The sequence below is a fragment of the Blennius ocellaris genome (genome assembly GCF_963422515.1).
Source record: "Blennius ocellaris genome assembly, chromosome: 21".
Taxonomy (NCBI): domain Eukaryota; kingdom Metazoa; phylum Chordata; class Actinopteri; order Blenniiformes; family Blenniidae; genus Blennius; species Blennius ocellaris.
The window spans coordinates 14,734,117-14,806,205 of NC_137670.1; the positions used below are offsets into that span (position 1 = coordinate 14,734,117).

The 72,089-nt window shown below is 41.7% G+C and overlaps 4 protein-coding genes across 5 annotated transcripts in view; 3 read left to right on the plus strand and 1 right to left on the minus strand.

Annotated features, from left to right (window-relative positions):
* Window positions 1-1,349: 1,349 nt before the first annotated feature.
* pald1a (phosphatase domain containing paladin 1a) lies at window positions 1,350-51,636 on the minus strand. The gene is made up of 20 exons (XM_080516761.1): window positions 51,563-51,636; window positions 48,818-49,015; window positions 48,476-48,578; window positions 46,225-46,404; window positions 45,572-45,736; window positions 43,839-43,999; window positions 43,223-43,298; window positions 42,279-42,427; window positions 42,077-42,173; window positions 41,857-41,961; window positions 41,317-41,412; window positions 41,086-41,220; window positions 40,598-40,714; window positions 40,106-40,279; window positions 39,823-40,020; window positions 39,401-39,541; window positions 39,251-39,322; window positions 35,656-35,796; window positions 16,431-16,586; window positions 1,350-3,334 (listed from the first exon to the last, which is right to left on the minus strand). Exons 1-20 carry the CDS (start codon window positions 51,622-51,624, stop codon window positions 3,185-3,187), a joined length of 2,676 nt encoding a protein of 891 aa, XP_080372887.1. The 5' UTR covers window positions 51,625-51,636; the 3' UTR covers window positions 1,350-3,184.
* A 9,148-nt stretch (window positions 51,637-60,784) lies between these two features.
* Window positions 60,785-64,511, plus strand: ndr2 (nodal-related 2; the record flags this gene model as incomplete). Its single annotated transcript, XM_080517072.1, has 3 exons — window positions 60,785-61,046; window positions 62,591-63,345; window positions 64,359-64,511. The coding sequence occupies 3 exons, from the start codon at window positions 60,785-60,787 to the stop codon at window positions 64,509-64,511; spliced, it is 1,170 nt and encodes a 389-aa protein (XP_080373198.1).
* A 1,364-nt stretch (window positions 64,512-65,875) lies between these two features.
* Window positions 65,876-69,309, plus strand: lrrc20 (leucine rich repeat containing 20). Of its 2 annotated transcripts, none has more exons than XM_080517792.1 (5): window positions 65,876-66,068; window positions 68,124-68,212; window positions 68,428-68,577; window positions 68,743-68,910; window positions 69,027-69,309. In XM_080517792.1, exons 2-5 carry the CDS (start codon window positions 68,143-68,145, stop codon window positions 69,161-69,163), a joined length of 525 nt encoding a protein of 174 aa, XP_080373918.1. In that variant the 5' UTR covers window positions 65,876-66,068; window positions 68,124-68,142; the 3' UTR covers window positions 69,164-69,309. The 2 variants fall into 2 exon arrangements, with proteins under 2 accessions (XP_080373918.1, XP_080373917.1); XM_080517791.1 differs by having other exon boundaries at window positions 66,061-66,108.
* A 2,270-nt stretch (window positions 69,310-71,579) lies between these two features.
* Window positions 71,580-72,089, plus strand: part of ppa1a (inorganic pyrophosphatase 1a) — a gene marked incomplete at both ends in the record, with an annotated part of 2,410 nt that continues 1,900 nt past the window's right edge. Inside the window, 3 exons of the mRNA XM_080516618.1 lie at window positions 71,580-71,640; window positions 71,839-71,903; window positions 72,065-72,089. The exon at window positions 72,065-72,089 is cut by the window's right edge and continues 29 nt beyond it. Of these exons, the coding sequence (XP_080372744.1) occupies window positions 71,580-71,640; window positions 71,839-71,903; window positions 72,065-72,089 (151 nt within the window). The remainder of the gene's footprint in view (window positions 71,641-71,838; window positions 71,904-72,064) is intronic.

Genomic DNA, 72,089 nt, shown 5'->3' on the forward strand with positions numbered 1-72,089 from the left:
AGAGTAAACTCCAAGATGTTTGCAGCACAGCCTTTATCCATACCAGAACAAATTGTTTGGTGGTGCACTTATGCACACGCCCCTTCGACCAGCACGATGCCTCCTGTCCTGAGTAGGTCTCTCATCTGCAGCGGGAAGCTTTTCACATGAAGTTCATTACATCCCCTCTCTGCCGCTCACCTCTCAATGCTGCTCTTTGTCCACCGTAATCTCTGGATCCTTCAGAACCACTAGCTTGGGTTTCACATTGGGGAGTATCTCAATGAGTTTGGAAAGGATTTCAAAGGCCAGGGGGCCGCTATATCATCCAAGCATGGTCCTCATGTCCTGGGCTTATCTTGACCTGGAGTCAAGTTGGCCGCATGCTGCAACTGAATAGCCCTTTTCTCCAACCTCATGTTGTTCTGATTTGTCCCGTCTTGGTAGAGAGATCACAATAAAAGTGTTTGTTTGAGCAACACTTCTTTCAATGACTATGGAATCTTGGCTGCATATATACGAATTGACTCCGTAGCTTCAGTTGATGCAACAAAAGGAAGCAAGCGCATCCAAGTTAAATAGAAGCGCTTTAATCCGAACCACTTGGGTTTCCATGTACAATAATCCAGGATAGGCTGTGGTGTGATAAAGTCCTAACAACTTCCGTACTCCCGAAGATAAGCCCGCTATGCACTTACAAGACGGGAAGTGATCTGGGATATCAGCCTTTCAAAGCAAGCCAGCGAAGCCAAGTGAGCTTCACTGATGTGCCGGCTCGTGTCTTTTAATCCTCACACAGTTCTCCATTCTTGAGAGTGACCATATTGTTTTTTTTTTTTTTTTAATTAAGACCTTACCTGCCCACATCAAAAAAGCAACTCAGATTAGTCGTTTGATCTTCCTAAGCTCTTTATTACTGTGTATGGAATATGTTAAGATTTCAGGCCAACAATGAATCATCTGTTTTGTGTAAATGTATGCTGCTGGATGTTCATAACCTGCTCTGCTCTCTGCGGTTGGCACTGGCACAAGACAAAGAGGCCGTGCGGATACACGAGAGGGTTCTTAGCGGTGCGTATCTAGAGCAAAAAGATGATGCTGAGATAAAGGGGTGGGGGTGGTGGGGGGGGGTAAAGGAAGCCGAGGAGGGAAGAGACAATCATTTGGCTCCATCACAGACACGGAAACTTTAATAAAACAAAAGAGTAAAGCAGAGATTTGTGTTCAAAATATCAACGGCAAGACAATCTACCCACACGCTGAAACCCAAATCCTTCACACAAATGCGCACATCATTTTTATCCTCGTAAAATAAATAAATAAATGAAATGATACAAGAAGCAGACGTGAGGTTAAAACTACCTTTATTATTTATTTTAGCCTCAAAAAAAGGAAAGAAAGGGCACATACAGTAAATAAACAATGAGACCTTCCGTCTATGAAAAAAAACAAACGAGTTAAAAACATTAAATAAGAGCGCAGTTAAAATATTAAGGTGTCACTTGTTTCATTAGGCCACATAAATATGAGTATGAATTGGATTTGATTTTTCAATTATCTTTTGACCTCTATGTTTACGTCTGAATTGGTTTCGGTGTCCAAATGTGTTTTTAATGCACCGACAGACCAGAACAAACAGAAATGAGAGGCATTTGGACTTTTTCACTCCTCTTTCTGGCTTATCTTTCTGGTTTTAAGGCAGGATTCATCATTAAAGCACATTTTGAGTTACAAGTTACTTGCAAATTAAAGACGTATTGGCAAACTTAAAACAATACAACAAAACATTTAGAACTGTTAGGACTTTAAAGAAATACTGTACAGTAAAAGTAGCTGTAGGCACAGTGAACCGTAACTGGCACATGCTCAGGGTAACAGTGAGAGCATTGTCTTCACTGTCTGAATGACAACTAATGATACCATAATAAAAGTAGCTGTTGTTTTCTATTGCTACACCGTCACAATGTTTACTGATGCCACCAACATAAGCTTTGCCTAACGTAAGGGGATACTTAACCCCACGTCAATCGATACCATGTGTTTTCGTCAATCCTAGGTATTTGCAGACTCTGCCATCTACAACCATAAATTTGCAGGTCAGACGTATAATTTTGATTCCTGCTGACAGGCTGATGACATTATAGAAATTGTAACAATTTATTGGCTTAGGAATCGTTGAAGTCTGTGCAAACGAAGTCAATAACAAGGGAAACTATTGAGTTGAAGGCTCGATGCATGCTTGTGCTTGATGAGTCTACGCTACATTAATCATACATACTTGAACTCTGCCCCCATTGCAGGTCATCTAATTTAAATTTGAAAACCAGTGCTTTCATTTAACAAATTTCAAACAAATTTGAGGAGTGGGTTTGCTGGGTTTTTGGCAAAACGTTTGAAACACTCATACAAACCAACATAAAGAGCTTTATGGTGAAATCCAACAGAAATTCCTGACGTGTTAGTACCTGTATCATGACACCATGTCATTAAATGTAAAAACAAACAGGCACAACTGAGGGACACTTTGCTGCTGCGGCGGCTGTGGTGTTAAAATTAGAAACTCCGACCAACAGCATCTTGCACAACACTCCTGTCCGAGCCATACGCTCGGATAAATGTTCATGGACCAAGTAACTTTTAAATAACAAGAGCTTATATATGTACAAAGGGACTCTTCTCAAGATCCTCAAGTGGAATTCAGTCACAACCAGTAAAACCAGCTGTGCTAAGAAAGGGTCAGGAAAACACACACAAACACACACACACAAAAAACAACGTTCTTACGGCAGCAAACAGTTGTGACATACAAGCAAAATTGCTGGGTGACAACGAAACAGAGGTTTGCTCTTTCATTGCAGATTCAATTTAAGATTTAAAAGGCTGTCACAAGTGAGGCCAAGTAGACGTGTCAAAAAAAAAAAAAAAAAAAAAATCGACAGCCGGTCTGGATTCTGCTTTCTTTTTGGAAAAGGAAAAGAAACAAATATTAATTTATAACACAAGAGCAAAAATATTTTTAACGTTAAAACATCTACAAACTGTTAACATTGCCAGTCAGTTGGAAATTAAAAAAAAGAAAGGAAAAGAAAAGCTGCTGACGTGACGATATACATAATACAAGGGGTAAATACTGAAGACATAAGTGTGTTATTGTGAATGTCTTTAAAGGACAGTACTGTTTCGGTGCATTCACAGTGATCCTTTCTCACACAAACTCCCCTCGGAAAGGAAGTGATCGAATGTTTTGCTGCTGCCAGCGGCACCGCAGTCGAGCCAACGGCGTGTCCCTCGGGTTTTCAAACTCGGAGAAGCCCAGCTGGTTGAGGATGTCATAAACTCCAGCTCTGGCAGCCACCTAGCACAGAAACACACACACACGCACACACACACACATAATGTTAATGAACAGGCAACACACTAGTCAAGCAGCCATTTTCTTTTTCTTTTGCTCTTTTAATTTGTCTATCACGACCACACAAATACTGTGACCATGACATGTCATTTGATGGCTTCTCTACAGCTGTTGCAGTGGAACAATAAGCATCAGCAGTTGGTTCAGGAACAACAGGAAGTGGCATAATAAAGATGTCGATCGGTTCCTGAAATTAAGTATCTAAAAAAAAAAAAAGACCCCCCCCCCAAAAAAACCACCACAATGTAAAAAAAAGTGAACTTTGGGCCGTGAAATCTACTTATGGTGTCAGACCTGCTGCTTCAAGAGGAGCAGTCAGTACCTTGAATATATAACTGATGGTGTGATAAAGCAACTCGGGCAAGGAGACTTATAAATTCAGATCAGAGACATTTAAAACAGAAAGTGGATGAAGAATTCACGTCGCACAGAGAGCCAAGTAAAGGTTACTGAGATGCATAGTGGGAAATAAAAGAAGGATTATTTTGAATTGCTATCTGCCATATTCAAACTCTGCTGCTGTGAAAACTGCTCTTCTGAATTCTAGGCATCAAACTCGGTATCATAAGAAACCTCATGAATGGTTTAGGATAAAATCAGTATACGTGCATATATAAATAATATTTGTCATTAAATGCTGTGATTTGCATTTGCTTTGCTGCCAATGCTGGCCTTTCCGGCAGTCTTACACCGTAGATTTGTTTAGTTTATAAACCGGATTTCCATCAAGCCAGAACGCAGTTACTCAGGATCAAAACTGAACGCGATGATCCGCCATGGGAGACTACTTGAATAATTAATTACCAATTAATAACATGTCAAGTCGCCTTTCAACCTTTAGGTTCAAGTTGAACTCGCTGGAAATTATTATTATTTTTTTTTTTTTATAAAGGTAATTAAAGCGGTGTAATATTCAGGATGGCAGTTTCATTTGTACTTGACAGAATGGGGACAGCTTTCCTACTGTGAATATGCTTTTTCGTGTAAAATGGTTCGCACCCAGCCATGTCTGCACCACTCTCTATCAAGAAGGATTTCAATGTAATTTTCTTCTCCGACAGATACACATAATAATGTTTTGTGTTATTTGTCTTCTGAATTTACACTTTAATTCCAAAAATGTAGGACGAACACTGCCAGGATATGTCATTCTAATAGCTCCTTATACTTTGCAGCTATTCAGGTGAGACACCAGGAACTAATACATCTCCATACCAGGAGAATATCGTCTTTTGGACTTTGCTCTAATACGCTGAATTGTTGCTTTACTCTTAACGCATGTGGTTCTGAAAAATGACAATTTTTCACTCACTTGACCACAGAGCAGCTTTGTTTTTGCCTCGGTCCATGTTAAATGAGCTCTGACCCAAGAAGATAGAAGCATTGTTGGATTGTGTTCAACGTTGGTCTTTTTTTTGTTGTTGCATGATACAGCTTTAACTTGCATTTGTGGTTTGCCCAGTAAACTGTGCTCACACACAATCATTTCAGAAAGTAGTCCTGCAGCCATGTGGTGGTTTTCAGTACAGACTCATGCATGTTGTCAATGCAGTGGAGCCTGATGACCCAAAGATTTCTTCATCGTCTCAGAATAGTATATAGATGGTGTAATTCTCCAAATCTTAACAATTTAACGTTTAGATTATTCCACAATTCTGAAATGTAGTTTTCCACATAATAGTGAATATCAGCCCATTTCTACTGCTGGGAGAGTCTGGATTCCCTCTTCTTTATACCCAGTTATGCCATTGAACGGTGGCCAATTAACCTAATTGGTTGCAGAATGCCCCTCCAGCTATTTTTTTTTTTTTTTACCACAAACTTTTCCAGATTTTTGTTTTCCCCCGTGCCAGTTTTTTGGAGATGTGCCTCAGCTATCAAGTTGAAAATGAGCTCTGGAACAACAAATGGTTTACTCATAAAAAAATCTGACATTTTCTCTGTATTTGAAATAAAAATCGGACGAATAAGGGAGGATTCCAAATGCGAACATGTACATTTGTGCAAGAACATGAAAACTTAGAAGACTCCTTAGACTGAGCACCAAACAAACAAGATCTACAGTCGGAATCGGAGAATGAGAAAAACGAGGGAGACAAGATAGAGAGCGAGAGAGAGAGATTTCCCTCGAGTGTTCGCGTTGAGACGCAGGTCACACCGACTCTCGGGCTGCTGCATGTCAAACACAGGATGGATGGGAAACACTACAAACCGCCAAAAACATCTGGTCACGAGGTCAAACTCTACAAAGGACCTCGGCAGGCAGTGATTTCACTGCAAAGCCCGCCGAGGATTGAGTTTCCCTTTGGAGGTGGCACAGCTTGTTTGGTTTATTCTGCAGGAGAAGCTTCAGTGCACTGTGCTGGTCTGACCCCATCAGCCAGAGGGCTGAACAAGGGGCATTCAGAAGACAAATAATGGCCAATTCTACTGAAGACAGACTCATTTATGTGCTTTTTTTTTTTTTTTTTTTCATCCTATCAAGCATCCTTTCAAGCAGATTTGGGAATCTGGCGGCCTGTGGGCCACATGAACGTAACTTAAAAGAATGAATCACAAAAAACTTGTAGGATGATGGAAGTGTGTATGCAACAACCAATAATGTCTGAAGAAAAGGCCAACAACCTAATGCATTTATGTATTTTAAATGTAATAAAGCCAATAATGCTATAACTTGCTTCTCATTATGAGATATTTGAGTCATGTTTACAAATAATCTAATAAGTTCCGATATTACACTTAAAAAAATATTTCAAAATGTCATGCAGTGGAAATCTTAATAAGTGATTATTACTGCATTTCTTGGAAATAAAAGTTTATTTTGCTGGCTTTATGGAATTTGACTATCAAAAATATGTATGGTGATGAGAGAGCCCTCATACTTATTGCACTTTCTTAATTATAGTTACCAGGTAGTTATATTATTGATCTTTCTTATATTATTTATTTAATATTATAAATCATTGTCGTGAAACTATTGGGTGTGAGCTGCACATTTTTTTAAGCCCTAAAGACAATGAGGTTGAATGACTGTAGCCCGTTTTGGTACTGAGTTATCTCTTCTATACTATACATGCTCAGCTTGGACCTGATTGAGGAGTCGGTCAAACATGACCCCAAAACGCGCTCAGCAAATAACTCGGTGATCTCAGACGCTTTGCCATTTTAAGAAGCGGTCTGCAAAGCTTTGGTGCATCTGAGAGAAGTGCTGTTGAAACAAAAGTGAGCACTTTACGACAAGACTTCATTACATGCTAAATTCTTTTGGAAGGTATGAACTATGCAAAAGAATGTGCTTCACAAATGTCAGGTTTAATGCTGAGGGAGACATACTGACATACTGAACAAGGAATAATAATACAAAGATATCCCTTTCACCAACAATGATTATAGCTTAGAGGGCCAGCTTTGTGCAGAAATAAATACACGCACCGCAGAGTGTGGTCTGGATTATGTACTTGCTGACCAAGCTAAATTAAATCTTACATTAAATATCCCATTACTTTTGGTTTGCAGAGATACTGACATGAACTTGAAGATCTCCGCTCATTTCCGAGTTGACCCATTATTAGAAAACGCAAACGTCTATGTGCCTGATTTAATGCAGCAAACAATGATACATGCACTCGCATGGTTTTACTCCCGGCGGCATTTACGTTTGATATGTTCTTGGAAGTCTCACGGTCTGGTCCAAGTGTTTTTTTTTTTTTTTTGATGGGAACAAATGACTTGCAGTGGAATCATTAGTCAGAGGATGGGACTCCCAGGAGAAACCCTGCATTCGTGCCGCTAACCAGGATAACCTGACTCATGCTCTCCGGAGCACGGCTGTCTAAATAAAGGATGTGTGAAAAATCTGAAACAGTGAAAGGTTGTGTTACAGAGGCCCATTGGAGGAAGCTGACGGGCTGAGAAGCAAGAGTGACAACATGTAATATCTGTTAAGTCACACTTTCTGGTTTTAGGAATCTGTTGACTTCGTTTTTGGTTTTTTTTTATTTTTAAACACGGGTGGAAGTAACACTTCACAAATCATGTGATTTTGGTGTATCAGGTTTTCTGCAGCGGCGGCCAGCTACACCCAGGAAAGATTCATAGCACTTACACCAAATGCCAAAAGCAATTCCTTTGCGAAACTCAGTCGAACAACCGATCTCTCAAAACTCTTTCACCTCGTTGCCACTGAAAGCATCACCATCACATTATTTGTATCACTTTTCCAAAACGCACACACAGTTCAGATGAACAGAAGGGGCTCATGCTGCAGAGAGGGCCTCGTGAAAGTTTGTCTAAATGTTTTTATGTAATCCGTGTCGGTCTCCCTTTAAACCCCTGGTTCCCACAGTGAACCTTTTCCACACAAACCACCACAAACCACATGCACAGAGGGTTTTTTTTTCTTGTTGGAAATGAGACAACAGAGTGTCTGATCGTTAACTTTACCATCTACAACCATATCAGGTCCAGCTCGGTCTGTCCGCTGCCACTGCTGTTGCTAGTCAGAAACTCAAATCATGTAAAAAAAAAAAAAAAAAAATCCCAACTGTCAATATTAAGCAGTTCGTCAATACTACGGTGCTCTTGACAGCACTGAGAGGCTCATGTCACAAATGTATGAAAAGCAGCGATTGGATGCTCCACTGGGGATTTCCAGCCCACTGTGATGATTAATATATGGATTCAACGCTCAATTCCTCTGCTTTCTGGCAGCTTTCTTTAACTTTCGAGACACGGGGCCAGGAGTTATGGTTGTGAGAAGCATGCATGCCAAATCCTGTCAGCAGTGACAGCATAGGAGTGAAAGAGTTCAGCAGTTTTGGTTTTAATATCCTGCCTTGTCTGAAATGCATCAAACTGTAGATTTAGAACAGTGACTCTTATATTATGAAATAATAGTAATATTTGCTGTGCAGCATTTGAAGTTACTTGCAGATTTTTACTTAATTAATGAAAAAACCCGACAGCAAGTCATTGCAATTCTTCACAGAAACAAATTAATTGGTTTTAGAGGTTTTCGTGAGCTGGAACGTTCAATCAAACACCCAATAAAGTCCTTTACAGGGCGAGATTGCAAGGACTGCCCAGCTAAAGCACTGAATAATCCACTGTACGCTTTACTTTGATCTGCATGCTGTATAATTTGTTCTCTATTTTCTTCTGTAGCATTTCTGTTATTATATTTCAACTGGGACGAACTTTCTCGTATATGTTGGTTCCACATTTATTGTGATTGCATGGATTTTAGCATTCTTAGCACGTAGGAAGACGTTTACTAAACTACATTTACAGGAGGTCCGTGTTTAGTCCTCCAAGATATTGCTAAATTAAGTTGACACACGTTGTTTCAAAAGTGTGTGCATGCATCCCGAGAAGACCTGATGCATCTTTAAAAAGCAAATGCTGGTGAAAACCAAAAGCAGCTTTCTTCTTCTTTATTTCCCGGTTGATGTAACACTGCCGTCCTCACCACGATGTCTGGGTCTGCAACTGGACGCCAACAGGTTTCTGTCACATTAATCGTCCAGCATTTCATTGTGGAGGTTTTATAGATAATATTGTAAAATGTTCTCATGATTTTTTTTTTTTTTAAATAAAAGTGAAATCTCGGGACACTAGTAGTTGAGGTTTATGCCCCAAAAAGGAAAAAAAAAGAAGAAACATTGCTAAACTATAACATTTTTACAAGGATACACTGCGAGTACAGATTTGAGCCTCAGTTTTGTGCTCACAGTGTAAAATAGCCTTGAAGTCGTTGGCCTCACGCGGTGACAGGCTTTCTGGGCGACATCAAACGGGGCTGTTGAAAAGACATCGTCCACGCTGCATTGAAGGGATCACAAACGCCAATACTCATTAGGTGGCTGGTGCGGGCTGGGTAGGGGGCGTGGGCGGGCAGGGAAGAGAGGAGGCGCTGGTCTTTCCCACAGTCGGCTATCTCAAAGGCTGCACATACCATGGCTGTGCAGGGGGACAGGGAGGCCTCTGTGCCACACATCAAAACAGCTGGAGTGACTGATAGGGTACCTCTCCTGCAGGCATTCGCGGTATGCACTGTACACAAGTCCTGCCATTGTGTAAAGGCCTACGTTTTGGATTAGCAAACACATATTTTGATTTCAATAACTCGTCTGAGGTTTCCGCTCTGATCTCACTACATGGCCGAAAGGCAACGTGACGCCAAGAACACTATTTATGCAGCGTGCACACAATGTGGCATTAAGCACCATTTACTGAAGACTTTTTTTTTTTTTTTAACTTGTGCTGAACTGTGAGATTAAATTTCCCTGAGATTAATAGAGTATCTATCTATCCATCCGTCCCTCCGTAACAGAGTATTGTAGAGCAAGTCGTCTTTCAATCACATGGTTCAGGGTTCGATTCACCATCTCATCCGGTCCATATAGCGCTTCCAATGGAGGTCGAACAGGCTGCACGGTGTGAATGGGTCAATGTTGGGAGCATCGTACAGCTTTGAGACTGAAAAGTGCTCTATAAGTGAGGAAGTTTCACAATTTAACAACACAGCAGCAGGAATCTATCTGTTGAACACCAACAAATAAAAGGACTCCAGTCACATTCTGTTAAACGTTCACACTAGTTTCTTGGGGAGGCGAATCAGACCAGGGCTTTAAGGCGTAAACATGGTAAACATCAGCATTCAGATAAAAATGAAGATACCATCGAAGACGGCGAAATGTGCCCGAGAGGAAAACTGCATTTCATGTTTCATATTCTTTAAACCGTCTTCACTTGACAGTTTGCTCCTGAAACATTTACACAGTACTGATGAGGGGTGAAAAAAACTAAAAAACTGAATATTGTACAGCGATGAAAGATTCCCTATCGTTCTCTGACCTAACAAAGAGCCCATGCTGCTTCCGTGTGCAGACAATTCCATTTGAAGCAGTAGCAAGGAGGCCAAGTACAGCAGAGGCTCGCTATCAGCTGTCAAACGCTGCAGCCCAGCAGGACCGGGAACACTGTGCTCCGGCTTCCAGTGGGTGTACAGATCAAACACACACACACGCACACACGCACACACACACGATATAGGAAGCAGGACAATCTGTACCGCTGAGAGCCGACCCGTTGTGTAACCGAGGCTTCAAAAGCATGACCACTGATGGTGATGACCCCCGACCGGTTTGTCATTGACGGTCTTGCCACGGTCATTGGTGATTGGCTAATGATCGTACCCTGCGGTCGGTTGTGTCGGATCTGTTGGGTCGTTGTCAGATCGTCCTGCAACTGGGCCAGTAAACGCATCACAAGATAGATAGTTATGGAGTGGTGACATGTGTCAGGTAAGATTTAACTTCATTTGAATATTGACATGTGGTTTTTCCTCAAACAACATTTATCTTATGTTGTTTGTATGTTTTGATCTCAAATGTCCAACCAAATAAAATTGATCTTGGGCAGTAAAACAAACTTCTTACATATTTTATATAGAAACTATGTTTTAAATATTCATACAACAACAGTAGTGTGTGTTCAGCTTTGACAACAATATTTTGTCTGTTTATTTTCCACCACAACCGCATTGAGAGACAAATGTACAGTCCGTTAACGAGAAGGTTACGGTGGCAAACTCGACTTTAATCACCTGCAGTGAAAGAATAATCTAATCTAATCAATTCAATCCAATTTAACTTTATTTATATAGCACATTTAACACAACAGTCAGGGTTGACCAAAGTGCTTCACAGTTAAAAATAATAAACGAGTAAAAAAACAGGGTAAAAACAATGCACAATATTACAGTGATCAATTTGTGTTAAAAGTCAGCGAGAACATGCAGTACGAGTCGACACTTGAAGGACTCAAGAGACTGAGTGGTTCTAATGGAAAGAGGCAAAGGCACGGCAAGATAAGTTATTTTCATGCAACACTACTGAAAAAATATGCAGTATTGCAATTTATTGGCCTTTTATATTGTTAAAGCCACTAAAGAGAGGTGAACCAAAGGTTTTAGACCCCTGAACCATCAATCACCTTAAGCAGTCCAATGGAATCGAAGAGCTTTAAAATATAAGGAAAAAAAAAACAAAAAACTGTCAATATGTGAACATATGTTTATACATATGTAAGCCTGACTAATAAAAAGAGAGGACGAAGATGATGAAGGCAAAGGACGCAAAGAAAAGAAAAAAACACAAAGATGAATAAGACAAGGAAAAAGAATTTGAAGACAAAGAACAAGATAAAGAAAATGACAAAAAAATTAGACAGCGATAAGATGGAGAACATAAATTGATGATGATGATTGAGAAGAAGAATCAAACAGGAAAGCGAAACTGCTGCGATTCCCACTTGATCACAAAACGTCGAAAATGTTTGTCATTCCTGATGCATGGCCGTTTCTCCCTGTTCAAACTTTTATCACATTTCCAACCACCAGCCTCATCAATACTGCACGAGTTCTTTTTTCCTGGTGTGAAACAAAAGTCAGACACCCTCAGGCACAAGGGCAGGAGTAAATAAGTGGAAAAGATGAGAGGAGTATAAATGCATGTTTGTTTGAAAATCTCAAGAGAAAAAGGAAGTGTACTAAACAGCGATAAGGTGCAACTGATGGAATTTGTGGAATCGTACGTTATGTTGAAGCTACTTGGTGTCCTGCGAGAGGAAACTATTCAACCCACATCAGCTTTCCTTTTGCCTTCATGCGTTTGCGTAACCTGCCACTTCTGAATAAAGGGGGCCTTGAGCAGCAAAAGCAGAGCCTTTAATGAAAGCAAGCGCACTTGAAGTCACACAGACACGACAAAAGGTGAGCATTTTATTTATTGTAGTGTCACTGGAGAGATGTTCCTCAATGTACTTATGAATTAATGATTAATTGAATGTGAGGCTCATCCTTGGAGTTTAACTGTACTTTAAAAGAACTTCCATCATACTCAGATCGCCCCGGGTGATCCTAAATCCATTAAGTAAAGACGGTGAAAATGTACCTACGTATAAAACATGCATATTGTAGAATCGAATATTGATGTCGTGATGTCTTCATGAATTATTTTGTGGCAGCTAATTTATGAAGAAAACGATATTTCTATGACCTGTGTAATGGGTTTAAAAAAAGAAAACATTTAAAAGCAACTACAAAAAGCTACAAAGTGTATCGTGATGTTTAACTCGGGTCACACAAGGAGAAAGTGAAAACTTGTACACAAGTGTGGTTAAATGAAATGACTAAAATAATACAAGACAAGAAAAAAATATCTGAAATTGCATTAATTGGCCAAAAGTGCACATAAACGCCCTGATCCACCAAGATTATTTATAAAGCACGTCAGATTCCATGCTCACACAAAGAGGTTGTGACTTCGTTTAATTTTTATTCTACATTAGAATTCAAATGAGGATTTTATGCATGAGAAAAATCGTCCGTAAACTCAATAGCTAATGTGTTTGTTTGCTTGCTTGCTTTTGCCATGAAGCCATTGGCCGGAGTGCCGTATCCAGACGAGTTCAAAATTAAATGCAACACCATCCGAGTTGGATGTGTTGGTGAAGGAAAATAGCAAACACATTGAAAAGTTACAGCAAATAAATCTGAAGCATACGAGACGTACAGAGGTGCAACAGAAATAAAGTGAGTGGAACAACAACATTAAGAAAACTTGATGTAATCACTGGAACAGCAGTTATTGTGTCACAGCGAAAACTACTGCTTTCAAAAGACGTCTCAGTTTTGATAAAGAGCGTCTTTAAAACTTCACAACAAAACTTCAAAAATGTTTTGTGGACGGACAAAACTAAGAATAGGTCATTTGAAAAGAGCGTGTTTATATTCAGATATGAAGTCAAACGAGTACAAAACATAAAAAAGTCACAATTTCTGAGCAATTATTGCCGAAAACCTCATTCACACTTTATATATTGTATTGAAAATAGACAAATGGATATGCACAGTATCAAATAAATTGAAAATATTTTTTTTTTGTGAGCACGTATAGCCTGAATCAACTTTTGAAATCCTACATGGAATAACTTCCGCAGTGTCTTGTTGTCGAGATGTGTGGGCTTGAGTGGAAATCCACAAAGAGAGATAAATGGATGTTTTCATTTCAGATGGCTGAAGTCAGAGCGACTTCCTCTCGTAGTCTCAACAGTTGATAATGCACCTTTTTCCAAAGGAAAGTACTTTATTAACACCCCCCCCCCCAAAAAAAACATAAATAAATAAAAATAAAAGCCAAAAAAAAAAATACAAAATGAGAGAGTTTCCTTCAGTAATTCATTCAATGAAAATGTAAAAAAAAAAAAAAAAAAAAAGAAACTGAAAATGATGGACCTGCAGGAGAATTTGAGTCTGAGCATGAAGCGCTTCACACTGATCACCTTCATTCACTGTTTACCGTGGCGGTTCTCTTGCACTCTCAAGCAGGATGCAGCTGTTTTTTTCGTGAAACAGCTACAAAAATCCACTGTACACAAGCTGCTCGGAGCCAAACACTTGACGGACAACGTTAATTTGTGAACATAGTGGAGCCTTTGGCAGCTGAAAAGTCAGGTATTTCCCAATGGGGCCTCGCTGAGACTTAAAAACTGTGGAAAAAAAGTGATTGCTGAACTAAATGGATGACGACTTTGCTACAAAAGTGATGGATGAGTAAATTATTATAATTTTTTTTTTTAGGTTGTTTGCACATTACTTACTTTAGAATTTGATTCCCAAACATTTAAAAAAATGCTGACAATGAAAATATGGAGCGACAATAAAAGGATCAAAACATTGACGCTGAAGGCGAAAAACTTGATAAGTGTAAGTGAAGCGTAAGACTGATAACGTTGCATCAAGGCGAAGCCAAGACTTCCTCTTTTAGTTTCGACAATCTAAGTTATTAAACAGGTTTCTAGTAATGCATCATCTGCAACTATTTAAGCAACTGCAGCCACATTATTACAACAACAAAGACAAAATCAAGCTTTACAAGCAAAGACAGAGACGTGCGACGTGCATGATGTTCAGATGTGATATCATAATGATTCGCTTTTTGTTTTTCAGCTTTGCACTACATCCCTGTGTGTGTGCACACGCCGGTATTTTCTCAGGGCATAACTGGGCCATTAGAGTCACCCTGATGCACCACATATATTTGCTATTCATAACAGGAAGAATATGCCCCCGATAGGCCGCGCATATTTCTGTGACAATTGTTTTCACAGCGATTGTTCTACTCCACTTTGGGATTCTGTGTATATTTTTTTTTTTTCTTCCTTGGTTTATTCCACTTCAATAAGGAAGAGATTTCTTCTTTATTCAGCAATTTTCAAACATTTCCAGCCCCTTGGGCGTGTTTCGTTAGACCGTGTATATTTTGGTGAAGCAACAGGCCAAAGTCCATACAAGGGTTGTGGTATCGTTGATAAGAGAAGTTTTCTCTACGTAGAACAAGCACCAGAATATCGTTATATACCCTTAAGAAAACCCATTCGTCAATGATGTTATAAACAGTTTTACTTCTTGAAGTCTGCTACTTTAAATAAAACTTTTTTTTTTGGTTGTTAAGAACTAAATGGGAATTAAAAAAAAAAAAAATCTAAATAAAGGCATAAAATGCAAATCCACTTTGTGGTTAAGCATTTGAGTAAGTTTAATTTTCCCCTATGGACTGCTGCAGTGTGTGTGGTTTCACACTGACTAATCATCACTACAGGGACATTTATTTGGCATGTGGGTTATAGCAGGATCTATGGCTCAACTTACTAGAAGTCTCAAAGAAAATTCAAATAAATATAAGTCAGTGCAATGTCTCGTGAAGACGTGGTGAAAACCAGTTTCAGTGTGTGTGAAGGTTTTGTCCTTCTGTATGGACGGGGACCCGGACCTGACTGCGTACTACCTTATGTGGACTCATGACGAAAAAAAGGAGTTCACGATGACAGAAATCAATACATTTTCAGGTAAAACATGTTTTTGGGTCAGACTGTGGTTATATAGTCGTAGCTTCAGCAGACTTTAGAGTAAGTCTGCAGGAAATTAAAGTACGTCAATGTATAGTCCCCATAAGGCATAGAAATATAACGTCTGTGTGTGTGTGTGTGAGAGAGTGTGTGTATGTGTGTGTGCGCGTAGGGTACTACTTACGGACTACTCATTTGTTTGGAATGCACATAAATTCTCGACTTTACTGTAGGGGCACAGCTGGCCGAACGATTAATGCACCAACAAAAATACAGAGACCCAGACAATATGAAGTTCAGTGTGTGAGGAACCAGGCCTCAACAGAACCAGAACCACCTTGTAAATTCCTGGAAGAAAACCCAAGTGAAGCTGCTAACGAGTTCACAATACGCACCGACGTGGAGCGTGGAGAACAGTTTCCTGTTTGCATTTTGCCCACAAAAGCCTTGGATGTAAATTAAGGTGAAATAAAATGGTGTGTAAATCATACACAATTAGAGCTGCAAATCACAAAGTGTGTATGAGCCTTGAAGAGCACCGGCAGGTCGACTCATCCAGTTCCAGTGTGTGAAAACAGTCTGACAATACAGAATAGAATTGTCCAAAAGGAGATTTTAAAGAGATTTTTTTTTGTGCCTTTTGATGAGAGCGGAAAAACTACAGTGACAACAGGAAGTAAAGGCGCATCTCATCATCATGAAGATTCAATGCCCTGGACGACGGCGCCCCGCCCACTCTGCTATCGAGTTGCCCTTTCCTTATTGGATTGTGGCGATTCCTACCGAGAGTCAAACGGAATCAATGAGGACTGCAGCTGGGGCTCATTTGGTCGAGTGGCTTGTCTTTCAATCCCAGTGCTGGTGGTTTGACCCCGGTGTCACCCTGACGCCGTGCATCTACCCGTAGGTGAGACACTGAACCTGGAATTGCTCCCAAGAGGGGATGAATGTTGAAGCACCGTGAGACCGCCGAAGTGGTGGAAACACATTATGCCTTCTAATTTAATGGAGCCCTTTCCGATTCTCAGGGACCATTAGCCATCAGTTATTCCACCTCTTTTATGAACAATGGCATAAGAGTAATTACACTGCATTCACATGGAGTCCTGATGATGTGAAATCTATGTACCTGTTCCATCCAGAGAGCGAAGGAGCGCTGCCAGGAGTCCTTCTTCTCCAGATGCAGGTACGTGTTGAAGAGGATGAGGTAAATGTAGCGCTCCAGGTACTGAAGACTCCTCAGCAGCAACTGACGGCACTCCTTTTCCGTCTTGCCACTTTTGATCTGTGAAAAGAAAAACGCATCAGGCCTGTTGGCGCACGGAGGTGGCGTTTAACATTTATTCTATGAAGCAGCATTGTCAGCAGGATTCGCTGTGTGGAGTATAAAAAGTTCAGCGGGCATATGGGGTGCCTCTTCCTGTTCGCACACTGTGTTTGCCTTGAAAGCAACAGGAGGTATATATATAAAAAAAGAAAGAAGTCAATTACATGGATTTGTGCTAATTAAAGCTGCAGGCTGTCACTCAAGGACCAACTTATGACTTCATCTAAAACTCACAAGATTAGTCAAATGTTTTAAAACTGTCACCCTGCGTTTATGGGCTGTGACTCATGAACAAACCAAGTTCTGCACTGATTGTGGATCCTGCAAACGAACAAACATAGAGCATAACCAATGTGGCCGCCTGAGCAATTAGAGTGATTGATTTGCAGCTTATGTGACGTTAGTATTGCTATAGTCTTATATACTCTTCCTGCCAGTGGCTGCCTGTTCCACAACGAGCCAGCATGATATTGTTTATCTTACTTTTCCCTCTGGCTGCCGGCTCTTTCCAACACAAGGTCCACATCGCGTGCCGTGTGCACTTGTGAGTTCAGCGTCATTATTGTCAACTCCTCTTAAAACTCAAAGAAAACCTTGCAGTGGAGAAAGTCAGAAGCTCTTGGCAAATGGTTCTCATTGTCGATTTAAGAGAAAATACTTGTTTCATGTCATTCATATCCCAGTTAAGAGTAACAGTTAAACTTGCTGAACACAGAACACACATATATATATATACATCATACGGGTTGACACAAAGTACTATACTCAATAAAAATCCAGCTTAGAGAAGGAAAGTACCAACAATTTGGATTGCATGTATCCTACCAACGTCGTACCTTTTAGCACAGCCACAAGTGTCACGTGGGCACCTTGTGATTTGAAGAATATGTGTGATTACAGTGATCTGACCAGCAAGACATCAATATTTATGTCTAGACAATTTCAAGCGGAGTGTACGACGCACGCAAAAAAATGGTTGATAAACTCGCTCTAAACGGGCTATCTACCACCGTGACATTCACTCATCATCATTGCACTTTAATCGACTGTCTACAGAAAAGCTTTGACATTTAGAGCCATGATACCAAAAAACCCTGCCGCGAACGCACAACATCGCGAAACGGCCACGGCATTTATTTACTTACTGACCTTCACCTGATCGTTAAAAGTCTTCAAATGATGTGATGAGATTACAGCGTTTCAAAACCCCGGGAATCAGCGGCTATGAGTAGTCCGATCACCACTGGTTTGAAAAGCTCCGACATTACTGCTGATTGAGGCTCAAACAAACAAGATGACAGTGTTTTCATAAGACTTATTCATCTTCCCCAGGAGGGAGGGCGATGCAGTGCTTAGCTCTTTGCCACACAGCGACAACGTCCCCGATTCGGGTCTGGTGCTTGAACCGATGGCGTTTGTGTGGAGTTTGCATGTTCTCCTCGCCTGTGCATGGCGGCACCCCGTATTCCTCCTACGGCCGAAATAACATCTGTTTGAGATGAAGTATTGCTATCTGTGTTTTTGGTTTGTTTGTTTTTTGCCTTTCCGTTTGCTCTGTGATGGACTGATGAGACGTGAGACGTCTGCTTCACCTGACCCTGAGCTGGTCAAATCAGCACAGTCGACAGATGGAAAGAATTTGTTGGGTCTTGTAATCCTTGTTCCTCTCCATTTCAGACGACAACGCGGGGAAATATGTTTCTATACTGAGCAAAAAGGCGCGGGTTGCTCTTCAGTTCCATGTTGTTCGCGGCACCAAGGTGAATGCAGACAGATTTTTACTCAGTTTGTTGAATCACTGTTGATGCTTGCACTTTCTGCTCAGTTATTTCTGATTGCCTCTGGACTTGAAGCACATCCAGACAAACAAGTGACAAGGTCTGCCATCCAGCCATGTCTGCGCCTGCGTCGTCGAAAAAAAGTTGTCGTAAAAACTCGGTGAACTGTCAGCAGTTCCTCAGAAACTTTCTCGCGGCAGACAGCTCTGCACAATAATGGGGGAGTGGGGGGGTGATTGTGGCGTCTTTGTTTGGGATGAATGGGACGTTTAACATGTCTTCTGCTCCCGGCTTGCCGCAATCGGCCGTTTCGGCGCTTGACAGAGGCGAATGAACGTTTACAGAGTAGGTGGGCTAGAAGTCAGGGTAATTCGCAATGTGCACAGCGCACTATAACACAATCATTCCAGAGCTGAATGACGCAGCAGAGAGAGAGAGAGAGAGAGAGAGAGAGAGAGAGAGAGAGAGAGCAAGAGAGAGCGGGGGAAGGGGCGACCGGGGGGATTGGGGGGGTGAATAGGGTTTCCTGTCCATTCCCAAACAGCTTCGGTCGGATCCCAGTTTTCCAAGTATCTGCAGCGGAGTGGAGGAGAAACTACACCCACGCAAACAATGGAAGTGCTGTCTGTTGTCGATCATCTCCCAAAGGGGCGGCGGAGAGAAAACACGCCATCACACATACTGGACTTTTTTAGATGTGCCACAGTTGACCCTGACCACAGTCAAAGGGCAGGTGGCCAGTGGTGAACCTGATCACCCTCGGCACCCTGCACCCCAAGGGGGCTGTCAGCATTTCGTTTCTTAGCCTCAAGCTCCACACACGCCTGAAGCTGGCAGCTCGCTATGCACAACCTGACATTCCCATACACACACACACACACACACACAAAAAAGATTGGTTTGGAAAGATTACATAATCCACACCTCCACAATCTGCTGAACCCCGGTTCTGTGTCTGTCCACATCGGCCCAGCCAGATGTGCGGTTGAGCGGCCTCTTTTGCTCTTTCAGAAATTCCTTCCTTCCTTTTGTGGTGAAGAAAGAAAGAGAACTTTTCCCCTCCCAAGTAGAAGAGATAACCTTGAGTCATTTGGATTTGTGGACACTCTTTTTTCTTCAGTCTTGTACCGTTCTTGGCCTTTTGTTTGAACAAACAAAAAAAACAACTATTTCTTACTTTAAGAAGAAAACCAAAGAGTTTAAATTAACTCACTTCTTTTTTCTTTTACTGAACAGTTTTCTCTTACCTGGATTTTAAAATGAAAGCGGTTGAGCGGCCAGTGCTGGTTTGTTATCAGCCGCTGAGATGCGGTAATGAACGTCTTCAGCTCATGTCGGCTCAGAGAAAAGAAAGTCGGTTTGGACAAACACATGCCATTGTTGAGAGAGTCCAGGAATGCAGACCTCTGAGCGAGGACAAGTTTAGAGAGAAGAAGAAGAAAAGCTAAAGCCACACAGACAACTGTGAGGGCTGAGACCACTTCTTTGAATCTTTTTTTAGGAAAACATGTTTCTGCGTCTCCTCCATGCAATCTTTATTGAATAATTCTTTCACCTGCTTTCTTGTTGTTGTTCGATATGCACCGACTGCATTTTCAGTTCTCGTGCCATTGAAACAACTCTTGCACATTTCCTCCCAACGTCTGATCTGCAGCAGCTTAATTCTGTGGTATTTAATTTTCTATACACGAGAACTATACTTCGCCCATCTCTCACATACGAGATGTTGAGGTTGATAAAACTGCCGCCGTGGCATCAGCAGAACAAGGAAAATGCCTGCATGGGTCTGTCGACCAAGTTGACCACTGTATTCACATTTTCTGAATCCAGTCATACGTTGACTATATTTTGTGATTAAGTGCAGGAAAAAATGTACAGTTGCAATTGTTTTTCACCAAACATTTAAATCAGAAGTGTGCAATATATCCCTTTGTTGTGGGATAGTACCCTAAAAAAGACCTTTTGCCCAGCTTGACTACACAAAACAATGTGTTCTATTAATCACAAATAGTTGGACATAATATAACTGTTAGGGCAGCATTGAATCTAATCTGCCTGCAGAAATATACTCAAGCAAAACATATGTTGCTTTAAACACAGTCTCATGTACAATCTATCCAAAAAGTTTACTTAAGTGACTACAAGTGAGTAAATGTAACACATTATTACACATTTCTGCTGATGGATGACTTATTATGTATATTTGAAGTGAATATTATGACTAACTTTGCTTTTATGTTTGAGGTTTCCATGTTCAAAGTAGAAAAAAAACCAGTTCTCCTAAAGACAAACTACTCAGAAAACACATAATGTACGTGACAGCATGGGGTTGCACATTAAACTCATTCAAACATAGCCACAAATTCTGTTACCACATCTAAGACAGCAGAAAACCAGTATCCATATGGCCTAAAACACAAAAAATGTTAGTATAGCTTTGAGTTGTTTTGCCGAGTATACGAGTCGTGAACAACATCAGTAATGAGACTACCTGCAGTCAATAATCGGAGTTAAACGTCCTATAAAATGGCAATTTAAAGGCAAGTCTGTTTGTTGTTTTCTTACTGAGACTGAGGTAAGAATCCATTCATTTAGTGGTACATGAATAAAAAAAATCGGCCTTTTATAGAGCATATTTGTTTGAGGAGCACATCCTGGTGGAACTAATCAAGGCTTCGACACACATAGGCAACATCAGATTTAAGCTATATACTTTCTCTCTTGTTAAATTCATGCTTGTTAAAAGCAAAACAAAAAAAAAAAAAGAGCTGCGGGCACTTCCTCTTAATGTGGTATGTTCAATAAACTCGACAAATTCTACTTAGACCGTCCAAACCAAACAGGCACCTCAGAGAAACATAGCGATTCAATAAAACTTTGAGCGTCTGTTTTGTTTTGGGGTTTTTTAATGCAAACACGTCAAACCAAGCGCAGACTAAACTTCATAATAATCCCCGGATAAGCGTCACAGCCCGCAGGCTGCAGGTGTAGTAGTATTAAAGAAAAACACCCCGGCTCGTGCCCGTGTCTTGTGTAAACAGCGGCACTGGAGTAAAATGGTTCCACATGTTCAGCAGTCCCAGATTCTTGATGAAAGGTTTACAGATCAATGTCAATATCTGGTCTTGCTGTCATAACTGCAAACACCAGGAGCTACAGGCAACAACTTACTTAAAAGCTGACTTAAGAGTTAAAAATGGCGGTAAAAAGGAGAACCTCTCTCTCTTCCCAAACACACTCAGACTGACAGGTCAATTACGAGGAAGTCGAGAGCACTGGCTCGTTGCACAGCACGGTGCTTCAGGTCATTACTCATTTCTCTCCGTCTCTTACAGTCCATCGTTCAGGTAGAAAGACATTCGCCAGACCACTCAGTCATACATTGCTCTTTATCGCTCATATTCAAAAGATCAAGTAGTTATAAAAAGATAACTTTTTAGAACTACTTGGGTTAGGGTTAGGACTGGGAAACCAATGTTGGTGTGTTTAGCCACTCGCTGACATACAAAAAGTACAAGTCCGAGGAACACTTGGCCTTTAGCTCTCAGGACCGTTATAGGAGATCCCATGCATTTGTGAAATATTGCAGTAAGGAAACACTCTGAGGTCTTCAAATGCAACTTCTTCTAGTACGTTCACAGTCAAGATACTAAACAAAGCCTATAAAACATTAAAAACTCAAATTGATTTGTTTCATAAAAAAGCATAACATTTTGAGTATTGAGTCAATTTACTACCAGAGACCTACTAATGAAATTAAAAGACGCATTTTTTGTTCCTGCGCTTCATGCTTACATGAAGCCGGCACATTTCAAAGTCCTCCAGAGAGGAAAGTGGCCAAAACAGGGAACCGAATGCAGGAAACGCAACTGAAGATACAAATTCTCAGCCTGGACTGGGAAAGCTGCCGCCAGATATCCAGGAAGCGGAGACGCAGTCCCTCAGCAGTTGGATCCGCCCCACTGCAGAAGTACAGATGAACCAATAGTTTGAAAGACAAACCAAGGTCTAGTCGTCCAAGTATTTTCTTGTCAACAATAAAAACATCATTTGTTGTTGTAACGTGTGGTTTCTGAAAACCTTCTTTCAACCACTGTAGTGCAGTTCTTCCAGCTGAAGGGTGACGAATGAACAAGAAGCAAAAGACGCAGGGACTGAAAGACAACTCTCCGATTGGCCACCTTGTGAAGTGAACAAGCATTTTTATTTATTTTTTTAAAGACAATGGATTTTCTTTTAAAAACAAGTAAGCAATCATGGAGCTTCTGCTAAAGTGGTTTTGTCTTAGTTTTTTTTTTAATGATTCCAGATTAGTCTCCCATGCAAACAGCTGGATGTGGATAATCTTAATAACATAGAAAATGCAGAAGAAAAATGAAAACACAAGAATAACTGATTATTCTTGATAATCAAACAGAAGAGAAGATTTTTCTTTTTTTTTTTTAATCAAGAAATGATGCATCATTCTATTGTTGCAAAACAAAATATATGATTGAGAGGCGTGTCAAATGAACAGCGCTGTTAAATGTCTACATTTCTGCGACTTTTCAACATTACCTTAGGAGTTGTTTGATATTACTGTGTGTTAAGTCGACATATGATAAAGAAGGTCATTTTGTCGTATTGTATAAATCTTGAGGGCACACGTGGCGAGTCATGTGTATCGAGGCAGTGCTTTCCTTTTCTGCATTTTCTGATCATTTTTGAGTTTTTAGCAGCAATGAGCTGTCACATGTACGCATGCCACACCGTGCCAGGATATGACACACATATAGAGGTTAAATCACTCTGAATAACCTTCATCTTTTAACCTGAAAACAATAGAAGCTGTTAAATGATGTTCAATTGTTTATGTGTGTAAAAGAGGGAGATGTTGAGTCAACTTGTGAGAAACAAGTGCTAAGGGCCAAACTCTCTTTGGGCTCCTGTGGATGGGGACTGAACTGAGAAGTGCACACATCTCATGGTGGAGTCTGTCTGTTTAACATATGGAGCCAATTACCAGCTGATGGGGTTGCAGAGGTAAAAAGGCCAATCCATATTGGCCCTGCCCACAGATTTGCACAAACAGCCATTCATCAGATCCTACAAGAACGCCTCCCACCTAAATCCTAAACCAAACTCCGACGTGTCTGGAGTGGACAGGCAGCCTACACATGGCTCCGTCGCTCAATGGCCAGCCATCTCAAAGTCAAGTATACATGCTGGCTTTTAGTTCGGTTCATTAAATGGACACAAACCAGGGCCTGACAGCAATTTAGTTGAACTGCTGTCTATTCAGGCTGACCTTTGGCTTCAAAAGCTTACAACACTGAAGTGAAGGCAGCGCGCTGCACATTGAGACCTCGTATAATGAATAGGATGAACGTTTTGTCTTTGAAAATATGCGACATCCTCATTTGAAAGCAATGGAAGAGCCAGGAGCAGAACATGGGAGAAGAAAAAAATAATGTGCTCGAAGTGTGCGTCTGACATTCACAATGTGTGAAAGGAGGAAGTGCAAAAGCTTTGACCTCAGAGTTGGAGAAAAGAAACTGAGAAAATACCGTCCAGGAAGTTCATTATGGTATTGACAGGGCAGAGGATAATAATGTTGTAAAGAGTTCTAGACAGTGCAAAGATCGCTGTCATCAACAATGTTTCGAACTGTAGTATAAAAGCAATATTGACCAACAGAGTTGTGCTTTGTTTTTCCAAAGAAGGCAAGAATGCTCCCTGTTTGAAACATTTACTCAGGAAACGTTTTCCAGTCCTACCTGACGTCATGATGTCACAATTTGAAAGTTAGAGGGTTTTAATGTCAACAAATTTAAAATTATATATTTAGATGCGACATGGTGGGCATTTGGTGCCGATGACAGCCTTTATGACTGAGCCTCCACTTCCTCCTCGTGGGCGAGCGCATCGCTTAATTTAACATTGGTGCATGAGTGTGAGAGTGTGTGTGTGTGTGTGTGTGTGAACTGAGGAGTGAATGTGGATTAACCTGTGAAGTGCTTTGAGACCGGGAGACAGATATCCACTTTCAGTTAGGGAGACTGGGTTGTAATTACTGTTATATCACCAAAATTCAATTCAATCGAACACGTTGATATTCAAAAACTGCATTGAATCAATAAATGGTAAATAAAGTAATATTTGTAAAGACAGAGTCCACATATCACCGAATAAAAATACCGTCACTGTATAAAAGCCAGCAAAAAAACAAGTCGGACCCTTAACATTGACCTCTTGCCTTTCAATAATAACAAGCCTTCAGGGTTTCTGCAAAGCTGACTCAGAATTGTTTTGTTCAATGATACACACGATTTTCTCATCTACGAGCTGCTATGTTATTACTATGCCTTCCTGTGAATTATATCAAATGAAGCACCGTCTCTACAAACCATCTGCTATTTATTTTGTCTGCATTACTCCGCATAGTAATGAGGAAAAATGCAGTTTATGCTCAACTTATTTAGTCACGGAAGTGTTATTTTCCTGTTTTTATGAGCGGAGGAAACGGTTGTAATCATTGTAATCAATTGTGGAATTTCTAATCATTGTTTTTCTGTGTCTAAATATCCTGTTATAAACCTCACGATGTTAAAAGTTTTTTTTTTTTTCTTTTCCACTTTTGAATAGAAAAGTTAAATATCGCTCAACTTTTACTGGAACAACTGGTATCTTTGTGTTTCTCGTCCCTCAGGTGTTGGAATGTGTGAAAATGGGACAAATATGCAGACAAATTTCTTACATCTTTGTCCAGGTTGGACGAGCTCTTTCTAACATATACACACATGATTTTATTGTATTTTCCATAAAAACCCAACCATCCACCCACCATGTCAAGTTCTATATTATTTGGCTTGAAGTTGCAGGACTGATCTTTATGGATGTGCTGAAATTTTTTTCTTTTTTTTTTCAAAAAGCAGAAAAGTCATGAAGCAGCCGGTGGTGGTTGGGAGGATGTATGAAGATGCCTTTATGTTAATGCTTTCTACAGATTCCGATCCTCTTGTCTTTTTCCACTCTCTCGGTCACACACCACTGATTAAATCATGAAGCCGAGGTTGTGTCGATCTCCATTCTCCATATGCAAAGCCGCTCGTCTGATGAAGAGCTTCGAAACTCCTCAAACCAATTCTAACGGACCTGCGTCAGGATTACAGATCCAATCACCTTCCGCCATATGAACTGAATATTTAACAATGAGAACAAAGTTCAAGTGGGAACAATAAAAGAAATCATATGGAAATAAGTTAATAGGCTTTTCATTTCTCATATAAAAGACCAAGCAGAACTACTCCACATGTGTGGTGAGGGGAGATCACGAAAAGCCACGGGAGGAGACGGGGCTCATCAACCAAGCCTCTCACAGAGGCAGAAATATCGTCCTGCAATAACCACACGCGTTATGGTACATTCTGTACGTGCACATGTCTGGCAACGCGGCACACGGACACTCCTGCTGCGAATCAATCATTGACTACACTATCAAAATCTCATGCGCGTGCAAAGCCAGCGATGAGACGATTCCAACGGAGCGTCAGGGCGCAACGCTTAGTCACAGACTCGACATTTCATCGCCCACTGGAGTCCTGTGGATAAAATTGGCCACCGAATGACGTTCTGCATTGTTGTCCGAGTTGTTGTTTTCCTTTTTTCTTTAAGTGATGGAGCCACAACACAGGTGTTAAAAGCCTTGTTAATTTAAAGTGGACAAACTGAAATACACAAATTCATTTTAGGATTTAGAGCTGCACATTTGTATTTATTTCACATCAACTTTTTTTTTTTTTTACTTAATTTTTGAAGTCATCAATTAGCTGGTAAACCTTTAGTCAATGCACATTTTCTTTTTTTTCTTCTTTTTTTTTATTGTATCGCTATCATTCTGTTTTGCACTCCATGATTTTTTTTCCATCTTTATGAATAAAATCAGTGCTCAAATGTTACTAGTTGCAGAACTTTGTTTTTATAATTGTAACATAAACTGTTCTCGTATAAATAGCATCATGACACAAAAAAACTATGTGTTTTTGAAGATTAAGAGCAGCGAAACACAAACTGAGTTCCGTTTGTCTTCTTGTCTGGTAGAGGTTGGTGCAATGAATGAATGAATGATAATTCTTGTCCTTTTTTTTTTTTTTTTTTATAAATACAAGCTTTTTTTTTTTTTTTTTTTCAAAATGCACATGTGAGTCTGTGGCCCTGAAGTGACAGAGGAACTCCTCCGCAGTACATGGTGTTCATACAAGTAAATATGGCTCCTACACGCTACAGTGCACATTTCCAAGGTGGCGCTTTGTGAAACAGCGGCTGCAGCATCTGTTCAGGAGGTACAGAACGTGTTGAGGCAGTTCCTTTAAAAATATCTTGTCACGTCACAGCCATTCAGCCATCACCCCCACCAGAACACTTAGTTTTCACCGCGCTGCAAGTTTGTCAAATATGATGATTATTATTGTCATTATTAACTCCCAGCAGAGTGTCTCCCCCCTTCTGAATCTAGCTCTGCAGGGTTCTTCCTGTCCGAAGGTTCACTTTTCCTCCCCTCCGTCGCCTCTCGGGTAACATTGTTGGGTTTAACTCTGTGAAAGTGCCTTTAAGTGACTGTGCTGTATTCAGCGCTATTGAAAGAAAATTTTATTCAATTGCATATCGTTCACTAATGTAAAAAGTCACGTGACCGGCAACGTGAGCATTCACACTGAGGTAAAGGTTGAAGAACGTCAGACAGATGTCAATATTAGGTCTAAATATTTAAGTGACATATCAGGGTCGGATTTGACGGTTATAAAAGAATCTGATATGTGCCACACGTGAGCAAAAAAGTCAAATTTGGACAACTGCTGCTTAGAATATAAACGTAGCCTTAGTCTCTTCCCGTCTCGTGAACCTGGCGGAGACCCCGCGGCTGTATTACCGTTGATTGTTGGAGATTGAAATTCTAGCTTTGACCCTATTTATACATCCTTTGTGAGGTTGCTTTATTTCACACTTATCAGCCACAACATTATACTGACGAGTGAACATTGATCAGTTAATCAGTAACTGATTTTCTGGAGGGATATTATTAGGATTGGGGGGAAAAAATGGTGACCCGAGATGACGGAATCTGGTCACCTCCAAAAATGTTTTGTGTTTATATTTGTCAGTATCTATCGAAAGTGGTCAATAATAAACAGAAGACTCACTGAGCTATTGTGGCTCGCAGAGCTGCAGAAACACACATTGCTCTTGACAGAAATGTCACATTGCAGATTGTTACAGTGACGTACTGGTCTGCAGGAAAAACAACTAACTGGATCACTTGGTTTAAATATCTTGCAATGTCATTTTCATCCTTTGCAGTTGAATGTCCATATCATTACAGTTCCTCGCAACCTCATAAATGTGGTAGCACAAAATGTTGGCTCGTCTTGAGCTCGAGTGTGGCAGAATGTATTGCAGCTCCAGAAGCTGCAGGACTGAAAGGCAGAAAATTCACCTCGGCCAAACTTAGCATATCATTATTTAGCTAGCTTCATGTACGACAAGGTTTCACACGTGAGACAGTTATACAGCTACATTTTATCCATCACTATGACAATCTTTATTCTGGCTTTGGCACAGATGAAATCCCATTCCTAATCCGACCTATATGCAGTAGCTGTGATTGCCATTTTCCAACCGCAATGCCGCCAATGCATGAACTAGGTGCATTTGATACATTAAAAAAAGGGGGGAAATTCAATAGGCAGGGACTTGGTAGTTTTGGCACAACCACAAAAAAGTGTTCTTTTTTTGCCTCATTAGTCACATGAATTCTAAAATAGCAAAACTGTCTCCACAGATTTGGGTTGCTAGCATGTGCCAATCCTGACATCATCACAGGACTGTTGGCATAACAACAGAGTTTCATTCATTTTCTTTTCCATGTTCAGGATAATCTCTGGATATGCCAGGATTACAGTCAGTCGAGAGAAAGGAAACACGTGCACTGTATTGTTTTTTTTTTGTTTGTTTGTTTGTTTTGTTGTACCTGAACAGCTGCTTGAATGTGTTGAATATTTCCTCGTATTGCAAATAAGTTGCAATGTAAACACAACTGCTGGACAAAACTATTCAGAGGAGTAAAAGCACACAAACGGGGTCACAGTGTGGCCAATTGCGAGCCGTTTGTGAGCGAAAGACAAACCCATTTGACATAGCTGGTCTGAGCTGTTGGCTCGGTGGGCCGCCGTTAACACGGCATTCATCTGTTGCACAACTGTCTTCACGTATGAAACATGGCTTCCCCACACGGGGTGTTGTGAAAGCGCAATTCCTGGAGCAACTCGACCCCGTCACGCCTTCTGCATTGCCCACATGGTTGGCATTCGAGTCTCTTCAACGCTCAGATTCTGTTCCCTATTTGTCCGGTGCCAGTAGTTAGCCGGGCTGCAAGTTCAGACGAAAAGGTGAACTGTTTCCCGGCGAGATGATTTGGGGCTTTGCGGGGTCTGACAGACACCACGGCCGCGGCTACAAGCCGAAACGCTCTTGGTGGCAGTTGTTCCTGGTCTTCTGGCCTGGGGCAATGACAGGTTTAGTGTGTGTGTGTGGGGGGGGGGGGGGGGGGCTCTACTGTGGAGTAACCTGCCAGGTCTGCAGCGTGGTCCTGGGGCCAGCGGTTCAGAGGAGGGCCGGGGCAAAGGGCACGCTCTGGCAGTTCAGTTATTCGAGGTAAAAGAGGACAGACTGGGAGGCGAATCCTAACGATTTTCAAAGCGCTCAGCATGCATGAGAGCGTGGGTTTTTTTTTTGGGGGGGGGGGGGGGGTATAATGAACACATGTTGACGACTGGCGGTTTTGGCAGAAGTTTCAGGATCACAAAAGGGAGAGTGAAAGAGAACACAATCAGTTGCCAGTCCAACGCCTGATCCAAGACCGTTTTATTTTTGGTACTTTTCATATCAGCTTTACGCAGGCACAATTCAAACCAACCAGAAGTCATAGCTTGAAAACAACTCAGGTTAATGATTTGCCAAAAGTGCCATTCATTGCTTTGGTTATTTTAATTTGTGGGAGGCAGATTGTTTTATTTCTCAAGGTTTCTGTGTACACAGTGTTGCTAGGTTGCTGAAGTACGCCAACAAGTGAACTAATGACTTGATGTGACAGTACGACGCACATTTCATCCAGGTACGATCAAATTGGCAACCAGCGACGCGTCAGACATACTGCTGGGTGGAACAAACATGGGTTACGCTGGTCTATGTAAATGTAACAAAAAAAACGGCTTCTTGATCTCACGCTGCTCTCATAATACTACCTGCTTGGTGTGAAAAGCAAACTGAAATAAACAGGCAGCTTTGGGGGGAAAAAAATGCTTGATATCGAGGATCAAACCAACAGGTGAGGCAGCCAGAAGCCTGGTGGGATAATCATTGTAAATAATAAAGCATATGAGACTGTGATATTGCATGATGAGAGACACAAAATAAAGAAATCCAAGTTCCATACACACCATATCATGCACCTCATATTAAGCCACTGGGTCCGTTTATGCATAGTTTACTGATTTCAATTATAGTAAGTCATGAAGATGTATGACAGAGAAGTCTCAGGCCATTGTGGCATCTGAAAACATGCATTTGAGGATAAGTAGTGTCTCTGCAAAGCCTGGAGAAGTTAATCAGGGTGTGTTTATCTCCCTTTTCCCTGCAGTGGACTGTTGATCAATGTATAGCCTTCATTTACTTGTTGTTCAGCCCCTTGGAACCCAAGTTGGATAAAGTTCATATTGATGATGGAAGCTTAATGGCTGTCACGATGATAAAGATTTTGCATTTGAATAATAAGATTCAGGGACTAATATGAGAACTTGTAACAAAAAAGTGTCTATTTTTGTGGGTTAATGAGACTCATTATTTTCTGAAATTGAGACACCTAAAAACTCTCCTTGGCTTGCTCCATTTTTTTTTTTTTAAGTGTGTTGTTCCAACCAGCCAATCAGAAATCAAACCCTATATAGTGTCATTGGGGGTTTAGCCAATCAAGGCAGGCTCCTCCCCCTTGACTCCTCCCACAACCAGGCAGCTCTGCTCTGGCACATGGCACCACCAGAGGAAGAACTTCCTCCTCTTCCCAAGATGGGCATGTGTGGGCGGAGCCAGTCCAGCTCACACAGACACAGCAGATTCTGAATGCAGCTCCTATGATCCAATATTCAAATGGTGGAAAAGCTGGATTTGAGGCAATTTAACATTCAACGATGTTAAATAGCCGAATAATATGACAATATTCACCCCCCACTGCTCAGGAACCCCACCACTTAGTTTCATACTATAGATACACTTGGTCCATGTGGAGACTTTCAGGTTATGAATGAAATGAAGAGTTAAAAACCCACTGAGCACATTTCACTGATTCTGATTACAGTCCTGTGAGTCCGAGTAGCTTTTGAGAATCTTGTCAGGTCAGTTGCTTGCCTCTGAATATGAAAATATAAACTAATAGCGTGTAGGAGAGACCGACAATTCACACCGACAAAGCAATTTTACTTTGAACCCCCTGCTGACTGGCAAATGTTTCAATCACAGTGATTATAATTGAAGGTTTTGAATCATTCTCAGTGAAACAAAGTTTATTTCTATGCGTTTGATATGATCCTGGAGTGGGCCCATGTTATTTTACTGATCAGGGTACTATATTTGGTTGATGGTGTTCATGAAAGCAGCTGCAGCAGCATAAGGCTCAGACAATCGGCTACATACTGTATACCCAGTCTTCTATAGACAATATATATACAGGGCTATAAATGTATGACTGGTCCACTGAGAGTGGAAAATCAATATTTGTCTTCAGACGGGTCTTCTTTGTGTATTTATTTTCTACGAATTTTGTAATGAATGTGCTTCATACGCATGCATCCAAGCCATCACTCTTAAATCACCAAACAAGGTACATTCTTCTGAATGATGAGTATTTACTTGGCATTAAGAATCAATGAGAGCCATTTACTGCTGCAAAAACATCTTCATAATTAATTAAAAAGTAACGGATTAACACCTTGGGAAAGAAACCACAGATTCTCTGCCAGTACTACCACACACACACACACACACACACACACACATATATATATATATATATATATATATATATATAAACGTCATGCCTTGTAGGCAGATTGTCTGCAAAAATAAACAGGAACACATCTGCTGGTATCAAGACAGTAAGAAAAAAAGATTAACATCAACAACCACGACAAATACAGTTACATGCATTTGCATATGGAAGAATGGAAATTAGGAATCGAAGCAGAAAGCTCCTCTCTTTCACCCTGTATTGCATCCAAAAAAAAAAAAAAAAAAAAGTTTTTCTTCAGTAAAGGAAGAAGCTGTCCCTGGCTCAGGCTGGGTCCTTTTCCTGTCAATATTTCCTCAAGCTGTTACAAACATCACCTGATGATTAGCCACAGATAGATATCATTCATTGTAAAAGCCGAGATACACGAGTTCCAAGCGAGAAATTTTTGTTTAATTTCACATCAGAGCTGCAACTTTCCACACTCTCACCCTCTTTCTTCCTTCCTTCATTCCTCTTTTTTTTCCACTGCCCCTCTCTCTTAGGAGGATTAACCCTAACCTCTATGATCTTGAAGCATTTAGCCCCGATTGCTCCCCCTTCAGCCCTCCTGAGGACATCCACCACCTTCGCCTCAAGAAAAACCTGCTCGCAGCATTCTCCCCTTTCTGAAAATATTTTTCCACTGCCCCGTACAAACCATGAGGGCCTTTCTTTGGATCACACACACACACACATACATACACACAGACACACACAACCATCATCCACCACTGCTTCACTCTGCTGGAGAAGCACGCTACATTTCTGACAAAAGAAGACACAGAAATTGCTTCAAAAAAAAAAAAAAAGGGTTCGAAAAATGGGTTTCTGACACTAGTATAGTGAGTGTCTCCACTTTTGCACCTCTGAGCACTTTACCTATATTAACACTCTGAAGATGGACCATTTTTTCCGTGTGAGTTCTCTCTATCCGCTGGCTGAACATAATGAGTCGGACACGACTCAAGCCCGGTGGTCTGTCAGCCTGTCGTCTCAGTGCAGCCGTGCACTGGAAGGAGCCAGACATCATTATTTGCTGAAATGAGGCATTATGATAAGAGTCACACTGGAAGAGCAAGGCAATGCAAATGAGAAAGATTCTTTTTTTTTTTTTTTAAATAACGGCGTTCCAACGTGCAAATACAGTTCAGAATCATGCCTCATTGGATTTTTCTAGTCGCCTGCAAAGTATTTCTGAAAGTTTATTTAATTTTTTTTATCCTTCCTTTATTGCATAAATGCAACCGGCACTGCAGGGGGCACGGACACCCTGAGGCATTTATCCGTCACAAATCAAGCTTCATAAATCAGAATGAGGCGGTTCCAGCGGATACCAGAGCAGAGCACTGGATGAGGATGGGAAGAAGTTGCCTTTCCGCCTTGATGTTGGAGGATGCATCCGCAATGCAGAGTCACGCCTGGTTAGCAGCGGGGATTTAAAGGAGATAAGCCCCCCCACACACACACACACATTTAAAAAAACACACACACACAAAAAAAAAACACAACCCCCCCCCCCCCCTTACCAAAGCTCAGAGCCGGTGGACGGTTTATGTCCCAGTGTAAATATAGATATTTTTTCTCTCTATCAAAGACACATTTTCCAACCACCGTCAAAAAGAAAAGCGCGAGCCTTTGGAGGGGGAAGACTGTGAGAAGAGAGAGAGAGACATTTTCCCCTTTTCTCCCCCTCTTCAGTCAACCGCTGCCTCTCGATTCGAGCAACATCTGGCACTGTTTATCACCTGGCCTGCTGGTTGAGGCAGGAGGGGAAAGACTGGGAACGGGAACACAGTGCCAACCTGAGCTCCAACGCAGCTCGCTCTCTCTCTCTCTCTCTCTCTCCCTCTCTCTCTCGCTCTCTCCCTCTCTCTCACTCCTGTTTGGGCCACCATCTCCGTTTATTTTAACACTGTGCGATGTAAGAAACCTGGAGACAACTAGAAGGTCAAGTGCATTAGTGTGAATTTTTAAAAGGTCAAACTGAACCAGAAAGTGAGCTTCAATGGATGTTTACAGCTGAAACTTCTGGCAGCAATGATTGTTTTTCTTAGATAGGTTTGGCTTACGTGTGAAATGGCTTCATATTTGCATGCATGCCTTTGCAAATCCCCCTTTTTGGTGATGTGTTAATGTACACAACAGTTAACCCTTCACAGGGCACTACTGGAGAATATTTCTGGGGTGGTGTTGAGGAAGAGTTCCAAGATTGGCTTGGTCACTGGAAATTGGACACATTATCTACATCTTTTATGTCAACGATGTCAGTACCCGGGAAAAAGTATTTCTTTTTAGTTATGTATGTTTTTATTCTCATTGTTAACCGATTGTCAGATAGAAAGAGGCATATCACCTACGTTTATTCTTCCTTCTGCTCCTTTTCATTAATAAGTATGGAAACTTTTATTTTCTATTATATTGACTTTTTTCGTTTCCTCTTTTGTCAACGAATAACAAACTAAAGTAAAAAGGGCCGTATCCTTGAGGTCTAACAAAGGGCCATACATGGCTGTTTCAAATCACGTTGATGACCACAACAGAAATACAACAAAAGACAGTGAGTCACACTGATAACATGGTCAAACTGTACAACATGCCAGCACAACAGTAAAGTATTAAACCTCCTCAACAACGCTTCATGGCTTGACCAACAGTTTAAAAAAAAATTATTCTTGAAGATGGCTGAATAACCATCTCCAAAACATCACATTGGAATAATGCATTTTTACATTTGGGATTTGTTTATAAATGAAATGTCACTTGTTAACCTTCTTTCTTTTTGAAATTATCATACAAATTACCCCAGTGATTAGAAAGGGACCTGATAGGCAGCTTTTTTCCTGCAAATCCGATGTCAGAAAGTGACAGGCGGAAGGAGAATATAAGTAAAAGACGGCGTTCATGGGACAATGAGGCCCATTGATACAGCGGAGACAGGACCGGGTGCCTCCAGTGTGCTGAGAACGGCTGACGGTGCACAGAGGCACCATGATTAGTCTGCATTACAAATGGCTAAAACAGAGCTGTGCTCTTGCAGAGGCCACAGCATCAGCAGAGACCTGGGAACCCCTCCACTCCTGTTTTGGAGCTACCAAAATAAAACACAATGTCCATATTTCCCCAAAAACCACATCATCAACTCCAAACAAATTTCGACTTCAGAGATCTTTGTCCTTCAGAAGTATAAAATAACGCAACCTGATTGAATCAGATCCTTGAAAATCCCCAACGCTTCATTTGTTATCTTCCTTTTTTATGTCCACTTTAATTGACACTTAATATCCATATGGTTGAAATTGGATCAAAAGTATTTGCCTCAACCCTTGCCTCCAGCAGTGCATTCATTCATCACTTCAGAGTCAAACTGTGGCTGTAAATCTAGCTCTTGATGCCATCTATAGGGCTTCAAGTGCAAATACACCAACTGTTGAGTGTGTGAAGATATGAAGAATATTTGTAGAAACGTTTGTCTCTTAAATAAAATCGAATTAGTCATTAGAAGGTAAATGCAATTGAGAATATTTATCTTGAGAGTTGGTTTTAATTTATTCCTGCAGCAACCATGATTTAAAACTGAATCCAACACACTCATGATCTAGATTCTAGACTGAGGCCACCTTTACACGTAACCAGGTTTTGTTTTGTTTATTATCTGATATTTCTCTCTCTACATTTAAAAAAACAAATCTTCATTTACACTGACCCACATATACAGCTGGTTAGAGCTGCTATGAACATGCCATGATAGCCAATCAGAAAAACATAACGTCACGAATTGTGACAACAACATCCGCCTACCCCCTTTAGATGCAAACAGAGACATGGATTTCATCCAGACCTCCACTGTGGCCAGAGTTTTCAGGAATCATCATTTGTGGTGAGTCGTAGCTGCATATATGTGTAAATGTTCGGCCCAAACGCAGAGAAATATCGCAATTTTTTCAGATACCCAGGTAAACATGGCCTTAAACTGATACACTACTTTCCATATGTTTCCACTCCAAGGATTCTCAGCTCGCAGCAAAACTGCCCCCGGTTTGAATTCCAACTACGATTTCCTTCCAGAATCCAAGGACACGCATTAGAGTTCTCTTGGCGAAGATGAATTGATGGAAGATATGCTTCACGCGAAATTGGCCGTTCGTACATTCAGCAGGGAAACGTGAGGTACCTGTCTGTATGTGGAGATGATGATCTCTCGCAGATGGTAGTGCATGGGCGTCATGGTCTCGCTGATGGAGTCCAGGGCCATGTCCACCTCTCTCTTCATCCGGTGGCCGTCCGGCAGCAGACGCACCAGCTGCATCACCACCTGCAGGACAGAAACGACAAACCCTCGTCATCCATACTTTCCAAGTAAAAGGTTTCAAGACCTGCATGACTCCTGAGCACCAAAGATTATTGTTTAAATGAAGAATCACAATATTGAAGTATAATAATCAACCTATAGGTTTCCCACCTGTAGATGCACTGCAATGGCAAAGACAGGCCAGTAGTTGGTGTTTTAATGTGTCATTCAACATGCGGGTTCAATCCTCATCGTGTCCTTAAGAAGACACAGAACCCCAAAAATGCTCCTCATAGAGATCAAGGCACTTTGTGTCACAGAAAACCGTTGGCGTGTGAATGTTTGTATGATTGTGCAAAGCTGATTCGAAAAGCATTGTCACCTTCGGCCAACACACAGCTGAGCTGTAAAGAAAGCCCCCCCGTCGGTCCTGGCCTACTTCCAATATACAAATGTGTGTCAGCATGTTCACTTCCAGCGTTGACCTAGTGAAAATGGGGACGCGTTCCATCAGCATGTGTGCATGAGGCAAAAACCACAACACTTTGGGGCAGCGAGTTGTGGGAGCCAGTTCACTAAACCCCGTCGGTGGCCTCAACACAGCTGGTTCACTTCAGCCACTAATGATAACACCATGAAGGAGCCGGAGGGCAGAGCCGAACAGCCGCATCGGAGAGCACAACAGGCCCGCAGGTGCAATCCCAGTTCCTGATTTAATGCGCGTCTGTCCTTGGGAAATAACCCAAAGTGTGCCAGTTTACATCTAACCTCCTTTTCTTTGGGAATGTATTTTGAAGCTCTGCTTTATCTTGTTTCAAGCGTAATCTACCTCAGCATTCACCAAAAGGAAAACTGAAAATTTGATTAAGACTCACGTTCAGTGAAGTCCGAAGTGAAAAGTATATTAACTTGAAGTTAATCATGCTTCCAGTTCATTATTTTGTGTTAGAATTCTCTTATGGTCTAGCAATGCTTCAGATGATCAATATTGATATATCAGTTATTGCATATTGTATTTATATCATTTGCTGCTTAAAAAAAAAAACACGAGTGCAGAGCTGCATGATATTAACTTTTGGTTCATTACCATATGAAATGACAGAACTTCAGTGTCCTGATGTTAATGGTAAACAAATTAAAATAAATATGTAAAATTATTTTTGAACTTTATCACCAACTACCTTAATCTCACTGAGTGCTCAGGCAGCAAAATACAACAATGTGTTTATAATTTGTGGCGCTTTGGCTTTTAGGTACCTGTAATGTGCCGCAACTCAACACCGCCCGCGAAACACTTTGGTCTGTGCTGATCGCTGGCAGCCCTCTACGCAAGAGGGGTCAAATAAACTAACAAGAGGGTTTAATCACCTGGCAATGTGCAAAAATAAGGGAAAAATAGACAATCAACATGCCTTTTTCAATTAAAGTCACTGCTGTTCCTGATTTGTCCACTGGGGGGTGGGGACCAGTGTTACACTACAGGTCATAAAACAGGCTGAGATCCAAAACTCACAGCAGATGGCAGCAATATTTTTTTTCTGAGTTATAAGTAATGCAGCAGCAGTGAAAGGCATCAACTGTATTGTCAGTAAAATAGTATTGACATTGAGTCGTTTCCACGTTAAGGGATTTTGTTGGGATTTTTCCACACGCAAGTCTGAAGACTGAGAAACATTTTCAGGTTTCAAATATTTCTTTGAGAACTAAGAGATTTTGTAAAGTAATTGCAATTCAACGTTTTCACCATGTAGTTTTCACTAAAAGAAATCTATAAATTCTGTATTTATGGCCAATGGGTCCATTTTTGAGAAAATGTCAGCTTTAAGTCTATTTTTCGTAACATTCATTTTATGTCTGGACAGTAATGACCAGATCACATAACAGTGTGTCATACCAGGACTTTCTACATCACACCAGGGGAGGATCATCGACCACACAATTCTCCACAAGTGGTGCTTTGGACCGCTCAGCTATAGCAACACTATTTTTGGCAGTAATCGCAGTGGCGATAGCAACATCACACATCCTTCAGAGGCTGAATTGAAAGCAGGACAACGTTTCTGTGGTGATCACTCCACGTATCCCAGAAACTCCAGAGGTCGCTCCTCTGTGACTGGCATGCGGCATTGTGCTGCCCGCCGAGTGCAGCCTCTTTCAGTGTGCTCATGTTTACTGTGCTGAGGAGGCGGCCAGCAGGTTCCAATCGCGGATTCATTGTCACGGCTCAGAGTCAAGAAAAACACCCGAAAGCCCAAATTCACTGCGCCATTCAGAGCAGAGGAGAAAAGCTCTGGCTTCTGGCTGTGTGTGCACACTGCATTTAATCACAAATGCAAACTGAGCGTTAAGAAATACTGAAAAGGGCCGAGCACCTCCCCTTTAATATAAGAACAACAGCGGTCATTGTCTGTCTGGAGGAGCTGGTGATGTTATTTACTCAGGAAGTTTCAAGCAAATCTGAGTTGCACTCCATGTCAACAATGAGCTTTAGAACAGTTGTATGAGCCACAACCATAAAAACATATTAATTGACTCAACTTCCTTGAATTGGTGCTTTAAAAAAAAAAGCAAACAAAAAAACCAACTAGTGCACTCTAGGTTAAGGCGTTTTATTTTCCAGCAGCGTTTGCACAAACGCACACAATTGCGACTTCAGAAAACTCTGCTTCATCAGCAGAGAGCTTGAGTGTTGAAGTACAGGCTGTCCTCTTTTTATAGCAAACAGAATAAATTTAAAAGCCACAGGACCACAATACTGCAGATGTAACACAAATCTGAACACAACGTGATCGAGGCTTCTTTAATAAAGTTTTATAAAGTGACCGATAGCTGTGTATATATAAGATGGGATATTTTTCTCTTGAATCGCACCTGAAAAACTGCGGTCGTCTAATATTGGGGTCTTGAATTCAGCCCCTGCGTGAGCGAAATAACAGATTTGATGTGTTTCGATGTGTCGTCAGGTGGGATTACTGATCAGTGACGAAGGCTCCGTTCACACCACAGGTCTTGATGCTCAATTCCAATTTTTTTTTTTTTTTTTTTTTTTTGCTGGAATCCGATTTTTTTCTGCGCAATCATTTCAAACGCGATCTGCCGTGTGAACGTCAGAACGCCAGAGCGCAAAAGACGACGTGAAGTCACACCGAGCAGTCCAGTCACACGTCAATGACGAAGAAGTTGCTTGTAGAAAAATATCCGAAATGCTACAACATATCAACGAGGCCTGGGTCTGGTGTGAAAAAAAAAAATCTAAATTGGAGCTTTGACACGGCCGCTTAACAGGTTGGATATGGGTCACTTGTGAGTTAAAAATGTATATTGAGTCGCATTTCCCTGCAGTGTGAACAAGGCCTAAGTGACAGTAGTGAAGGGATGAGAAGAAAGCTACAGGTGCTGGACATCGTTGATAACAAGGCTTTAAAAGGTGACATGAGAATAGCATTACCACACTTAGAAGTTTTTAAAATGTACGTACCTCAAATTCTCCCTTTGTGTACTTGGCATCAGGAACACTCACAATCTCGTCATCGGCAAACTCTGGGAAACCCTTCAAAGTAGAAATTTCAAGTTGAAGTGACATCACGTACAACTCCAGGCTAATTGGATATGAAGAGAACTTTCTTACATTAAAGTGCCAGAGAGTCAGAACGGAGACGACCATGGCGGTGGTCGTCCTGCCTTTGCCATTGGAGCAGTTGAAAACAAAGGCTGAGTGGGAATCCTCTGCTAAGGCACTCTTCATGGCCTCTAAAAGCTTATCGAAGTCCTTCAGAACAACATAAGCAGAAAACAAAAACTGGCTTGCTCACATTTTTATACTACATTTGCAGTATTGGCAAAGTTAATTCATGAACAGAAATCATATTCAAATTTTCCGACTGAGTGCTGACTAATTGTTTGACAGTGTCGTCGAGCTACCACTAGATGGAGCACGAGCCTCAGTCATTGTCAACTCTCCTGATTCACAACAGCCACAGGAGGATCCGTGTTTACATGTTGATCTGCATGTGTTTACGCATGTGTTTACACAGCCCTTCACTTCATTACCTCCTCCCCGGGTGCGCTGCAGTCTGGGAGAGGGATGCGTTTGTACACCAGCCCTTGGTGGGAGCTTTTATGCAGGTTGAAAATCTCCTGCACCGTCTGGCAGCTTTTAAACATCTTCATTTGTTTCTCCTGCTCCAGCGTCACCTCCAGCCACTTCTGAGCCCGTAGAACTTCCTCCTTCAGGGACGTCTCCAGCTTCTAAAGGTCGGGGGTGATGAAATGCGGTCAAGTGTTTACTGTAACTGCTGGTGGGGGTGTTATAAACAGTAAAAGCTCCTTTTACCTCTAAGACGTCAGAGGATGGGACTGAGATGTGCTGGTCCGGACACGAGGGCTCCCTCAGAGTGAACATCTCTCCATTTCCTTCTAAAACTAACTCCTCCTGCAGGTTGACCCACAGCACGTGGCTGTGCTTCCTCTTCTCATCCGTCAAATGGGCCAAAACTGCCCCGGTAGCCTGCACACAGCACACACACACACACACCATTAGAGCAAGGAGCTGGAAATCCATCCTGAGCATCCTGAGGTGGGTGTGTGAATCCCTACAAAATAACCATGAGTCACTCCTCTGACTCTACTTGTACTCATGAATATTCTTATCACTTCCACTTGGCAGGACCGCAGCTTTTACTCTCTTCATATGGACACAGTAAATATCTTTAATCTCTTTATTAGTATCAGTTCCTCCATAAAGGTGATTTAGTTGTGTTCCACTGACAAACACACCGAGAGCATCCGCGCGATCTAAAGAAAGCAAGACGTGCTCATGCTGCACCTCTGATGTCGGCTGAGCCACTCCATAAACCGGCATCTTGGGCACTCGTCTGAAGTTGGCCGCCTTCATCTCCTTTACTGTGCTGAGCACGTCGGGGGCCAAGTACTCGTCAGCAACCTGTGCAAACACACGCAGCCACACTTAATGAGGAGTGCATTTTGAGTCACACTTGATTACAGACACTGATGGGAAAAAAAATCAGTCAGGGAGATGCATCGTGTGAGTGGGAGTCGTACCAACACGTCGCGGGGGAGCATGAGTGACAACGACGCTTTGAACTACATGAATATTCGATGGCGGCGTGTCTATATATTATAAATTTGCAGTCACTGCATGCATGAATACATTAGTTAACTCGTGTATTTCTCAAGTTGATCAGCTCTGACATGGTTTGACTTCCCAGTGCAGGACATACCAAACATTTCGAGAGCACGTTCTCAGCATGAAAAATAAATAAATAAATATTGTGTACGTGTTGATTTCCTCACCAGGATTCGAGCCCCCTTGGTGACCAGCTCGGCCGGTGCAGACAGCTCCGACTGATCCATGCAGGCGAGAAGTCTGTACAGCCACGCGTGGCAACACATCCACTGGCTGAAGTTGCACACGAAGGCAAGAGGATACTGCAAAAACACAACACGGAAGACGGAGGGTGGTTTTATGTCAGCAGTGAGGACACTGAAAACGAGCCGGGGGAGGGAGGGACACGATGACTGTACCTGCTCGTGAAGGTATGCATTAAATACAATTAAGTAAAAGTAGCACTCCAAGCTCTGCATGGTTCTGTGTAGAAAGTAGTCTTTGGTACTGCTTCCCTAAGACACAAGAGAAAAGCGTCATTATCACAGTGGCAGCTTCGTAGTATGTTTATTTCATTTAATAGGAAATAAACTAACTGTGTCATTTTCAAGTTTGCATTCCTTTCCATTCAGACAATTTAAAAATGTCAAGGAACTTAATCAATTTCCCAGGTTCCATAGGGCACAAATATGAACACACACATGGTTGTAAACTGGATCAACTAAATTATAATCTAAAACATAAAGCCTATAAAAGAAGAGAAGAAAACATTTTAAAGGCAGTCTCACTGGGTACAAGCTGCTCTTTTAGCTCTTGAGGCTGTACAGCCTTCTGCCCTCCATCAAGCTTTATTTAGCAGTATAACCATTAGGCCACACAGTCATCATTTGATTAATATATATATATATGTTTTTTGTTTTTTTTTTCTCTCCCAACCAGAGAAGAGGAAGACAACCAACCTGAATTTGATAATCTTCCCCGATCCCTTCAAGCTTACTCTTGTTCTCATATATTGCTTCTTTGATGTTGTGCATTTCTGAACACAGGGTGATGGCCTGGTCAACCTGTGGGGAAGAACAGAAAGTTGACTCGTGAAAAATCCATCAACAATTCTCATTAAAACATGTCCAAATATACATATACATGTTTATATATATATATGTTGTGAATGAGACGTACCTCCTCCATGATCTGCTGTCCATTGGGCAGCTTGTTGATCAGAGACTGGATGACCTGGAAAAGTGGTTTAGGCTCAGGAGCGATCGCCTCCTCAACCCTGCATCATGAAACAATAAATTACATCACTTGTATTTTTTTTTTTTTTACATGGATGCCAAAAAACCCGTCATTTGCAACGTCCCCCATACCCCCGATTTCTTACGGTTGTGAATCCTTCCGAAGACGATTCATGACCAGCGTGCCCAGGATCATAGCGAGGTTGGTGCGTCCCACGCCCACTTGGCAGCTGAAGAGCAGAGCGGGCAGCTGCCGGGACGCCTCGGTGCTGCCAAGAGACAAGCTGGGGCTCTCCTGAGGACCAGAGCGGGTCAGACGGGATGAACGTTATCAGACAATAAATGGATGGATGGACGGATTCTTAACAAGCCTTCTGCAGCTAATAAAAAGTCCTGCACATTTTTTTTTCCTGTTATTCTACATTTTTTCTCTCTCTGTTTCATATGTGCAAAAGAGTGAGCTCAGTTTTAGTGAGATGCAAATATAATGAGGGAAGAACTGTGTTAATAAATCCTTTAAATGGAAATATTCTATGAACTTTAGCAAAACGTTGCCATTTTAACCCAAAACCTTCAAACTGTCGGGTGTCTCAAGGATTTTGCAAAGAGTGAGTTTTACAAAAGGACAGAGTGAAAAGCGAGTGTGGCAGTAAAGCTCTGATCCAAACACTTTGAGGGGGGAAAAAAAAAAAAAAAAGGAGTCACTTTCCAACCACAGGGAACTGGACTGGCTGCTGCACAGCAGTCCAAAAAAGGACAAAACAAGACGAAAAGAACATCCTGTGTGAGTGAAGGGCAGGACGGAAACCAGACCGGCAGATGACCAAAGAGCGGCCAGAGAGTGAGGATGGATTGCTTTTTTTTTTTTTAAATGTCACATGCATGAGTGATGGACTGAACAGACAAGATCACTGGGGATGTGAAAAAATATGGTTTGTGTGACCTCCTCGCTACTTGAACGAGAAAATCCAGATGCTCTGTGACATTTCAGCGACTAACAACTCGAATCGCACACCAATACACCGTCCGAGAAGACCAATGAAAAAAGGACAACTTGATGAGTGGATGTGAAATGTTCCTCTAAACTCACCCTGAGTATGCTAACAAAGGCGTCAAAGTCCTCTTCCAATGGCGCTCCCTCCATCGGTAGCGGTAATCTGTAGTACCTGCAAAACAACAGATCGTTACCTGGAGATGAACCTGCATTTATGTTGTGTCAATATACGATTCTTATGTAGGTCACAGCACACATCTGACTTCGAGTCCCGACGGCTGAGATACCGCATGTTGTGTTTACTAATCACATCAGTGATGCCTCCTCAAACAATCCACAAGGGACGACGGAGCGAACAAAATCATGGGTTCACTTCAAAACCAACCATGTCCCGTTTGAAAACTATCCTGCTGCTTTCAATCGAATGCAAAATCTAAGACTTGGGGAGAAATGCTTTCTCTGCTTGAGCCACACGAGAACGTCTCAGTGAAGCCAACTTCGCTGATCTGATTGCAAACAGGATGCAGCAATCTTTCATTTTTACGCCCCCGTTTCTTTCCTTCAAAAAAAAAAAAAAAAAAAAAAAAAAGCAAGGCAACCATTCCATGCACAAACAAGCGCCACTATTTTTAACCGCCCTGCACGATCTGCAGCAAGCAGCTCCGTCTGAACTCGCATGAGCCGAGGGTTAATAAAGAACAACGTAAAGAACCTGTAGGCTGGCATCGTGAACATGGGCCTCTTGTAGACCTCCTCGGTTACGTGGATGTCCTCCTCGCACACGATGGAGATCTTCTGCGGTTCATCTTTGAAGAACTCAATGTCGTTGTAGACGTAGAAGTCGTTTTCATTGAGCTTGGCAAAGTCATGAAGCTACAAAGATAGAAAAAGAAAAAAACAAAACAGAGTTTTGAGCTGCAGTCTTTATTGTACTAAAAAAAAACAAGAAGGCCGTTGCTCGGCTAATCCCCCGCCGGAGGGCTTTATATTTTCTCACAAAGCCAGCTCTAAGGCAGCACACTTGGTACACTAGAGGGTGTTCCATGGGTTCTAGTAGATAATTATGTAGAATCTGAAAGGTTTGGTGACTGTGGGCCCAGGAACTGCTGAGAAATGAGGAGAAATGTTTATATGAAAATACATGTATTGTGCAACCATGACGAGCAAACTTCAGACCCTACCAATCTTCAAGGTCAAGGTCAGGTCACTTGGTGTACTGGAGGTTATCCCTGGAGTGTGTATCATGTGTGTATAAAATTTCAGAGCCCTAGCTCAAAAACCTAGGCCTCCAGAGCCCCAAATGTGTTTTTAAGCACTTCGTGACCCTGTGACCTACTTAATATGCAAATTAGGTCAAGGTCACCATAGTATCCCTTCCCCCTCTGAGATGTATCCACATGTGAAGTTTGGTCACTGTGGGCCCAGGGGTTGCCGAGATATAGGTAGAAACGTTCGAACGGACAGACGTACGGACGTACGGAGACTGTTTCAAGATCCCCCTTCGGGGCCTATCAGCCACGGCGGGGGATAAAAAAATCTATACTGTCACATATAGCTGTGGTGGGAAGAGACAACACATACATTTCGTTTCCTGAAAATCAAAATTAAGCTAAAAAGCTGTTGTATACACTTTTAAATAAAGGCAATAGGACAGGGATACACACACATATACACTCAAAAGATTTAAGTAAAGATTACATTCCCAGAGTCCACAATCCAAGTGTGTCATCCTCACCGCCATGCTAAGATGCAGGATTTTATAAGGCTTGTTAACAAGCAGTGGAACAACTTTGTTAACAATAACAACAACAACAACGTCCAGCCGCTGGAGCTGGCTTCTCTTTTCCCCACAGCATGATCATCAAGTCACTGCTGATTGTGTGCACCTGATGTCTGACTGGCTCAGTTTGTGAATCACATCCAGCATGTTACTCGTGATCTTGGTATGCAGAACTCTGCAAAAACACCAGGAGCTGAATTTTAAACCCTGAATTTGAACCTTCCGCATGCTTCACTACAAGACGTCTGCATGATTTCACCAACTCAGCTTTCAAGCGAATGTCAAATCAGTGATTATTGTTTTAGGACAGGCATTGCCCTCTGCTGTATTCTTACTAAAATACAGAAAGCCGCTGTGGACAAACTGTGAATATCTTTTTGATAATCTTCACATTGTATGAGCCAGACTGACTGGCTTATAATATATCCAATTACAAGCAAAGGTACCGTTATTGAGAAAGTACTGAAGTCAAAGCACCCACTCAGAATATAAGGTACTTTTCATCAATAGCAATGTCATATAATAAAATACGAAACTTAGAAAGTAGCTTGTGGTGTATATTGTACTAACTTGTGAATAAACACTTAACGTATTTAAAAAAAGTGTAATGTGTTAACTTCCTCCTCTGCATTGAAATGCTGAGTAACTGTGAGTAACTTTGTCACCTCCTTCCTGATGGTGAGTTCCAGGCTCTCCACCATCTCCTCCTTCTCAAGGCTGTGAAGGTTTTCGTGCAGGTTTTCCTTCCTCCTTGGGGTGTACGGCAGAAAGTCCTCGTCCTTGTGTAGGAAGACCACCGGCTCCTCTCTCACACAGAAGAATATGATCTCCTGTTCAGCAGAAACACAGTACGATAGGTCTGAAATATGAGATTTCCCAAGCAAATTGTCCCGGCCTTTGCCAGCTCTGCCACTTCCAAGAGCAACTGGAAATAATATCTAAAGTCATATAACATGCAGCACACGAGTAATGAGCTCAGAGAAGCCGAATATATAATTTTGTCAATTTCACTTCAATTACGGTCAGTTTCTAGCTGCTGCAAGCAGAGAGAGTCATTTTTCCACTGGTACACATGACCACAACTTTCTGTTTGCTCACTTCTACAATTCAGCCACAGCCTCCACTGAGCACTTGACTCCTCAAATATTTACGGACAACATAGAGAAGGGAGGGGAGAAAAAGAAAGAAAGAAAGAAAAAAAAGCCGGGCAGGGTTACACGGGCACCGGGAGAATATAATCCACCAGAGAAACTCTCAACCTTTTTTTGTTGGCTTTAAGGTCTGAAACTGGATGTGGATGAAAGGAAGTAACAGTGACCTCGTGTCCTTGAGCCTGGAGCCTCTGCAGGACCTGTTTGAAGCCGTTCAGGCTGGGCTGGCCCATCCCATACAGGGGGTAGCTTCCCTTCACTTGGCGGAAGTTGGGAGCCCCGTAGCTGGCCGTGGTGTTGAGGACATCTGCCTTGCCGTACACATCCTGGACCATGAAGTACTCGCCCTGCAAAGCAAAAGCATCGGGCCGTTTACACAGCGTTTATCCACTCAAGACATTCACCAACAGCTTAACTTTTCTCTCTGCAAACATGCGTCAACATTCAAGCAGTTCAATAAATCTGAAATGGTGCAAAAAAAAAAAAAATGTTCAGCATCTTCACTGAAACTGAGATTTTTTTGCATCGACTTAAGAGACTCATCCATGACTTGGTTGACCTAAATACTGTGGGCAGATTGTTCCACAGCCTTGGGCCCCAACTTAAAAAAAAAGGGGGAAAAAAATGCATGTCCCTTTTAGTTTTCAGTCGGGCTTGTTGAAAGGATAAAAGACGTTTGCTCGAGGATTTCAACATCCAAACCTGGTGTGTAAGGTACTAACCGAGGGAGTGAAAAAAAATAAAAATAAAAAATCAATAATGTCTTCAATTTTGTTCTAAAAACATAGTGGCAGCCAATGAAAAGATGCCAAGTCGTGAGTTTTATGACTTGTGTTTCCTATTTCGTTTTAAATTCAGATGAGTTCTATTTGTTGGCATAAAAACAAGTAAACTGGATTCTGTGTCTTCAAACAAGAGGATGAAACAGATTTCTCTGGACGATCTCTCCTGCTGGCGCGGCAGAATTAATAAGATCTTCTTTTCTGTTGGCTAACAACATCACTGATACAGTCGAGTTACTCTGTTGTCTCAACACTATTCAGCCGAGCCGTTTCCTCCCGTGACCCACAGAACTTAAAAGCACCGAAACCTAAAAACAACACGCGGATAGGCAAAACTAAAGCAAACGTCTTCATCCGTCTGACAACACGTGCACTTCTTACAAAGCTGCAAAGCAATACAACCAAACACAGACATCCTCCAGAGCAGCTCGGTTTAAAGTGTTGACTGCTGCTTGTGCACCACAAAGTTGTCTTTAATTCTAGTATAACAAACATTACTGGAAACTCTAAAATAGGTGGATTACAAAAGTTTTATTGAGATAATTGTTATTAGCAATCTAAAAATAAAGAATGCATAGTTGACAGCAAAAGTTGACACATTGGTTTTATCCATCATCCATTACGGTAAAATGAATTTAGGTGAATTTTTCATAATGTTTAGGCAACAAAGTACGAATCACAAAAGAGGTGAAAAGGAATAAATATTTACATCTGTGTTTTTTTCAAGTATGAGAAGTGACCCACATCCCCTCATAGTTTCAATCACAAATTACTCTCCACCTTTTACAGACATGTGGTCATTTTGGGTTGACTGTCCTGAGTTTGTTCCACTTCATAAGCAGTTACTCTTCAGAGCCTTTGGAATTTGGCAATAATAAGTGTTCTTTGTAGAATTTCGATGGTTTTAATTTCACATGTTGTCACACAAAATCCCAGTGAATCACTTAATGCATCTGTGTTGTAGTTGCTATAAATTCAATTGGGTAAAATACGTTTCAATAAAAAAAAATTGTATTTCTTTTACCCTCTTTTTATCTTTGCAAAAGCATTCTCAATAAATGCAGTTTGAATATTTAAATCAAGTTCTACTCTGCATGTCAACGTTCTGATTCGAAACACTTTGAATTTCCTCATTGCTGGACTGTAAAATACCTTGCCTTTAGATTTACATCCATTACATGGAACGGTGTGTGCTTGTTTTATGTGAGGACATGCTGTGACCGTAGGAGTGCGTGGAAGTCTTTCCAGCAAAACTTGACAGATTTCTTTGTTAAACACGCATCACCAGCCGTCCTCCGACATGGCGAGGGCGTCAAAACAAAGACGGCCTTTTTAAGAAAGTACTCATGCGTGAAACTCCTGACCTATCTCCAACATGTAAACGGAAGCCGCGGTCTGACACACAGGAAACATTGCCTGAGCCACCGGAGGAGAGGTGACGCAGCAGATCAAAGCTTCCGAGGGGAGGGCGACAACATTCCTGTTTCAATGGCTGCCTCTGATCATAAAACGGCGCGTGACAATGCTCCTACGCCACTCCGCTACTTAGACATGCGAATGTGAAAAGGAGCAGACGCCAAGACAGGTGAGGCGACTCCTCTCGGCTCGGCGTCACCGGCTGCGGCTCGATCCTCACCTGCACCAGGTAGTGCTCGGGCATGGCGTCCGATATCCGGCCCACTTTGTAGTTGGTCTTGAGGATGTCATCGTGGATCTGGAACTCCTGTCGGCAGTTATACCTGCAACACAAACACGCCAGAAGGCCCGAATGGGCACGAGAGGGCAATTCAATTATCAGCGAGTGTTTGCTCAGCCTGGAATGACAAAAGACATGAAAACGGGGGGGGGGGGGGGGGGGGGGGGTAAAACGCATCGGCTGGAGGGGGGGTTGGGGGTTGGGGGGGGTGAGATGTCACCTAAGTGATCAAAAGGGATTAAAGGCCAGTTGTGAGAACGCCGGTTTCGGGGAGGGACTTACGTAATGACGACAGGTGCAACTTTGTTGGTGATAATGGACTTGGCCTTGTTGTTGTGGATGTTGACCGTCTGGAACGGGCTCATGCTCAGAGACTGCCTGCTGTCAGCCATCCCGTTGCCATGGACACTCTCAAGCGGTGACGCTACAGAAACAGGCTGTGGTGCGGCACTGGCAGTTGTACCCATGCTCCACAAGCTGCTGTGAAGGACCAGATATGGCAATCAGAACACAAGATGCTCATACATACTGGGTGGTGGGGGTTTTTTTCAGCATACGTTCATGCATGGTGACATATTAGACAAATAAGTTGTATTAAATAAAAGGTGCGCACGAACATTTCTGAGGTTTATAGCAAATTATTTATCGTGCAACGTTTGAACACCATTTTTAGCATTTGCTTAGTTTTAATCATATAGCTATAGGTTTATTGTTCATGTTCATGCCAAATAGTCTCAAAATCTCAATATGTTACACATCAAATTTGGAAAGAAAAAAAAAAAGTCTTCCTGTGAGACTGCATCAAATGTCTAATAACTTATTCTGCATCCCCAAAAAATTATTTGGTTGAAAGTTTGTGCTCCAGCAATACCCCTGTGATGCATGTGCAGGTTTGCAGGGTCTTTCCTCGACAGCCATTCCCTTCTTTCACATGTATCTTTAAAGTCCTTGGAACACGCCGGAAATAAATCCACAGATATCCTTACGGATTATTTGAATTTTTAAAAAAAATATAGATCAGTCACACATGGTGTCCCTATAAGGACGGTCTTTGTTTTTACATCTTAAAGCGTGACTACATCTTCACAGGACATGTGAGAATCGGTGACGTAACGTCCTGCTAGAAGATGGTTGTCGTTTCCCTTCTCACAGATGATATAATCATTACTTGTAAGGAGTTAAATCATGTTAATCAACTTGATAAGTTTGACTCATTACAACTGATGAAGGCTTTCAGATGAGAGGTGAAACATATTTCAATACAGGAAAACAGGAAGGCAATGACCTGGATGACTCAGAATCTCCAGCTGTCACAGCATTTCTTTTAACCACACAGCTAAATTTATCAAGCCTTTTTTTATACATCCATATAATATGTTCACAATTTTCATGGGTTTTAATCCATCAAGTACCTGTGAAAGCCATAAAATCAACACATTGCTGTCTGTATATTTCAATAAAACTATCAAATTGAATTAAGCAAATAAACAGCAAAAATAGTTCTTGTACTGAAATATAATATATTAATTTGACATCTTTACCACCAAATAGCATGAAGCACTTTCATTTCACACTTTGTTCACTTTAGTTAAATCTTGAGCATCAAGTATGTCGGTGCCTTTCCAAAAATTGCCGTTATCTCAACCAATTTTCAAACAAGCATTTTGTGATTTATCACAAATTCTAGACGACTATACATGAGATGGATGTTTGTTTCTTAATGTAAAGTTCTTTTTTTGTTCAGAACTCGTTCAGAAAACAAACTTTGGATCAGAAAAAAGCGCCAGAGTATAAAAACTTACTGTGATGATCTTTTAAAGGGAAAAACTTAGTCCTTTTAGTGTCCAAACATTCTATAATGCATCCCGAGCGGAAAGCATGCAATCAGGTCACAAGCATAATGTCTCCAACAAAGTCTGAACAGTAGTGGTTTTGGAAGTCTTTTCAGGGAGATATCACATGTTGTGGTTCAGCAATGACTCATGAAGCCTCTCCCTTTTATCATCCATAAGCGTTGAAGCAACAATCACCCTTAATTCGTGATTTCATCATGACCACGGCGGAAGGGGATTAAAGTTGAGTGAGTCAGTATTTATATCTTAATCATACCACTTGATGATGCCGAGCACTCAGACCCCCGGCGAGAGCGAGAAGCCACAGGTCTGGAGCCAGCCGGCCCCTCCTCACCGAGTAAACAGTGGGCTTTCCAGGGAACGCTGCAGATAAACAAGCGGGGCTCCCGACGAGGAGCAGCTCCGCTCCTAATCGTCACCTCTATAACATGTAGTTTTGCGCAACGGGCTGCAGGGGGGGGGGGGGGGGGGGGGGGGACACACAAAGCCACGTGCAAATAAACCATCAGCACGTCACCAAATAGAAGCTCAAGGACACACATACTGGACCGCGACCGTCACATTCAGCCCAACATGAAACTCCACTTCTCGCCGCACTGCCCGGGCATACTGCAGGTCTGTGTTTTTTAGCCACGCAGGCTCAAAGCACCTCTATGTGTGATCTCCAACTTTGAATAGAGAGCGCTCTCATTGTGCAGGGAGGCTGTGTGGAAAGAGAAGTGCCGGGTGAGTCACAGCTACTCTCCTCTTTTGTTGCGTCTGGAGGTGAGTGGGTAGGTCAGCCTTGGTCTCGGAGACATTTCACGTTTACCAGAGTTAATTCTCTTTGCACACACACACGGGTAAGACAGCACGTTGCTTTGTTACCTTCTTTCCTGGCTTGAGTAACACTACAGAGATAAGCATCATAAAATGTAGAAGCTTGAAGAGATTTCAGGATTTAAGCGGCTATAGGATAACTGAAAGGACTAAAACAGCAAAAAGGCAAAATCCCCCCCCTGGGGTCCATAAATAGAAGCCACGTTTTAAGGAATATACTGTTCCAGCAGCACGAATCTATTTGAGTCCCGTCCACATACCAAAAACATCTCTGTTGCCATATTTTGGCGACCACAAGAAAAAACAGCAATGAGCTTCCAGGGTGAAACAATCCTTAGAAAATCTTAAATCTTACGCATGAGACAAGGAGCGATCTGTACTCCCAGATCCTTTTCTCCGCTGCTTGCTGTCCGCCATGGTCCAAAGGAGTGTGAGAACTTGGCATCACATCCAAAAAGAAATCTCTCTCTTTTGAATTCCGTCACCCACCCCCAGTCGGTGGGAAACACCCCTCGCCGGAGCTCAGAGTGCCCCGCTGCTTGGCATTCAGCGAAAAGAGGGGGGGAGAAAAAAAAAGAAGAAACTTTTAGAGAGGTTCTGCGCTTTTGGAGCAGCGTCCCCCTCGTCCTCGTCCTATCTTCTGTCTGAGGTTGGAGAGTCGATTCATGCCGGAGAGTCAAAGTCTCTACGGAGGGGACCCGGGGAAGCAGCGGTACATCTGGAAGCCAGATGGCTGAAGTTCAGCTCCCTTTCACAGGGACAGGCTACACACACGACACGACATGCAGTTGACTGAAGCGGTTTCCATTCAGAAGCACATTGGATCTCGTTGACATTATAACTGAATAACTAGGGGGGGAAAAAGTAAGGAAATTGCGAGTGATTGTGATCACTTTTTCAAAAGAGAACTTGGGAGTTTTTATCCAAACTTAACACAAATGTAACCAAATCATCAGAAAAATGATGGGAAATACATGCATTCAGGATTGTGCTTTTTAGCCGAGGTTCCGGAGAGTTTTTAACATTTCTAATTATTCAGGATACTGGATTCAGTATAGGAAAAAAAAAAATGCTGTTTAACAGATTTCACATCTGTTATGTCAGTCTTAAAACCGAAGCCGACTTGACATAGACTGACAATAAGGCAAGGCAATTTTGTTTATAGAGCACCATTCAAACACGGGGCAATTCCCAGTGCTTTATAAAGAAATTAAAGAAATACGCTGGAAAACAAGTGGCTGTAAATCAATCAACTGAAGTGTATTACAAGATGTCTCCACTCTTGTCTCACGTTTTCCTAAAAGTCTTCACAGCCCATTATAGAACGTTCACAGCAAAAACTCTCCATCACTGTCAATTTAACTACATTTAACCAGTAGGTTTCCTTTACCCGCCACCACAGTCATGCTCGATAATGTGTACGTTCCCATGCGGCTCAGGGGGAAAGCAATAAAACACTGACTCGCAACACATTTTGCCATTATTCTCATTCACGCGCTTGAACTTCCTATAGCCTAACATGTGGTGTTGTCTGTGTTTGTAAAAGATCTGAGAGTTAATTGAAGGCTTCCGGGAAACTTTCTGGTCGTTCGATTTTACAGGCCCACACAGGAAACGGGACAGTATTAATGCCACAGCACAAACCGGAGCTGGCCGAGTTGCCTTACCTTGCAGCCCGTCACCTCTGCTGTGAGACCATAAGTGCAGGTACGGTACACTTTGATACGGGAGCTGCTGCAACATTCAACAGCAGCTCTTTGGCAACGCTGATTTCGGCATGGGCAGGCTTGGTGTGGCGGGCGAGCAGCCGGGGCGGAGGCCCGAGTAGAAATAGCCCTCAGTCATAAACATCCTCCTGGAGAGCCAATCAAGGCAACTCATCAGTGGGGCTGTTTATCCCACATGTCAAAAAGGAGTAGTGCTGCTGCTGCTGCTGCTGAGGCCAATAACTCAACAACACAAAGTCAAATTTGCTCTTGACTGAGAAATGACCACGCCGCCGAGGGTTTGCGTTGGACACTGCCAGGCAGGCTGTGAACAGCTGGTCAAAACTAGCCAGTGGCTCTGATATTGAAATTCTCTCATGGCACAGCCAGAATAAGACCATGAAAACTGGAGCCTCCTGTCAGCCTGAGCAGCATTGCTCCATTCAGGCCCGCCCCATTGAAATTCAACCGGTGTCCCAACTTCGCTGTAGCAACATCTTCAGACAAAAGGGCCTGAGCACAGGCAGGAAGGAGCTTGCAGCTGCAGGATGCATCTGTTGGTGGGCCCGAGGAAGGATGCCGAGCACTCTTCATTCACGAGAGATCCAGGGGTTCAAGGGAGATGGGTATCATTTTGTAGCGCATGGGAGATCTTTCAACAAAAAAAAAAAAAAAAAACCCTCCCAACGGTGGTCGAGGTAAAACAACATCAATCCGCATTCTTTGAAGTTTGATTATTTGGCAACGCTGCACGTGCAACTCCAGGATTCTTGGTATTACTGAGGCCACCTGTTCGGTTCAACAATGCATTTCTCAAAAACGTGGCACAACAAAAGCCATTGAACAATGTCGATTAATGATGACATAGTGGCTCAAACTTTAACAGTCATCACAGGATACCAGACTAACAAAGCCACTCGATGCCGCCCTGTCACACACACACACACCCCCAGGGCAGAGGAAACATGAGCACACCTTGACAGGAAATACTCGGTTGTACTCTCCTAAACTTCCTCCTTGCAGCTGTACACATATCTCACCAACGAGGTTAAGGGTTACATGCAGGCGTGATTCCACAGGACATTGCTGGTTCCTGAGCTAAATATCAGTTCTGCAAGGAAATGAGCTCAGTGTTTCCTCAGTATAAAATCTTTTTTTTTCTTTTGGAAAGGGGGGGGGTTCCTTTAACTGTGCCAAAAACCTCATTGTGAATTTGTGTCAACTTACATCTCTGATGTTTGTTTCTGTCCAAAATAAATCGCCTCGCGATCTGCTCCGAGTTTGTGGTAAAACAAAGCAATGCATTGTTAAAAGCATACAATTCTCAAATCTGATCATACTACGGTGAAAAGGTTTTGCAGTGTAAGACAGATAGTGCAGGCTGATAAACTAACATAAAGAAACTGAAAAAAAATTGTCTTTTGTAAAGGAAACGCTATGAAGCCGCTGGGACTTCTTGGATAAGACAAAAATAAACTCTGAAGCAGCAGCGATACGACAGAAAAAGTGAATAAAATGTCGCTTTCCTCATTCTTGCTTTTTATCACGGCTTGACACTGAGCTGCTAAAAAGGGTGTGCAAATCTATTTTTAAAAACCTGCCTGTAATTTAATTCATTTCAAGATGGTAATTCTGTCCTCTATGATTTCGAGGCTGCAGTAATGTGGCTTTCTCATTTTTTTTTTCATCTGAACCTCAGCGTCTGACCACAATATTCTGTCAGCAGCACACGCCAAAAAAATGAGCATTTTTTTCATTTCTTCTACCCTTCAAAATCTGCTCTTACGGACTTTACACTGGACTGGTAACATATTTAAGTCTGCCTGCAATTCCAGCTCGAGCTGGGAAAACTTGAAATCTTGACTTGCAGTCATTGCTTTGCCAAGTTAGTTTGTTGATGGTCTTCTCTTGCAAAAGAATGAGAGCTGATAAACATTTTGAGAGGAGAGCCCCGGCATCACATAGCAGAAGAATGCAATCCATGTAGATATGTGAACATCAAACATAACTGCTATATCAGAGGCTGTGTGGAGAATAGGAATATCCCGTAGGATACGAGATTGTGAAGAATTTTGTATTCTTGAAAGGGATATATAGTTAGAGCTTCATTCCCAAGCATGACGTGAAATCTAATCGCATCTCAAGTCATATTTAGACTACGAATGCCATTTCCTTTTGTAACCTTCAGAGACACACTGTTAAATTGCCTCGCAACGACAGGACTGCAGCAAGTATCACAACACCGGAGAACGTAACACAGCTATACCTGACATTCAGCCGTGCGGTCCAGCATCCAAGAGGTGCTCAAATCTCAGGGGAAGACAATCTCAAAAAAATGGAAAAAATAGTGGGTTAAAAATAGCCAAAACCACGACTCTCCGGCAGGAAAACCAGTCTCAGTCAGCCGTGCTGGTTGACATCTCTCCGTCTGATCTGTGCCTGCCTGCTGATCAAACCGGTGTGTGAGGCAGCCTCACATCATCAACGTGTCCTTATAAAGCGAGTCAATGAACGTGTCCTTCAGTCAGGAGCGTCCCAGACAGACACTCAGCACATGCAGAGGCACGGGAGGGAAACACGAGCTCTCCCACTGATCACTGAAGGCATGCTCTCTTGTTGTTTGGTACTTTTTGGTATGCATCCCCTGTGCAGGAAGTGCCAGGTTTCTCTCACATGCAGGATTTATTTGTGTACGAAATGGTGTGTTAGCAAGTGTGTGTGTGTGTGTGTGTGTTGACAGGAGAGGGTGTAAAGAGGATGTGGAGGCGGAATCAGAGTGGCTTACTCATCCTCCAGCTGACTATCCAATCACTTCAAGAGGATCCTGGCGGCTCAATACCGTGCACGCATTGACAACCTGTTAACAACTGGATCAAACGCACAGAATTTAATGTGCACCTAATAGATGTCAGACAATCAGCTGCAGCAGATAACCCTCGCTGGGCGGGGGTGGTGGCGGCGGCTGCGGCTGACAATTGCCAACAACGGCCCACAGATGACACCACGTAAGCCTAATTCACTACGATGCTTTAATTACTCCATTCAACGGCAGTTAACACACGGCAGGCGGGAGGCAAACAGGCTTACAGCTGGGCAAATACTTGGATTTAAGCTCGAGGTTCAGCTGCGAACAGTTGTGTGCTACGCCTCTTGTACTCATAACCCTGTGGTCAGAATGCATTTTTCACACGACTGCATGCAAAGGGTTAAAGAAGACGAGACAACGGCACCAAGAACGACATGTTAGTGCAGATAATGAAGGCACCAAAAAAAAAAAAAAAAAGCATACCTGACAGTGTGCTCATCACGAAGACATCAAATAACTAAGATAAGCCAGGAACATCAAGCTCTTCCATGTCTGTGGGAATATGGTCTTGCACAAGTATGTGTAATCAACAGTCTGTCGCAAGATAATACCCACATTAAGCCTATTTGCGAAAGTGCTGAGTGGGTTTTTTTTTGCGATATGGATGTAAAATCTACTGTTGCCACACCTGTTCCTTCCTTCCTGCTGCAGCACACGCCAAGTCTCAGAAGTTCTTACGACATGAAACTACCACTCTCTGAAAAGCCTGTGAACTTCAGGACATGAATGAATCAACCTGAAATTCTGAATTGCTGCTATGATTTTGTTTTCCAGTAAAGGACTTATCGCGATCAAAACTGCTGTAACAGTGCCAAAGACAAACTGTCTCACCGAAGCACTAAAATGCTGGTTTATTGAAGATATTTGGTTCCCTGTCAGGTTTACGCTTTCACTGGCTTCTTTTGTTTAACAAATAGTAATGAAACATTGTTATTTATAATGAGGGGATGTTCTGTGACAGGCTAAGAAAAACATCCTCACTGCTGAATGTCCCAAGTAGATATGGAGGATATGTTTAATTTCACCTCTCTTGTATAAATCCTTTCTCCGGTCTGGAGCTCGAGCAGTTTTATTTGAACCCATCGAGCCAGTATTAATAAAGGAAACCTCAGTCAAACGTTCATATTCCAGAAACATAAAATATTCCAGTCAAACTTCCATTGTAGTTTTATTTCCACGGAGGAATGGAACATTACTGCCAACTAATTTTTCCGCTATCAATTATTGTCGAATTGAATAACACATCAGCTCCTGGTAATCAATCACAAACACCAAAAGGGCCTTTCATCCAAACTGAGGGAATAATCTCAGGAATTGTGTGATCAAATATGACACCTTGTGGTAAAAAATATCCACTGCATGCAGGCATGTACTAAAGACGTCCACTCATTTGGATACATGTCCATTATATATTTTGATTTCATCCAGTTGTGAGGAGCAGGGTGCTGGAGCAAATCCCAGCACACTGTGGACTGGTCACAATACCATAATGCATATCTATCTCTAATATACAGTCAACAATTAGCCTGAAATACATGCTTTTGGACCATAGGGAATTGCAGAGGCTTGAAAACACTAATGCACACACAGACAGAATATGTTAATTGTGCACAAAAAGGCCCAAGACAAGTAAAGCCCAGAAACCAACTGGGAATTTTCTGGCTGTGAACCAAACCTGCTGACCACTATCCCACCACCGCCGAGACACATGCTCTTTGTGTCGTGATGGATATTTTTAATCAAAACAAGAGTTGCGTGTTGGCTTGGCTCCATATGGCCCAATAAAGAATCTTCAACCTTTTAAGTTACCAGTGCAAAGGGAAAGCGTTCCACTCACATGTCTTGAAGCAGCACAAATCAGCAATAAATGCCTTCGGTGAAGTATTACCAAGGTGTTGAGTCATGTCACCCTTGATTAACAAGGATGTTCAAAGTTTGATCGTGGTTCGGAAGAGTGTGTTTCTGTCTACTCCTGCGATAAAATGCAAAGTGATGATCACACACACACACAAACACAGCTGAACTGGCGAAAAAAAACAAAAGCCAAGACTGTAATACAATACATCAAAGGCCATGATGGGCGCCAACCTACTTCTTACACCTGATGCCATGAATGATTCTGTCACGCCAATGGTTAATTAAAAATACATATAGTTTGCCTAACCTAAGATTCCCCCTTGATTAAACATGGATTGTTTTGGTAGAAGTTGCAGCTTCAGTAATGGCTTGTTTATGTCAAACGCCTAAAGGAAACAATCTGTGTGTCAGGGCCTCTCCTCAGTATGGTTTCATCCAGAATGGTTCTGATGTAGATGCAAACACTCGACAGATTCTTTCAACATGGATCGCAACATTAACAACACACTGGTGTTATTCATAGACAAATTGGTGTGAATCTGTGTGTGTGTGTGTGTGTGTGTGTGTGTGTGTGTGTGTGTGTGTGTGTGTGTGTGTGTGTGTGTGTGTGTGTGTGTGTGTGTGTGTGTGTGTGTGTGTGTGTGTGTGTGTGTGTGTGTGTGTGTGTGTGTGTGTGTGTGTGTGTGTGTGTGTATGCATGACTGGCGACCTGTTCAGGATGTACCCTGCCTTCCCCACAAGTCAGCAGGGATCTGCCACAAGTCTCAGCACAGTCAGCAGCTCTGAATGAGATAAAGAGGTAGGAAAATGGATGGTTGATTCCCAACAGCCATTAACACATTATAATGTGCAAAACAACACGAATAAAAATGGACTATTTGACTAAAAGACACTGTATATTATGAGACTTGGAGGAATTCACTAAAAAGCTTTTATTCTATCTTTCCTGTTAGCTGAGTGATTTGATTTTTTAGAAATGCAACTATTATTATTATTATTATTATGTGCATCCAATACTTGCAAAAGAGGTTGTCAATATCAATGCAAAGCATAACTCACTATCCAACATGCAAACTGCATGTGCGATAAGGTTGTGCAACAATGTGGGATAGTTTTCTCTTTGGATGAATATAAAGATTACATAGACATTAACCTGCAGTGGGTTTGCACAGTAATGAGCCACAAAAGATCATGTTCAGCCGAACTCCGTGGATTTACTCTTATTATTATGTTAACTTAGGGTCAGATCACCAGTTGCAGTGCACAATACAGTGGAAGCATGGAGAGAGTGTGGGGGTGCCAAGCACATGTATGCTCCATCAGCCACACAGGCACATCGCATCATGAAAAATACCTCTCATCTGCAACGAGAGCGCAAAAAAAAAAAAAAACACTGCACATTTAAGGTCCCGACGATCAAGTCTTGTCTGGCATCGAAAAGCGGGGATAACACGAACTTTGAGGCTGCCGCGGTGCGTAAAAGCGGAGCTCGCAAACTTTAATGCTACTCACCATTTCAGCACACAGGAGGGTGAAAAAAGCGCCAGGCCCGGAAGAATAAAGCGTGTTTCCAGAGATCGATGCCCACTGTGTGAAGGACGGAGCCTGTGCGAGACGCCCTCCGACTATATGTGTTGGAGCTCAAACGCATCCATTGATTTTTGTGGACTTTCTCGTGAAATTTACGAGGAAAGGGGATTTTCTCTGTGCACGGAGACGCAGTGCGCATGCGCAAATTGCGGTCGTCTCCGGATGCTTTCTGCAGCTCTTAGTAACCAAAATATTAACGTTCAAACTGCGTTTACCAGGCTATGGACGTGTTTACACTGTTTTCATCGAGATTGAATATAATCTATTAGGTGCCGGGTTAGATTGTAAATGTTGATGGGAAAAAAAAACTGGAAACCTGACTGCTCAAATAAAGACTGAATACTCGCACATACATTTATGGAGTATTCAATGTTTCACTGAATTTAATATGAAGGACAATCTGAACGTTTTATATTTGATTCAATCCATGCTGGTGTCCCTGGTATTAATGCTATGTCAAATTTTTTCTGCATTTCTTAATGTTTATTTCATCCTTACAACTGCACAATGATGACAATCATTATTATGTATGATTTAAATGTTAAAAGGCTAAACATTGAGAAAGGTACAGCTGCTGGTATGATTTGCCTTCTAGCTCTGGCAAAACATCTTTTTCTTCAATTGACGTCAGTGAATTCACGTCACTGGAATGATGATTTTTATTTGAAAACATAATAATTGAATCTGTATAAAAACGTGCTTGACTAAAATATTGTACACAGAAAACACATACAAGTCTTCAGACATTTGCTTTTTACAAGTCCTATTTAGGGGACCTATTTATCAGCACATGATATAGGAGGAAATCAATAGCATGAGTTTTTCCAGAAGAATCTGAGGAATTTATTTGACTTTGTATGTGTGTAATTTGTGTGAATATAATGCGTTTTAACCATATGTACTGTGCAAATTATCATTATATATTAATGTCAAAGTATTGAAACATCCTCTGGGATGTTGAATGCTTTTAGTCTTGCTGCAGTTTTGATATGAGCTGGATTTACTAACCTCCCAGTCCACAGCATAATTAACAAAATGCAGGTCGTCAGCTTAGGTTGTGTTTGAAATTTTTTTTATCTGCTCTGACAATGTGTTTTGGAAAAAAACATTTAAAAAAAAACATTACTCACGCCAATGTGAGGCTTTGATGTGTTTGTGTTCTATTCATTATTTTGTATCTAACAAGCAGCCTAATTGCTCTCCCTGTAGTCTATTTCAGATTGCATTTAATAAACTGCACTGCGCTATGGGAAAGCCTAACAATTAGTGTAAGCAGAGTAGCTGAAACAATTAGTCCAGGGATGAGGAGTCAGGCAGCAGGACCCCGAGGAGCATGCATGGTGCAAACAAAACGTTGTAAACATGTACCCAGGGGCCTCATTACCAACTGAATGCATGATGAGCTGTCAGGTAACAAGTCTTGAGGACGCATGTCAATTTCTTTTAATGTTCTCAGCTACTTGTTAAACGTGAAAGGGGGTGTGGGTGAAGGTATATATAAGACACCCCTAATCTCCCAGGAGAGGGATTTTTTTTTTGTCATCACCCAGTCTGAGCCATGCGCCCATTGGGAGCTCTGGGTGCGCTGCATGTGTCTCTGCTGGTGCTGCTGGCGCAGGAGATCCACAAGGCCAGGGATGGAGAACCGGAGAGGACCGTGCACCGGCTGTCATTTCTGGACCGGGCCACGGGATACCATCTGCCAACCTACATGATGCACCTTTACCGGAATTTCAGGTCAAACTTTTCCAGGTCTGTGGACGCGCTGGAGCAGGACGCGGCGAAACAGGCGGACACAGTGAAGAGTATGGTGGCGAAAAGTAAGACATTTTCTCTATTCCTTCACCTACGGATGATCGGCGATGACAAAATACCGAAGGAAAGAGGGGGGGAGTTTTTGGTGCCTCGGTCAGACTCCGATGTCTCTTGTAGATGTGAGGTATGTCGGATCAAGTGTCGCCCTGTCATCGCTGCGCGCCAGACGACCTCAGAGCGCTTCAATCCACATCCAGCCAATAACCATGCAGGGATCCGCGTGTGAAAAGACCGGTTTTGGTCTAATTCTCAAAGCAAACCTCCTCTTTTTTAAATAGGTGATGTTGATTAGACGCCTAGCCAGACGTCCCCCCCTATACAAATCTCTTGTTAAGTCAAATCAACAATTTCTCTTTAGTTCTTTTTCACACTTGGCCTGATTAGATTAGAGCGCAGGGCTTAATGGTGGCACAAGCAACCAAAAACTCCCTGCTGCTGAATCCAATTTCACGTCGCTGGGAGGTGTTACCGTTTTACCTGTTTGTTTGAGCGGGGATATGCAGAAGTCCGGAGAAACAGGGCAGGGTCGAGTGATTGGTTTCGGCCTCTGTGGCTTGGTTTGAGTGGATTAAAAAGCAACGCGCTTTACGCCTTTGATCAGGAGCCACGCGCATTTGAGCCAGTGCACCGAGCAGCTCATCTTTTAAGCTTTTAGATTAATTTGAGCCACGCCCTTGAATCACAATGACTCAAATTAAAGGTACGATCCAGCTGCATTATGGACTTCAAGGCATCTGGTTTCTTTTTTCTTTCTTTTTTTTTTCCAGAAATCCTCATCAACAAAAGCATTGATCACACAGATGAAGTTATCTTTGGGATTAATTGTTTCATTAGGGAATTAATGTAATCACCAATGAAACGCAGATGGCTCAATATGATAGGAAACATCTGAACATATTTATGCCAGGGCTGCATGATTGCATTATGATGCGCATTAAATCAACTGAAGTCGATGATGTGAATGTTCTTCTTAACAATAGTGATCTTTTTCTTGGTCTGCCCCCCCCCCCCCCCCCCCCCCCCCCCCCCCAACCTGTTCATCTTCAGTTCCAGAAGTTTGCAGTACACTGATTGATTTTGGTGATTTCTTTCCCCTTGGTTTTGTGCTTCTGACTTCCACCATGTGACCAAAAAAATTGTGAAATAATTAAGGTTACAAAATATAACTTATCTCCGTTAGTCCAGGCCTACATGATTGTGGGTGAAGACAAGGGACAGACACACTAACTGCATTTTTGTTCAGACTGTGGGAATAAACTGGAGTTCCTGGAGAAAACCCACATGCAGAACAATGAGACAATGCAAACTGCTGTGACTCAACTTCTTGCTATTAGACTGTCCTAACCACTCCACCGGCATGAGATTCATGTATGGTTGCTATTTAACATCAAAGCATTTAATTATTAGAAAAACAAAAGCCATAATTTCTTTTTTGGTACCATGTGTCAGTAAGATATGAGTCTGTAATGTTGTAGTGAAAAATATCAGTTGTTAGATAGAACACCTACTCCATGCATATTTTAATAGTTTTCTTCCTTCACTATTTCAGGTTTGACATACAGAGAGCAACACTGGGTGGCGAGCTTTGACCTCCATGCCCTGCTGGCCGACAGGCACATCCAGGCCGCAGAGCTGAGACTGAGGCTACCGCAGACGCCCAGCGCTTCCACAATTACTGTGGAGGTGTATCACCAGCGTGGCCATGTGCAGGAGCTGGTGGAGCTGCTGACCGAGAGGTCGCTGGTCACTTCAGCGCAGAGCTGGAAAGTGTTCAACATGACGAGTCCTCTCTTGAGCTGGCTCAGGCGGAAATCCGCGGCAAGAAATCGACGGAGGCTGGCGAAAAGGCGAAGAACAATAAGGAGACAGAGAAGTCCATTTATTGCTGATCTGCCCCTTCATGTGGCAAGCTCGAGAAGGGAGCAGGATGTGAGTGACCGTGCCTTGCTGGTCATCTTCTCACACACAGGGACTGATGAAAAGTCAAAGACGAAAGCGAGCTTACTCCACACAGCTGAACAATCCAAGTTCTTGTCGCCTGCTGATATCAAAAAGGCTTTTTGGCCAAAGAGGCGCAGGAGCAAACGGGGCCAGAGAGAACACACCTTAAGAAGCTTACAGGTGTCCAAAAAATGGAGTGAGATGTCCTTCTGTCGCAGAGTGGACCTGGAAGTTGATTTTAACCAAATAGGCTGGGGGTCCTGGATCATCTTCCCGAAGAAATATAATGCATACCGCTGTGAAGGGTCCTGCCCCGGCCCGCTAGGAGAAACCATGAATCCAACGAATCATGCTTACATGCAGGTGAGTTGAACTGTTGGGTAAGAACCCGTCACACTATGATGTGTACTGACATCAGTCGAGCAGAGAGTTGGAATGGCTTTGCAGTATTTGAAGCTTTGTATGATTAACCACACAAGGAATCGAACCAATTGTTTGAATCAAAAGAAGAAGTAATTCTCAAGGTATTGCAGAGGGTCAACTGGTCCGACCAGTGTTTCAACAGGTATTCCTGATTGTGTCATTGACCCACTTGACAAAATGCTTACGAAGCTGGTCCATAGACTGGAAGGTCACTTCAGTACATACAGTAGAGGTTTACATTACTGTACATTATGCAGCTGTAGGGGGTCCAAAGATGCCAGATTGTATCCAAAACATTGCTACTTGAACAGAGGTGCCACATTCATTTTACATCCAGGATCACATACACCCCGATTTGATTTTCACTATAAAATAATAGTGGAAAAGTTCTTAAATACAATAGTTTGCAAAAGTCTACATTTATACATGATTTTTAACGACATAAACCAAATGCTAAAATTGCTACATCATGGTAAATAAAGTAAAAACATGGATGTCCTCAGCATCCGGGGCTGGTTTGTGCCCATAGTTCAGATCGTAGATAGATCATGATGCCAGAGAGATTGTCCACCGTCTCCAGGTTGACTGAAGGTGGGTGATGCAGCAGGACAAAGGTCTTGAAGCGGAAAGGACATTTATCTTAGTATCTACAACAAGTTACAATTATGAGAGGCTCAGTGAAACCTAACTGAAGCACATGTGAAGATATATCCATTATATAACGCCATATGTATTAACTAAGACACATCGTGTCTTTCGATATTAGTGACTGTAATGTCGGTGAAATCACATTTTACCACCATTTAATGCAGAAAACTTGATCGTTCCTCATGCCACTGTTGAACAAGTTAACTGAAAACCAAACACAAGACTGACCCATAAAATGAATAGTTTCAAAACCCACAATCATTTTGCGATTGATCAAAATCCTCTGTTTGGCCATCTTTTTCCAGAGCCTACTGAAACATTACTACCCCGACAGAGTGACGTCCCCGTGCTGCGCGCCGACCAAGATGAGCCCGCTGAGCATGCTGTACTATGAGAGCAAGGAAATGCTCCTTCGGCACCATGAAGACATGATTGTGGACGAGTGTGGCTGCCAGTGACCGCTGCAACCGCCTCCAAGCAGTTTAAAGTCAATGAAAGACTAAAAGAAAACACTTAACCAGAAGGGAAGAAGTTGAAAAGAAAAAAAGAAAGAAAAAAAAAAAAAGCTCTTTGAAAAGTTGTGCACTCAAACATTGTTTCTGAGAAGCATAGCTTTAATTTGTGATGTGGACCCCAGTGTGTGTTTTTGAAGCAGTGATGTGTGAAGATGTGCTGAAATCAACAAGAACGTTCTGCTGTTTAAACTCCTTAACTTATCAGGTTTATCGGGATAAACAGATTATGTTGGTAGCGTTGACTGTTCCAGCACTGTTTTTATGGTATGTTATGTATGTGAATAACTGTAACGTAATGTTTATTTATTGTAAATATTTAAAGTAATGTATTTATGTATATTTGGTGGAGTGAATATGAATATTGATATGCTACATTACATGTGGACACATGAGCTTTTTAAAGCTACATACCACTTACCTATATACCCATATAATTTATGCCTTTGTCACTCATAAAAAATATATCTTTACATACATATACTATATCTACGGAGCCCCTCTAGCCTCGCAATAAACATCATTATATTTAGTTAAATCTACAATCCAAGGACTATAATACATTTAGATGGCTAGTTCAGATTATATATCTACATTAAAATTCAGATAGTGCTTGTTTACATGTGTGACTACATGTGACACGCATAGCACAAAAGAGGAAGTTATTCTAGATGTTCAATGTTTCATTCATCCAAAGCCTGAATTCCCCTCACATTCAATATAAAGCGTTGCGCAGGACAGTAATATCCAGCAAAACCTGAAGTGGCGGGTGGTTTTTGACAAAGCTAAACTATGTTCTATTCTTCTGAATCCAGAGAGCTCTTTGTACTTTTGAATACACACTGACTGACCAGGATTTTTCCAGAGTCCTGGGCCATGTTGGCAGTCAAGCTGAGCGCAGATGACAAGGATCCAACGGTGAGACAACATTTAACTACTAGTAGACATCAGAATCAGGCAAAAACTATTTTGTAATTTGCATTTTATCTAACCAGCATAGGAATTATGGTTAACCTGCAACTAATATGACTAATGTTAAACCAGATGAGTCATATTTAAGTAGAAATTAAACGTTTAGTCATGATCTTAACATGGTTGTAAATAACAACCATGTTAGAATTATATTTAAATAAGCTTCCAAAACAAATGTTTTTTTTTTAAAGTGTAATTTAAAAAACAAATCAAACAATAATTTGTATATGATAGGGAGCGTTGGTTTTTACGCATGGTCACGGTGAGGTCTGCGCTCTTTACGCGCAGCAGTGACGCTCCTGAGCGCGTTCCTGACAGCCTGCCGGTTTCCACTACAGCTCACGCTTTACCAACTAAACCTGAGCAACAACGATTGTTTTTCGAGTTTTTTAACGATTTCAGCACACGGGAGGCGTTTCCAAAGCTTCTCCGTTTCTAATAAATAGCGTCTGGTCGAAGTGAACCAAACCCCTTCCGGGCTAAAAATACACTCCCCGGTCGGACTGGTTGAGTTTCTAGTTTCTAGTCTGGGTAAGTGGCTTCACTCACTGCGTGACTTGACAGGAATAATGTAAGTCCCAGCGGCAACGATCACTTTCTATACCAACTTTTGGGTCTTTTGAACTGTTTACCTAAAATGAAGCGGAGGCTGCAGTGTTTATGATGGACTTACTGAGCTTTTGGAATCGTGTTTGAGCAGTGAGGACATGTCTTGAATGACGTGATGAATGGGCTTCATGGTGTTTCATGTTAATAACATTTTACAATTTACAATACTACATTGAGAAAGTAGCAGATTATTATTACCATTATTAAATACATTTATTATTATTATAATTGTTGTTGTTATTATTGTTATTGGTATTGGTATTATTATTATTTTTATTATTATTATTATTATTGCACAATTTTGCGAGACAGATACAGCTGTAAAAAAGATGAAATATTCTAATAATTTTTTTGCATAATTTATTCTCTAATTTTAGTCGTGATGTCTTTGGTTAAAACACAAACAAACGTCATCTGAAATATATGGTATTTTCAATATTTGAATTGCACTGCAGTTTAATATTTTATTGAGGGACACGTGTGCATATTGTTCTAAACAGAGAGTGTGATATCAACATTTACAATATAACGTTGCAATACATTTCCAGTTACTTTCTAGTTCATATACTCTTCATGTCAACATCCGGGACCTTTTCTTCCCTGGACTGTATTGACAACAGAGGTATTTCATTTAATTATTTTAACTTTACATTATACCTGAGGGGGGGAAAGGCAATTGTGTTTATTTGAAATGTTGTCCAAAAAGAGAAAAAGCATTTATTTGAAAATTAAATTATGTATTTTTAAAGCAAAATCTATGACTATGGTAATGCTCAACAACATTATTGCTTATGGCAGGTTTCAATAATATCATACAGCTCTACTTTAAACTTCATTATTTTTTAGTTCAATTCGAATGTGCCAAATTCATCCTCCGTTTCAAGCAGTTAAGAACAAATGACAGCACAATACCAGATTCCAGTCTTCATAAATGTGATTTTATATTTATTCCATAACCAGAGTGTGTACAAGCAGCAAGTGTGTTTGTGTGTTTGTGTGTGTGTGTGTGTGTGTGTGTGTGTGTGTATGCGTGCGTGTGTAGTCAATCAGACCAAACACAAACTGCATCTTCACCATCAGACTAGATCGCACTGTCATCAGTCGCCATTTTTAAAAGGTGAAACAAAAGCATAAGGTGTTAATTATTAATGAAGTCATTTTATGTACTTATAATGCACCCAGGCGCCACAAATAATAGAGTGGACTATTCAAATGTCACACTCTCCTCATCTGATTTTTACCCGAGGAAACATTGAGGTAAACGTCTCACATAGAAACTTGTACTTGATGTATAGAAGCAGTGACAAATGGACACATGTTTGAGCACAATGTGGACTTTATAACACATTTAAAACAAAATAAAAAGCCACTTGCTTAATACCAACTCAGTGTGGCCTGGAGCTGGTACATTTAATTCAGTGTTTATTTTGACAATAGAATCACTATGGCAACAAGTAATTTGAAGTGACTCATTGAAAACATCAGCCCAATGCCACCCATAGTACACATAAAATAAAATACACACAGTAATTGGTATAGCAAGGTTATTAATAATAATGACAAGCACTCTAAAACATTGAACAGTAAAATGCAAAAAAAAAACAGACCAATGTAAAATAATAATTTATTTCCCCACACAAGCAGCAGAGGAGACAAATAGATGGAAGCTCTCTGTGTGGACCTATTGAGAGAAAGAATTACAAACATGCCACAGACTACTTGATGTATTGACCATATTCTATTCACATTTTTTTAATTGTACATTTAGATGATAGTATATTCGATGTACTGTCTGTTCATGTGTACAAATGGAAACAACAACAAAAAATCTTGAATCTTGAAATAACTTAACAAATTAATGATCATATAAATGAGATTACATTTAAATCCTGCTGCAGTTACCCGGCTGCTGTTGTTATTTGACAGTTTTTTTTAGGCCAACTTGGTCTAATTTTATTGTGTCATCGTCTCTTTTAGGGACGGTTCCAACAAAATAATGGCTGAATCCGTCGCAAATGTGGCCCGGAGGGTCAATGCAACGGTCGAAGAGGGAAAAGACAGTTTGGGTAAAACTCTTTTAACTTTCTGATGCTCTTCCTGTCATATAAATATATTTCACTTCAATTTCATTTACGAGTTCCAGTAGTCCTGGTGTTGTTTCTGATTTTACCAGCAGGTGGCAACAGAACCTTAAGTGTGATTTCTATCGCCCAATCAGCTCAAGTGCAATATATTTTCTTGAATGTTTTTAATCTGAGGTTTCGTTTGTTTTATCTTTCAGACTTGTCAAACTGCAAGCTCATTTCTTTCCCAGACGGCGTGTTCAAGGTCCTTAGAAGTGTCTCGGAAAACATCCGCGTTATCACATTGGCTGACAATGAGATGAAGGCCATTTCCAGCAAGTTCTTTTCAACTTTCACTCAGCTCACAGGTAGTTGAGGAACGCCACACGGCGAGTTCACATCCATCACTTCAGTCTCAATGAGAAGATTGTGTGCATTGTTTCACTTTGACGTTGAAGCACTGACCTGATGCCGCGGTCTAAGACTGACAATACCCTCTGATTTATTATTATTATTATTGAAAAATCCCACAGAATTGGACTTGCAAGGAAACGTCCTCACCAAGCTGCCGGAGGCGGTTGGAGAAATGCAGCATTTGACCAGCATCAATCTGGCTCATAACAAGTTCTCAGTTTTCCCTGAGAAGATCACTGAAATCGCCACGCTGGAGATGATTAACCTGGAGGGAAACAGCATCACAGGTCAGATTAAAAAAAAAAAAAAAAAAAAAAAGAATAGCTCAACGGTTCCTTTTCACGTAAATGAATTGGCTGCGAGTTTACTCGTGACTCACGCTGCTTTAAATGTCGCTCGACAGATTTACCTCTGGAGAAGTTGTCCGCCATGCCGGCACTGAAGTGGATGAATGTCAAGTCCAACCCTTTGGATTCAAACACACTGTCGGCTCTGCGATCTCCACATAAATTTGACATCTTGTCGACCGCAGAGTCCTAAGATGGGGCCGTGCTTCAGCACCTATAGACTGCATGCCGTGTGCCTTTCACTGCTGAAGCTGGATGCTGTTTTGTGCCTGAAAGAACAAAAATGCTGGACGGTTTTACAACCTTGTAAACTCATGGCCTCCTTGACTGACTTTTCATGGGAACGTTTTTTTGGTTAATTTATTACTTTTAGCATAATAAATTCATGATTATACTCTGAAAATGTGGGCTTTATTTTTTTTCTTGAATAACAATTTGACCATTAGATGGATGAATTTAAGTCAAATGTCAATTATTCCTGTGTGACAATTCTTTAATTGTAGGGATTTGTAATTTTGCTGCTTTTCTTGAGTAGTTGTTGTTGACATTAGTACTTTTTCACCCATAGGTGTGTGAAATATGTGGAAAAATGTTTCAGTACCATCAGTGTATTTGGAAATTTGACAAATATTTTATGAAATGTTACACATTTTCTGTAATTGCATGTACAGAACATGTTATGCTCTGCTTTTATCAGCAACATATTGATCATATATACGACAACTATACCAATACAATTGATGCTTTGGTCACAGAACCTATTGTAGTCAATAGGACAGCATGAGAAAATGAATTTTCACTCTTCAGTTCATCCCCAGTATGACTTTACCTGAGGCTCCAACTCAGAAGAGTTGCATTTATTATAAGGTAAATTTCTTAAGACTTTCTAAAGTTGTTTTTTTTTCTGGCACCGGTTGCACTCTGAATACATCACACAGAAGGAAAGTGGAGGTGGAATCAAGTACCTTTAGGCAAATGTCAGTCAGGTTCTTAAATCCTCCATCTGTAGAGTCTCCAGACAGCAGAGGCTGGTGTACAAAAGAAACACTCAGGCTTTTTGAGGATTCTTTAAATAGCAGCGCTGCTCAGTCTGGATCACCTATCGTGTTTGAGCGTCACGGCTTTTGGCACATTAGCATGTGATTGCTAATCGGGTGGGGGCATTCTGGTGCACAATATCCCACGTTCACTATTTCTGTGGGGTCACAGATGAAAGACAGTGACTGCTTCGACAAGCCAGCCAACGGTCGGCTGGGCCAAGAGAAATATTTAGCATGGCCACAAGCTTACGACATCACGTGGCTCCTCTGCTGTCCCGACAGTGACCTTGCACTGGACATCATGACTCCATCCAAGTCTCTGATCATCCATATGACAGAGAATAAGAGCATTTTCTACAAAGTAGATTATGGGCTCTATTTTCAACAAAATGTAATGAGATATCTTCAGAGATGCTTAATTACGCTTTACACTGAGACTATATTGATTACGTGCTGATTAGAAGCCAGTAGGTTTTTTGATGGAACCGTCCATTTCTGTACTGCTTTATAAGGTTTTGAAGGTTGCAGACAAGTAGGAAGTGTTCCAAGCTGAATTCATGGAGACGGACAGTTTCACTCGCACAGATCTACACCTACAGACATTTTAGGCAACAAAAGATAATCTATGCATACGTAAACAAAACCTGCAATTTCTACTCAGAAAAGCCCCAAACTACAGAGTTTTTGTGCCCCTCCCCACTGTGAGACAAGAGCACTAACTACTACACCAGGTCAGCCCTTTATATTATTAAATTATAAATTGCCACAATTGGCTAATTGGCATTTTTAAACTGCAAGGACATGAAAGTGTCATTTTACCATTTAAATGTACGTGCTTGTATGTTCTATCATCGCACTTTTTCCTGATGCGTGTGGTATGGCATCACAATTTGTGATTGTTTGTTTTTGATCTGTGCAAATATACCCCATTGCTTTAGAATTCAATTTTGGGATTTTTCCCAAATAAAAGGAAATTGCACAGATTTCACAGTCAGCTTCTAGAAATAGTCTGTTATCAAGCTGCTACAGTGAAACCTAAGTGGTGAGAAGTCACAACATGGACAAACCCCGTAATCCCTCTTTGTTAATTGGCTTACAGCTAACACCAGTCAGCTCCATCTGTTTTTGTCTGAAAAGAGCTCTCAAGGGCCACAGCTTACATGAAGGAAATGGAAAAAAATCACTCCTCACGCAAATAAGTTGCAAACTTCACATCCACGCTGCAAAACGCATATGGCAGCCATGGACAAGAGATAACAAGTGGGGATTAGCTATCAATTACATTTCCTGGCAGCTCCAAACACTTGTTTACGCTCCGGCTCGCTCCACATGTCTGCATTTGATGTGATTTGAATGCAGCAGCAGGCAAAGAGCCGGCGGGGCTCTGCCGTCCTACTCTTGCGCCCGCGCACCGGCTGTGTTGTCACACGCAAGGCAGTCGTCAGGTGTGCAACCGTCAGCTTAAGCAATGCGCATGCACAGTCCCTCTGCCTCGATGACTGTCACTCTGGGGCTTCTTAGTCCTGCTGTATTAGTCCACAGACCGCAGTGGAAGAGACGACGACAGACATGAGCTTCGCCACTGAGGAGAGGGGCAGTCCCAACACCCAGGAGTACAGGGTGTTTTTCAGTAAGCAGCTTTTTTTGAGTGTACCTGTTTGTGTGTTTGTGCCCGATACGCCCTGAGTGGATTGTAGCCTGTGTCCTGGTGGCTTGAGTGTCGCTCATCTAGCACAGCAGGAGCCAGTAGTCTTGTCAAGTAGAGCAGAGAGATCTGACACTTTTTCAATCCACATACAGTTGAAACACGTTTCCTTCTTTTTCATAGAAAACTCTGAAGGGACATACATTTCTCCCTTTCATGATATACCCATCTACGCAAATGAAGCAGAGGTGAGGCCTCATCTATCGTCATCTGTTACAGTTATGGACCAAAACTGGAAAAACACACTTTTTAAAGAAAGTTTAAAATAGATCTTTGTGCTCCTGTTATGTGGGCCTGATTGGAACTCTTGATCATGATGATACACATGCGGTTTTTGTTTTTCTTGTAGAATATTTTTCACGCCGTTGTGGAAG

What these genes read in the sequence shown, in the direction of transcription:
- pald1a (XM_080516761.1), bottom strand. Translation starts at nt 51,624, where the DNA reads ATGGCGGACAGCAAGCAGCGGAGAAAAGGATCTGGGAGTACAGATCGC. An exon ending in ATGCATACCTTCACGAGCAG is followed by an intron (nt 41,221 to 41,316) that starts GTACAGTCATCG and finishes GTGTTTTTGCAG; the next exon opens with TATCCTCTTGCCTTCGTGTG. An exon ending in ACACAAAGGGAGAATTTGAG is followed by an intron (nt 35,797 to 39,250) that starts GTACGTACATTT and finishes TCTGTCCTGCAG; the next exon opens with GTGGTGATGCAGCTGGTGCG.
- lrrc20 (XM_080517791.1), top strand. An exon ending in AACTTTCACTCAGCTCACAG is followed by an intron (nt 68,578 to 68,742) that starts GTAGTTGAGGAA and finishes AAAATCCCACAG; the next exon opens with AATTGGACTTGCAAGGAAAC. An exon ending in GGAGGGAAACAGCATCACAG is followed by an intron (nt 68,911 to 69,026) that starts GTCAGATTAAAA and finishes GTCGCTCGACAG; the next exon opens with ATTTACCTCTGGAGAAGTTG.